Genomic DNA, 72,089 nt, shown 5'->3' on the forward strand with positions numbered 1-72,089 from the left:
AATTTAATTATTAAATTGATATCTTAGTATTAATGCATAATGAGGGCGCAGAATCTGATGATATTATGGCCTGAACACTGCACCCCTAAATTTCAAATTGAACCCCTAGGGATGCAATTTTGAACCCGCATGGTGCAAAAATGAACCCCAACCGCAGGATTCAATTTTTGAACCCCAAATCAGGGGTTCAATTTTTGAACCCATAGGGTGCTGATTTTGCATCAACCTTTCGGGGTTAAATTCTGAACCTTTTTTTCTTAGTGTGTGCAAGTAAACTTCAAAATTTCTGTAAATAATATCTATCAATATATCCATCAGTGTTGTAGTCAAGGCTGAAACCTCCAAGGCCAAGGCTTTAATACCCAAGACCAAGGCTTCAATCCCCAAGGCCAAGGCCAAGGCATGGAAACCCAAGGCCTAAAAACCTCAAGGCCAAGGCATTTCAAACTTTCAATATATGGGACAATGAGCCAACAACAAGGCGGCAATTCGAATATCAGTTTCGCGCATGTAGGTCGATCATCACTTTGCCCCCCCCCCCCCCCCCCCGTTCGAACATCGATTCGGCCCCCAGTTCGAACATCATTTTAGCATCCCTTCGAACTCGATTTGCCTTCCCTAGTTCGAATATCATTTCGCCCCCCTAGCTCGAGTATCAATTTTGCGCCCCCTAGTTTGAACATCAATTCGGGGCCCCCTAGTTTGAGTATCAATTTGGGGCCCCCTACCTCGAATATCGATTCGGCCCCCCTCCCTAGTTCGAGTATCAATTTGATGCCCCCACTTCGAACATCATTTCGGCGCCCTCCTAGTTCGAATATCAGTTCGGCGCCCCTACATGTAGGTCAATCATCAATTTGCCCCCCCCCCCCGATCGCACATCAATTCGGCCCCCAGTTCGAACATCATTTTGGCATACCTTCGAACTCAATTTGCCTTCCCTAGTTAGAATATCATTTCGCCCCCCTAGTTCGAGTATCAATTTTGCGCCCCTCCCCCTAGTTTGAACATCAATTCGGCGCCCCCTAGTTTGAGTATCAATTTGGCGCCCCCACCTCGAACCTCGATTCGGCCTCCCTCCCTAGTTCGTGTATCATTTCGGCGCCCTCCTAGTTCGAATATCAATTCGGCGCCCCTACATGTAGGTCGATCATCAATTCGCCCCCCCCCCCCGTTCGAACATGAATTCGGCCCCCAGTTGGAACATCATTTTGGCATCCCTTCGAACTCAATTTGCCTTCCCTATTTCGAATCGGCCCCCCCCCCCCCTAGCTCGAGTATCAATTTTGCGCCCCCCTAGTTCGAACATTAATTCGGCGCCCCCTAGTTTGAGTATCAATTGGCGCCCCCCCCCCCCAGCTCGAACATCGATTCGGCCCCCCTCCCCAGTTCGAGTATTAATTTGGCGCCCCCAGTTCGAACATCATTTTAACATCCCTTCGAACATCATTTCGGCGCCCTCCAAGTTCGAATATCAATTCGGCGCCCCTACATGTAGGTCCAACATCAATTTGGCGCCCCTAGTTCGAATATCAATTCGGCGCCCCTACATGTAGGTCCAACATCAATTTGGCGCCCCTACATGTAGGTCGATCATCAATTCGGCCCCCCCCCCCCCCCGTTCGAACATAAATTCGGCCCCCAGTTCGAACATCATTTTGGCATCCCTTCGAACTCAATTTGCCTTCCCTAGTTCGAATATAATTCCCCCCCTAGCTCGAGTATCAATTTTGCGCCCCCTAGTTTGAACATCGATTCGGCCCCCCCCCCAGAGCTCGAACATCGATTCGGCCCCCTCCCAGTTCGAACATCATTTCGGCGCCCTAGCTCGAGTATCAATTTGGCGCCCCTACATGTAGGTCCAACATCAATTTGGCGCCCCTAGTTCGAATACCATTTCGCCCCCCTCGCTCGAGTATCAATTTGGCGCCCCCTAGTTCCAACATCAATTCTGCCCCCAGTTTGAACAGCATTTTGACATTCCTTCGAACATCATTTCAGCGCCCTTTTGGTTCGAACATCATTTTCTTTTTCTCTTCTTTCTTCCATCTTCCTCTTTCTTATTTTTTCTCCTTTTCCCCCTCTTCCTCTCTTTTTTCTCCCCTCCCCTCCCTTTTCTTCTCTTCCTTCCCCCTCTTCCTCTTTCTTTCCCCTCTTCTTTCCCCCCTTATTTTTCTTTTCTTTCCCCTCTTCCTTTTCCCTTTCTTCCCCCTTCTCTCTCTTTTTTCCTCTTCTTTCTTCCCTCTTCCTCTCTTTCCTTTTTTCTCCTTTTCCTTTTCCCCTCTTCCTCTCTCTTTTCCCCTCTTCCTCTTTTTTCTTCTCCCTCCCCCTCCCTTTTTCTTCTCTTCCTTCCCCCTTTTCCTCTTTTTTCTCTTTCTTTCCCCTCTTTTCTCCTCTTCTTTTCTTTCCCCTCTCTTTTTCTTCTCTTCTTCCTCTCTCTCCCTCCCCTTTCTTTTCTTCTCTTCCTCCTTTCCCCTCTCTTTTCCTTCCCTTCCTTCCCCCTCTTCCCTTTTCTCCTTTTTTTCCCCCTTTTCTCTCCCTTTTTTTCCTCTTCTTCCTTCCCCCTCTTCTTTCCCTCCTCTCTCTCTTTTCCCTTTTTCTTTCCCCCCTTTTCCTCTCTTTTTTCTCCCCTTCTTCCTTCTTTTTTCTTTTCTTCCCCTCTTCCCCTCTTTTTCTCTTCTTTCCCTCTCTCTTTTTTTTTAGCCGAAGGGGGGGGGCCAAGGCCCCCTCGGCCCCCCCCCATGGATCCGCGCCTGTGTTGCACAATGTAATTGACAAACTGTGAAATACCAGTCGTTCGTGGAAGCATTGTTTTTTGTGGATGTAAATGAAAACGACAATTCAAAAGAATAAATGAATAATCAAGACATCAAAGTTGGTGCTTATCTCATTAGATTTTAAAGCATCATGTCATTTTAGTACAAATGACCTTCTTCTGATCATGCGTAAAATCTTTTGATCATGCGCAGAAAGGAACTACGAACTGGCTTATTGTCAATTTTAATAACTTACATGACATAGGGAAAATTAAAATATAGTTGCACGATTTTGGCTTGTTCATCTTGTTCAAATGAATCCTCCACCTCCTTTCTTTCACTATATATTTTTTCCCATTTATTTATTTTGCCATTAAAGGAAAACAAAATCGTATCTAGAGGGTTTTCAGTCTTGTAATTCATTCCCTCTGTTGCGCCACCATTGGCTTTAATTAGCCCCATTCTAGTGTAGTAATGAATGACAGTTCAGACATCCTAATTGCTCATTAGCATGTCACGTGACAACATACTAGACATTTCTTCTCATTCTGTATATGCTCTTTCCATTATACACACGGGGTGGACTATTTTGATAATTAAACCTAGGTTTAACTCCAGTCTAAAATAAAATTTCACTCCATACTTCTGCGGAAGGCAGGATTTTGTTATTTTCTCCATATTCGAGACAATCATTTTGATTCAATCAATCAATTAAGATTTATAATATTTTCTATTATTTCCTTTTTCACAATTCGAATGTAAACTACTTGAAAACTATATGAACACAGAATTTTCGATATGTCCTTGTGTAATCATGCCTGCTATACACTCGTAACATGGTATGACTTCAAATTACATCATACATATCAGCTAACCCAAACACTGCCAAATGCATACATTTTTTTCACAATGAAGGTAACAGCGCCTTCTATAATTTTATTTCATCACTTCCGCGTAAGTACTTTTTTAATCACTGAATGATTTATACGATTTAGTGTCTTTGTATATTTTCGGTGGTGATTACCTTGACTTTGTATTTTTTCCCCATATTGTTCATGAATTATTGCTATTTTTAATGTATTTTATATGCATGTAATACTTAGGAGAACCATGAATTGAATTGAAGTGAAGAGAAGTGAAGTAAATGATATAAAGACATATGATGCTGATCATGTTTTATCGTATATAAATTATTGGTTTTGACAACTTTACTGACAAAAGTATGATAATTAAAAATATTTCAATTGGTTAATATGTAGACAACTGGCACTCCAAAAAAGTGGGTCTAAGTTGTCCTAGGTTTAACCAAAGAATGACTTTTAGAACACCACCAAGTGAATTCAGAATGTTGCGAAGCATCGTAAGTTTTTTTTTTACTTTAAACATCCTGAACATTGTGCGAAAAAGAAGATGAGTGGCAATGAGATTAGAAGAACATCGAAGTCTTATGAAATGCTACCACTAATGATACAAACAATTAAAACTAAGTAATATGCAAAAGTCCACAAAAACTATGAATACAGCTATTATAACCTTCTTTCTTTCACAAATATGATGTGATGTGATTTACTAGAAACTAATAAGGTCCTCTGTATTATTTCGGCATAACTACTGTTTTTTTTTCTGGTGACATTATGTGTTCCAATGTCATCTAATGGAAAATTTGAATTAAAAGCAAATGAAAAAAAAACACGATTCTTTCTCTTTTATACCAAATGTTTTAGTAGTGACTATGTCGATATGTATACATTCGTGTGTGTATTGGCAACGGGGTTTCAATAATGTTACTATAATGTATTCGCTTTGTCTGCATGAACGGGCCGTTTAAGACTACTCGACCGCTTTGCTATATATTACGACTCTGATCTTAATAAAATAAACTTATGTTTGCGATTTGGGTGGAAGCACTTGGATATGAACGTGGTTGATGATCTGCATACACTTCACGAGGCAAAGCGATATCGTTTCTGGTATGTTTTTCTTTTCAAATATTTGCATTCTGGTAATCCGTCATATATTTTTTCTCTGTCAAATTGAATACTCGTATTAAATAGTTCGAAACCAGATCGCCAATTAAAGGCTGTGTAATAACATATCTTTCCAATTACGCTTTTCGAGAAGAGCTATATTATTTTTGTTAATTACGTAAGGCAGAGAAAAAATTGTAAATCTGTTACTACCAATCTTCACAATTAGGGATTTACTTACCATTTCACTGTATTTCAGGTTCATGTCTGTGCTCGGTAAGTATATTTTTTGCACGATTTCAAGTCGAGTATTACATTCCAAGATATACAGTGTATATCCACTGATCACCTCACCATGCTGACTGATGTAGCCTATGAAATTTTCACATATACTGTCACCGAAATAAATAGACATAGAGCCTACTGGCAGTTGAGGGTGCTTTTTCTTTTGTAATTTGCGTGATCATAAAAAATATCAAGCGCTTTGATAATTCAGATGGTCATTTTGTTTTTAAATCATATTAATGTAGTTTATTTCGTTTTTAAAAAAAAAATGTTTAAACAGATTTAGTTTCACAGAATTTCAGTTTGACTGTACAGGAACCAATCGGATTCTAGATTTAGTTTTAATCCGTAATTTATATTTAAATCTGGTGGGATTGAATTCAAATCTTTTAAGATGGAAAAAAATCGTTAGTATCAAAACTACATACATAATTCGATTGATCCCTGGCTTCGTCCACCTTGATTTATTTTAAATTCCTGCAATAAAGTGTGTGCTATTTTTATATAACATGTATACGGTGAACTTAATAAAAAAAAAGATTCAGAAGTATAAAGAAGATTGCTGAAATAAATATAAATTTATGAGGCATTAATGATTAGCCTGTTTAATCATTATGTGGGTGGCTCTTTCCATTCCTGTCATTAAAAATAATATATTTATTTCTTCACTTCTTTTTTTTTTTTACTTTTGTGAGATTGTTCCAACTTGTCCTAGAAATGTAAAAAAAAATCTAAAGAATCAAACCAATACTAAAACTTTTAAAGAACACATCCTACATGAACACGGTTTGTCAAACAACCATTGTTTTTTAACGGTGACCATATCAAAGAACATAGGTGTCTTGATGAATATGTAAATAAGGGGATATATATAAATTATATTTAACTTCATTAAACAGAGAGAAGCTGATTGGCATCTCACATTCCTGTAAGCAAACTCTAACGGTGCACTATATGTACGAGTAAGCTGAATGTTTCCTATGTCTGTATGTATAAGTGGTATATTTCCACTAAATCCTATTAAAATATCTGAAATGTTGCTAAATTGGCAAAGTTGCAAAATTGCTATTCTACTTAAGGCAACTTCTTTATTTATCGCAGTGTGAGGTTCGTGAATATAGCTCATTGAATATGGCACATCTCGTGTGGAGAAAGCATGCAGCCATCTTTGTCTTTGGAATCATTATCTTACATCGGTCATCTGGAGTCTATTCAGGTACCAGAATGAATGAATTACATTTTTATTATTATTTTGTTAATCTTAATAAGGTTTTGAAAAGGATAAAAAAGTTTGAATGGAAATGTTTAAAAATCATATTTATAATAACAAGAATGGTGGTGGTGATGATGGTGGTGGTACTGGTGATGATACTGTTCTGCTGCTGATGGTGATGATGATTGTGGTGGTTTTGTTGATGGTAAGTGCTATACAAATAATGACGACGGTATCAGAAGTAGTAATAGTTCTAGTAGTAGTAGTAGTAGTAGTAGTAGTAGTAGTAGTAGTAGTAGTAGTAGTAGTAGTAGTAGTAGTAGGTCCATGGTTACCGTAGTAGTATTAGTAGTAGTAGTATTAGTAGTAGTAGTAGTATTAGTAGTAGTAGTACAGTAGTAGTAGTAGTAGTAGTTGTTGTTGTTGTTGTTATTATAGTATGCAAATTGCACATTAAAAGCGTTATACTGAAAAATTCAATTATCAGAAGATTTCTATACACTCTTAAAACACGGCAAATCAGTCAGATTGACTAGACCAGTATAGTCAGCTGGGAGCAACTGATATGGCAATCACTGATATTCACATTTCTGACATATATTCTAGTCAGAAATAATTCTGTTCTAGTAAAATATGACTAGAAAATAGTCAAATATGACTAGAATAACAGTTGCACCCAGCTGACCCTATCAACTAGTCAGTTTTGAGTGATTATTTTTTTAGAGTGTAGTACCATAATTGAATAGCCCATTGGTAAAGTAAGCGTCTTCGCTGCTCTCCATAACATTTAAAATTAATGCATCTTTGAAATGCAAAACACATTTTATTGGTCCATGCCTATGAAAGCGCAAAACATGGTACAATATTGTTAACAATTTATTTTCCGACATTGAGACGGACCGCTATAGTCCAATTAACAAGGGCCATTATAAAAATCAGTATTTTATATTACATTGTCTTGTAGTGTGCCAGAAACCTCAAGAAGACCAGTATGCATCTACTATCTTTATTCCCGATTTTATCGAGTACGAAGAGTTCACAACTGTGGAAATGACGTGTGAACCCGGTACATCGGGAGCGGGTTCACCTACTAGTCTGTGTATGAAAGGGGTCTGGGAGCCTTCTCCACTCATCTGCTACAGTAAGTATATATGCAAATACATTGTAGTATGTCAAGACTGGATGAGCATTCGGGCAAGACAGCGAAATCCCCATGCTTCATTCGCAGTACGCACGTTTTCATTAATTACTGCATTTTTTCTCCTTGTTTATTACTTTCTTTTATTTGTATTTTGTTTTGTTTTTCTCAATCTTAAGGCATCTCTAATTTCCACTCTGCCATGCACAACCCTGTCTTGTTTGGTTTTCCATAATTTTTTAAAGACATAATTTGCCAGCATGAAACAAGAAAATGTGAGGATGAATTGAAACAAGGTCTCCACTCACCAATACTGATTTATTTGAGGTAATCTGCCCTTTCTTCCGATTCATCATTCTTGTTGTGAATTTCTATCATGAATAGGGAACATCCATTCCCAGTTGAATGTCAATCGTAAAATGTCTGCCTAATATTAGATTATATTTTTTTCTGGTTTTAACTCTTCTAATCGCGTCTCAACCTTCTCTCTTTCCGTCTTTCTTTCTCTCTCTCCCTCTCCCACTCCCTGACTCTCTCTACACCCCCCCCCCCCCTCACTTTCCCTGTCCATTTTCTTAAAGGTAACTGCGAGCGACCAGGAGTGTATCATGATGTCACATACGACCCAGATCAGGAAAGTTATGAACATGACTCCGTTGTGACGTATGAGTGTGTCGATGGAACGAATGACTTGCTTGGTCCAAATCAGGCATGTTGTGAAAATGGCGTCTGGAATCCACTACCAACCTCAGCTAACCCGTCTTGTTCTGGTAAGATACTTAACTTTATACACAAAGAGTATTATGGGATGACCATGTTAAATGAATTAATCTAAAAAATGTACTTGTCTGAGTCTGATTCAGAACAATTTTCACAAGAGTTTATCTATCTATACATCTCTCTCATTTATGTCTCTCTTTCAATCTCTCTTTTAAACTACCATGTAGGAATCCGGACGGTTCCACCAACGACCAGCCGACAGACAACAGATACAACTTCGCGATCAGCAACCAGTGGTCCTGTGTCAACTGTCGCAACATCCCAAGATGGCACCACTGATGTTACTACAACGGCTATTGAAGAAACGGAGCCAGTATCAGGAAGGCCAAGCTCTACCGAAAATCCATCAACAGCAGAACCTGTAACACCAACATATGTGGCCCCCATTTCGGATTCGTTAACATCCATGCTGTCATTAACAACCTATGTTAGTGAGTTTAAACCGTCAACTGAACCGATGACTACCATTTCCGTACAAACCACGGAAGATACCCCAGGCTCACCTACCTTGGAATTAACTGAAGGCAGCACGGTTCTTATACATGAGACTGACAGCATAACTGTTTCAGAATCTACATCGCTAATGACGCCGGTTAGTGCATTTTCTGCAACAACAGATCGTTCTGAACGCATTACTACAAATGATTTCCTCGATCGAACTGACAGCAGCAGTGTTGTCGGTGTGACAGCTAGTAGGGCAGTCACCGTTACAAATCCAATAGAAGGTACAACTGCTTTGGTGCTTACTGAACAAACCGGCATGAGTACTGTAAGTGATGCTCTAAATGAACCAACTAAGGATAACATTGTTTCATCAGCTACTTTCCAAACCGAAGGTATCACCATGATCACGTCTATTGGTACTGCTGATTTAAATACTGACATCACAAGTGAAGTGACAATTACGACTGAAGGCATCCAAACAACTGGATATACTTCAGGTACACAGACTGATGGTACTCACACACAAGGAACAGATCAACAAACTGGACAAACATTTGCATCCACCGTTAAAATCTTACCAACAGATTCTATTTCAACATCCGCCTCAGCATATCCTGATGAAACCCATATTCCAACCACAGGAACATTGGGATCCGAGCAGACAAAAACCGAACAACATATCACCATGTCGACAGGAACTCTTGTCACATCAAGCACAATTTCGGATTTAACTAGCCAGGCCACGAATACATACAAAATAACTTCTGAAGGTCATACAGATGTTTCCACAATACCTACAGAAGAACTATCAACTACAGATATTTCGAGTTCGGAGACTAGCGTGACAACAATGCAGGCAATGACTTCTAAATTAGGCACAGCAATATCATCGGATCCAGTGAGCACATCCTCATCTGAAGGAACATTCATAACAATGGTAACAGAGGATATCTTGACAACGAATCAACCGGAAGGTACAAAAACACCGATAGAAGACATGTCCACAGCAATGATAGGAACCGTGTCTACGGGTGTTTCTGATGAAGTCAGCCAGGAACCAAACGAGGGACCGACTACTTCAATAGACGTGACAGAGGATGCTACTACAGGAGACATCACAATCATTACAACCAATGCCGTAACGGAACCAAGCAAAACGTCCACAGGCCAAATGCCTACTGAGGCAAAAGTGACTACAATGAAAACTACTTCTCGTGAGTAATATTCTTACTTTGTACAAATAAAAACTTTAAAAGAACGTTGCATAATTATAAGTAGAGACAATCGTTTACAACGTTTAACCCAGAATTATCATTGAACTTACAAGTGTATCATAGTGCCATAGAGGTATCTATAAACAGTGTTATTTCTATTGTCATGATCAGCTTTTAGATAATCTCTCGTTTTTCTCAATATTTCCACCCTTAGCTGTGGAAGATCCTTGCAATGGTCAGTGTGACGTCGATAGAGAGATCTGTGTAGATACAACATGTATATGCCGAGAGGGTTCCCAAAGACCGTATGGGGAATCGACTTGTGAACGTGAGCATTTAATGTTTTCATTTGTCGGGTAAAAATGAGTTAATTGATAGAAATATAGATAAATAAATAAAGTAATAGTAAATAAGCGAATAACCCAATAAATAAAAATGATTAAAAATATTAAAGCTTTTTTAGCATGTTTAGCGTTTCTTTGAAAATGCTCATGTCATTTTAATAAAATTTATCATGTTATATTCTCCTTTTTATTTTTTTTTTGGAGGGGGCCTAAGAAAAAGTGTAGCCCTACAAAAATCATGTAAATAAATGTACATGTAAATGGCTACAGATGTCAAGTAGGTGTAGTCTGCTCCTCCCCCTCCCCCCGACAAAAAACGCAGTGTTTTTATTCAATTTTCACTTTTCTTTTTTTAAATAGTTTAAATAGTAAACCATTCCTTTTTGTCTCACCTGCATAGCAGAGTGAGACTATAGGCGCCGCTTTTCCGACGGCGGCGGCGGCGGCGTCAACATCAAATCTTAACCTGAGGTTAAGTTTTTGAAATGACATCATAACTTAGAAAGTATATGGACCTACATGTAGTTCATGAAACTTGGCCATAAGGTTAATCAAGTATTACTGAACATCCTATTAGAGTTTCATGTCACATGACCAAGGTCAAAGGTCATTTAGGGTCAATGAACTTAGACCATGTTGGAGGAATCAACATCAAAATCTTAACCTGAGGTTAAGTTTTTGAAATGACGTCATAACTTAGAAAGTTTATGGATCTGATTCATGAAACTTGGACATAATAGTAATCAAGCATCACTGAACATTTTGTGCAAGTTGCAGGTCTCATGATTAAGGTCAAAGGTCATTTAGGGTCAATGAACTTTGGCCGAATTGGGGGTATCTGTTGAATTACCATCATAACTTTGAAAGTTTATGGATCTGATTCATGAAACTTGGACATTAGAGTAATCAAGTATCACTGAACATCCTGTGCGCATTTCAGGTCACATGACCAAGGTCAAAGGTCAATGAACTTTGGCCGAATTGGATGTATCTGTTGAATTACCATCATAACTTTGAAAGTTTATGGATCTGATTCATGAAACTTGGACATAAGAGTAATCAAGTATCACTGAACATCCTGTGCGAGTTTCAGGTCACATGATCAAGGTCAAAGGTCAATGAACTTTGAGCCATGTTGGGTTTTTTTGTTAAATAACCATCATATCTCTGTAAGTTTATTGGTCTAGTTCATAAAAAGTGGACATAATAGTAACCATGTATCACTGAACATCTTGTGCGAGTTAGAGTAGTTTTCAAAGTCAGCACTGCTGCTATATTTAACTGCGTGATGCAGGTGAGACGGCCAGAGGCATTCCACTTGTTACTTGAGAAGGCCATAGTTTTTACAGGTCGCCCCAGTGTTTCTTAGTTAGTATTAAATGGAAATCTAAGTACAAACTTAGTTAACGCAGCAACTTAGGAAAATTATCAATTACAAACTTTACTCTGTTCTATGTAATTTTTGAAACTTGGGGGGACTTTGCCCTTGTTGGTAAAGCGCACGCCCTATGTTTCACAGATATTATTATAGTTGTTACATGTCACCCCAGTGTTTCTTAGCTAACTTAGATTTAAAATAAGTAAACACAGCAACTTATGGAAATTATCAATTACATTTTTTTCTGTTCTATGTAATTTTTAACAACTTTGGGGGACTTTGCTCTTGTTAGTAGAGCGCACACCCTCTGTTTCACAGCTATTATTTTTTCCTTGAATTACATATTGATACATTATTCCATGGTATTGAAGGAAGATAGACCGAGTAAATTGATAATAAATTGAATGGAATTCTCTTTCATCTGTAGATTATCTACGTTTTTCCATGGGAATACCAAGCATCCGCTTCGACTTTCCCCAGATCATTTAAATTTCTTTTTTTTTCTTAAAAAAAAGCTACAATATTTGTTTTGGGGGGTCTGAAATAGGTACAAAATATACTTTACAATTTCATGATAAAGGAATACTGAGAAATGAAATACTTTTGAGCGGCTTTGAAAAAATAATATCTCAACTCAATTGTGCAAAATGTAATTCAGCAACTTACCATGGGGAGGCAGAATTTGTGGAGTGCTGACGATTCCGCCCGTATATTATTAAAATTATAATATCATTCGTATACTTGGAATAGGCACTAGATGAGTTTCTGTAATGAACGCATTTACTGTCGGTAAATTTCAAAGTTGTAGAGACCGAATGTCACCATTTTTTCCGGGGAGGTGGGGGGGAGGGTCAAACAGTATTTCTATTAAACCGATATGTCACACCGCGTCCAGTTTACCTGTATATAAAATTTTTTCCAAGTTACGTTGATTATGATCACACAGTATAGCAATGGCAGTTTCTTATCTTAATATTTCGTTTTAATAATTCATGTTTCAGCTACAACATACTACACTATAAGTATGACCATACTAGAGATTGATGGTGCTGCTGCTATTTTTACAAGCGAACTTCAATCGACTGGGAGTGATGCTTTCAATACTTTGCAGTTGACTGTTTGCACGGCGGTAAGCTGAGAAAGGTTTCATTCGGTTTATTCAAATATTGAATTCCCGAGTACTTAATTGAAGTAGTAGTTGGAGAACAATTGTTTACCATTTAAAATTCCATCAGGTCGCATGATTTAAGTGCCCTTGCAGTCTCGGTCCAAAGCTCCTACACCCCTACGAAATTGAGTATCTATATGATTAAATTTATGTTATCATTTTCATAATTTCTGCTGTTCCAGCTCTCTGTTCTTCTCTGGTGTTTTTGGCTTTTCTCCTAGTCATCATCTGTAACACCATCTTCATTACCAGTACCACCAAGTAGCGTACCTACGGGGCAGTCTGCCCCCCCCCCCCCCGACGAGCCACAACCCATGCAAAGGACAAATCCCTGCCCCCCCCCCCCCACGAGCTTGAATACCTATTTTGTCCCTCCTGATGGGCTTGAAAACCTTTCTCTCTCTTTTTTTTTGCATGTAAAATTTTTCGGCGGATGGTTTTGCCCCCACCCCCTCCCCATTGGAAAATCCTAGGTACGCTACTGGTACCACCACAACCAGTAGCGGATCCTTAAGAGCAATATGCACAATAAATCAAATGTAAAAATATCTATAGTAGAAAATTTCGTACATACGCAAGTGAAAACCTTTCTTTTATCTTGTCAGAACTTTCGGACAAAAAATGCCCCCTGTTGGAAAATCATGATCATGTCATCAATAACAAGAACGAAAATCATGATCGTTTCCATCAGCATCCATCATCCTTCTAATCATCATCATCCTTCATATTCATCTTATCCTTCTGCTTCATCATCATCATCATCATCATCACCACCACCACAAGTATCGATCGGTGGCGTACAGTAATGGGTCTTTGGGCTCTTTCTCCACCCCACTCCATTTCTCGCTAGCGAGGGAAAAGGGGAAAGGGAGAAGGGTGGGATTTAATATAGTTTTATAAAAATTATATCAAAGTATATCGCAAAATTTGGTTTTTGTAATAAAAATGTTAAACCTTTTTGCTCGATCGGTTTGATTACTTGCAACTTGTATGAGTTTTTTTTTTCTGATGCGCCATATTTCGCCCTCTTTTGCGTTCATCTTCAGATTAACCCAGGCTTGGATTAATCATGTCATTTTCCTTTTATTCAATTCATTTATTTTTCAAAATACTCCTTTTCATTTTACTTTTCATTTTCTTTTCAGGTAACGGCATTACTGGATGGTATTGTTAGTGGGTTTAAATCCTGTTCGGCTATTAGTTTTAGTGTAGGGAGCATCATAGCTGAAATCAGACTTGGATTCACTAATACAACAGGAGTAGAGACGCAGAGTATACTCGATGCTGTAATGACGGCTAATCCCTTTCAAGTTACCAATTCTAATTTCACAATTAATCCAAACGAAACTTCAGTCACACGTAAGTTATATAGTAGATATATTTGTTATTTGCGTTCTCCTTCTTCCCTTTGCATTTTCCTTTCACTGACCATGAATCGGTATCGATATCGCACCCAGGGCCTGTATGTTTTTTCTGTCATGTTTTTATTTTGTTTAGATTAAAATGGTTTAACTTGCTTAAGATCCGTCTCCAACTCCGGATGCGTCGCTGACTCTCACTTAATTTTAAAATAGTATTCTAATACAGCTCAATGTGATATTGGTTTTGATTAAGGTTCCGAATCGGATTCGGATTATGAAGACAATCTTATATCATTCTTCTTCTAAATCAACAACTTTGATAAAGAAAACTGACTATGATCTCATCCTGATCATTATGTTGATTCTGATTCTGACTGTTGATGTACCGTATAATTCTATCACCCCTGGTCGTGCTTTGGACAGTGGCGTAACTACGGGGGGGGGGGCATGGGGGGCACGTGCCCCCCCCCCCCCCATCGGCTGGCCAAAAAAAAAAAACCGGGAAAAGGAGAAAAAAGAGGGAGAAAGGAAGAGAAACGTAGTGGGGAAAGAAAAAATTATTGTTCGTTATAATATGTTATATTACATTATGTTATGTTATATCACAAAAAAAAACATTTTTTCATCACTTTATGAAACATTATTTGCTCAGGGCCTATGTCTTCATTGTTCGTGGTGCTCGCATAGACTGTTTAACGAGATCTATAACCCTGTTGTACTAAAACCTCCCGTTTTCATATCAATATACTGTACGCGAGTACGCCAAATATATTTCCTCGCAATTCGAGTTATTGTTTTATGTAGTGACATTTGCTTCTTTTCATGACCACTTAATGTGATTGCCCTATTTTAAGGTCTTAATATAAAACATTTCCTGTCCGTGCTAACGTTCACAATAGTTGATTGGTGAGATGTCTGCTCTTCATAAATTCCTAAAATTAGTCCTTAAAATGTCAACTTTTCTGATCTCAATATTAAAAATTTTCAGCTCGCGCTTCGCGCTCGCATCATTTGAAGTGAAATACGTACGGTCTTAGTGAATCCCTGCAAACAAGCCTCTTCAGGTCTGAATTTCCTAAATTTTCAGCTCGCGCTTCGCGCTCGCAGTTTTTATTAGTGAGATGCGTATGACTATGACAACAAAATGTGCTTCATGTGTTTAGATGTAATTCTAACAAAATCAGCAAAGGACGGCATTATAGCACTAGATGACTATGATGGGATATGTATACTCTAAATGGATTCCTAAAATATAGTCTTTAAAATGTCCCTGTTTTTGGGTCAATATATAAAACAATTTCAGCTCGCGCTTCGCGCTCGCATTGTTTCTTTCTTTCTTTATTTATTTAAAAATCTTTATACAGGATAAGCATGTTCAGATAATATATACACTGTTTTTCAACATGGTCCTGTAGACATAGTAAATATCTAACAATGTACAGAAAAGGTGCATTAAACAATTCAAATTCAGGCAGAGTAAATTATAGTAAAACAAAATTGAGTAACATAGGTATTAACAAACATAGATATAAAAAAATAACAAAAGATATCATACATGTGCACTGGGTAATGAAAACCAAACTGAAAGTTGAAAACACAAACCAGCATAAAGAGAGCGGAGAGAGTGTTACGAGAAGTGTGTTTTCTTATATTTCCTTTTAAATGTATCAATTGAAGTTGCATTCTGGAGTTCCGAATCTAAACTATTCCATACATTTCCTCCTGCATATCTTAAGCTATTCTTAAAAAACTCAATGTTCGGTTTAGGTATAACTACGTTGAGCGAATTGGCAAATCTTGTATTCATTGGATGCATATCAAAAACCATATCAATAGAATTACATAAACGTATCGGAGCATGTCCATAGACACAGTTATACATAATACATGCAAGGAAATAATTTCGTCTTTTTTCTAAAACCTGCCATTTCAATCTCTTAATAATGTCAATACCATTATGAGTATAATCAAAATTCTTTTCAACTATTCTTGCTGCTCTTTTTTGTAATCTAAACAAAATTTTCCTATTACTGACAGAACAGTTCCCCCATACCGAACAAAAGTAATCCAGTATGGGTTGAATTGTACAATTATATTTGATTTAGAACATTCGTATTAGTGAAATTACTGACCTTTTTCAAAGAAAATAACTTAAAAGCTAAAGATTTACTTAGGTTCTTTACATGAAAATTCCACGAAACATTCTCATCAATTTCGATTCCTAGATACCTAATATGTTTTACTTGTTTCATAATGTTATTATCCAGATATATGTTTAATTCTTGAGAAGATTGTGTGTTTCGTTTTAATAACATAGTATACGTTTTGTCGACATTAACTTTTAGTTTATTTCTCTTATACCACCTACTTATGTTTTCAAGATCAGACTGTAATTTAGAAGTAATGACTTCGGTACTTTTATCAGAAATATAAATAACAACATCATCTGCATATATATTGCATGAGCATGATAATAAACATTCACTTACGCCATTAATAAAAACAAGAAAAAGTAGGGGACCCAGGGCACTACCCTGGGGAATTCCTACAGAAAGATTATTAAATTTAGACAATTTTCCATGACAATAAACAGTTTGTTTTCTACCTAATAAGTAATTAGTAAACCATATCAACTCATTATTTTTAACACCATATCTTTCAATTTTTTCCAGTAGGATATTATTATCAATACAGTCAAAACATTTAGATATGTCCAAAAAAACAAGTACCAACCATCTCACGTTCGTTGAAAGAATCATACCAATCGTCTAATATCTTATGTAAACATGTAGTTGTCGAATGATTAGGTAAAAATGCATATTGGTCAATGTTTATGAAATTGTGTTCTTTAAGATAGGAAAGAAACTGACTTTGTACCTCTTTTTCAAGTAATTTCGCCAAATGGCATACAACAGATATTGGCCTGTAGTTAGTCATATCATCCAAAACCCCTTTACCTTTATAAATTGGAGTGGTTCGAGCGATCTTCCAGTCATCTGGTATAGATCCGCTAGATAGGCTTTCATTAAAGATTACCCTCAATGATGCACTTATAAAAGGAGCCGCTATACGTAATAGTTTGGTATCTAAATTTAAAATGTCAAGATTAGAGTCACTCGGCAACTGTGAAAGGATCTTTGTTACCTTTTCACTAGTGACACACTGGAATGTAAAAGTATAAATGCTGTCAGGATGATTCCAAACAAAAGCATCGTTTTTAAAAGAGTCTGAAATTGTCTTGCCAACATTCATAAAAAAAATCGTTAAAATCATCCCCATTCAGGGAATTGGGTATATCATTATTTTTTTGTTTCTGTCCTGTAAATTTATTAATTTCTTTCCATAATTTCTTACTATTACCTTTATACATTACAGTTATATTATTAAAGTACTCTCGTTTTTTAGTTTTAATCAATTTTGTGATTTTAGTGAGAGGTACGTATCATGATTACAAACAAATTGCTTATAATGTCCCTTTTTAGGTCTGAATATCAACAATTTTCAGCTCGCGCTTGGCGCTCGCATTATTTAATCAGTAAGATACATATCCGTTTAATGGCACTGCATGTCCTTAAAATGTCTCTATTAGGTCAGAATACCTGGCAACTGAGCGCGCTTCGCGCGCTCCCTAAGTGACTCAAAAATTTTGCTGGTGCCCCCCCCCCAATGCCGTGACCCACGGTACGCCACTGGCTTTGGATATACTAAACCTTTTTTAATTTTTCAAATTGATTTGCAGCCACAGATGAATGTGAACTTGGCTTGGACGATTGCTCCCATCACGCTGATTGTAAAGATCTAGCCGAGAAATCATTTACGTGTCAATGTTGGGACGGTTACGCTGATAATTCACCTGAGGGTTATGACGGTAGAAACTGTGCAGCATGTAAGCTTTTTTTCACATTCTTGAAATGCTAAATCTGGTATTGTATGACTACATAATTATTCGATTAAACCGCAGGCATAACAGAGATACTAATCTCATTTAAAAGTGTGTGCATGATCAACCACATTTGAAATGCATATGACACTACATTTGCTTTTGGGACATTCGATCCGATCTGAATATCTCAGAGGGTGTATATAGGGTGAACGTTGGGATTGGTTTTATTTTTCATTTTTTCATTGTTTTGTTCAGAATAATGTAAAGATAAAGGTTTATTTAGTCTTGGACGTTAGATTACAGGTTTGGCTTAGCATGCATATTTCCCTTCGGAGAGATTGTCGCCGGAGCAAATGTCACAGAACCGAAATACAGTATGAAAATGTAATATAATATTCCCACCCCCTCTCCCCCCCCCCCCAATACGGAATTGTGCGTTTGGATTATCAATTCATCACTTGACATCGCCAGTGTAACGAGAGAAAGCATTTGTCCTAACATATGTGCTTGTTTAATATAGTTTGTTTTCCCTGGTACTTAAACAGACCCCTATATCGTCATACGCCCTGCAAACGCCAGTATATTGATAATTTTTTATTAATATTTTGGAACTATTCACAGGTATATAAATGTTGCTATTTTCCCATTATAAATTCCTCCTAGTCATAACACCTACTTATGTAATTGTTATTATTTGTGGAAAAGCTAATCTTTTTTTCTTTAATTCTTCTTCATTCTCCTGCCTTCTGAAGATAACTGGAAGTTGATAACCATTGTCGTTGGATCATGTACGGGGGCGTTACTCCTAGCAGCCTGCGTGATTCTGGTTTGTGGAAACAACATAGTCGATAGATGTAGTCGAAGGCCAACAAACGTAACTAGTGGAAGAAGAAGACCCGGTCCGAAGCAGGACGTAGGTGTTACAACTGACGAGGGAGTCGAGGGACAGGTGAATATTGATAAAAACCTACTAGCCTGACAGTTAACATTTGTGACGAGTCTTTTCGTTTTCAGAACGGCGTTGTGAAACTATTTTTTTTTCCACATGGTAGACTATCCATCAGCGTCCACAAAAAAGCGTCGAATGCGGAAGCTCCTTGGTTTCAGACAGCCAAGCTTTGACTTTTTTTACGGTTTGCTTAATTCCGCAGCAACTATTATAATGGTAGCCGTGTCTCATTCGTCACGCCATTTAGATGTGCAATCTAACTTTTCTTCATAATAATATTATCATTCAAAATCGATGGTTTTGGTGAGCAATGTAAAATGATTTGGTTGTGTAGTGCATCCTTTTGGTTTGTTTCTTTTAGATCGGACACTGATCGGTTGTGGTCAATTTTCACTGTATATACTCCGCAAGGATATCAACATCAAGGATTTCCAGTTCGCGCAACTAAACTTAGGTATCAGAAAGTGTAGATTTCTCTGTTGTACAATTTACGTCGGCATATATCACCATGAAAGATGCGTTTCTAATCGTGTTTGACACTAGTGGTTAGCAGGCCATGTTGAGAGATACCTTCATCACCCTCCACGCCTCCTTTCCCCAGATTTCTCTTTCTTAACCCGCCCCCTATCTTTCTCTCTGCCCCCACCCGTCTCATTTTATACAACTCCCAAGAATGTTCTGTAGTTTGATTGGTCCAAATCGGATCACGTGATATTCAGTGAATCGCACTATTGCATTCAAAACGCACTATCCTGCACTCTGACGTCATGCCAAAAGTACTATCCTGCAGGATAGTTCGATGTCTGGAATTATCTAGAATTATCTAGAATTTAGATAAAATATATAATCTGGGGCAACTCAGTAACAGGGGGTTGTATAAAACAAATAATGCACGCATTCTTGTGCATAGAGGACCTAAATAATGAACTCTGCTCGACTCACCAAATGGATATACCGCACTCGGTCCTGCGGACCTCGGTGCGGTATATCCATTGGCTCTTCTCGCACATCGTTCATTATTTGGCCCTGCATGCACGCGCTTACGTGCATATCCCGACTTTCACTACTATTTTGTTCTGGTTACTCAGGATATTATCCCTTGGCATCATCGTGAGAAAGACGAGGAAATCTTTTACGCTCATCCTGTGGTCGATGGTCAGGAGGCTCGACGGCTGAACAGTGCTCGTAATCTCAGAGGGAAGGAATCGTACATCAACGACATCGAGTCGTACGATCTCAATGACTACAGATCATCTACTTATGACCACGATGACAGATATGTTCCTTTAGCTATGTAACGTTATTAATAATAATAAGCTGACGATGTCCTTCAATATCAGACATCGCTGTATATCTCCTTTGAACTCAGAAGGCCCGCCTCTCGATAACAAGACGGGCTTTTTAGACCATGTAAACAGTTGTTTTTTGGTTTAAGCGGGTAAAAATCAATTAGATTGTCAATTCAGATTTGCTAACAATGACAATTTCATTTTTTTTAACCTGACAAAATATTAGATTTGAACCTAAGCTGGCGGTTCTAAAGGAAATTTAGAATCGTGTGTCGCACCTGCGAAAGGGTTGTCATGCCTTGCGTTTTAGGTCCTGCGTACCAACAGCATTAACAGGTTTTGGAAACAGCGCCCTCTTTTTAGTCCTGGAGCTGCATGATGGTTCGTTTTGACGATTAGGTTCCACGAGCCTATAATTACAACGGGAGGTCTTAAGAGTTTTGTTCGATCCAGCTCATTCGATTTCTTTTCAATTTGATATTGCTGATTGGCAAAAGTATATGAATATAATTTAAAATCTAACACTGATTCTAGAAATGGTATTTACTGAACTTCCTTTGCCCAAATTGGGAAGATATAGAATGACTTTAGAACTCATTTTATTGTTTCAGTTAATGAATTTGATCCCATCATAGTTATCTTCATAAATGGCGATTTTATTTTTAAAATGAGCTGGCTACAATTCCTTTCTCTGGTATTAGCTCCTTATGCGCCTTGAGCACTCTAGAGAGTGATTTGGCGGTTTACAAGTCTCTATTATTATTATTATTATTATTATTATTATCATTATTATTATTATTATTATGATTAGTATTATGGAATGTCAGATATCCTATCCACTGGTAGTAAGCATTCGAACCTCTAATTCCACGTTTATTTTTTATGAATTTTTCAAAAGTGCCATTTTAACACACAATATGCCATATGGAGGCGCGATAGCTCAGTTGGTAGAGCGGGGGATTCGTATTTCGGTGACCCGGGTTCGATTCCCACTAGGTGCGCTAGTGCCCTTTGGTAAGGCATTAATCCTCAGTACCAGGTCCTTCGGAGAGGACCTTAAGCCGTCGGTCCTCTGGTTGCTTGCTTACAAGCATTCATGCTTTCTTAGCAATCAGGTAAAAAATCACCACCAATCTCTCCAATCTCAAGACAGTCTATGGGGAATGTATACGCGCGTGACACCATTAATAACAGGATGGAACTAAAATTAGTCTACCACCCCATTTATGGCTCTGGGAAGCGGAGATGCTGGAGGTGTTGCGTGTATTATTTACCATCGGCAGAACCCTCTGGAAACATACACGTGTTAAATTGCAGAATATTCGAAACCAACTATACAGTGCGTCCCACAAAAAACGAAACCAAGATTTATAGATGATTTATCATAACTTAATCACAAATACAATAGAACTTTTTAGGCATGTGATTTTCTTTTTGAAATTCCGATACCCCCCCCCCGCCAAATGAGTTTTGGTATCCTTTATTCAAACTGTTTTTGCTCACTCATGCGTGAATGAGGAATAAAAATTTGAAGTAATACCAGATGAAAGATGAGATTCTAAGCTTTACATTGGTAGGTCATTTGTCTATTGTATTTGTGATTAAGTTATGATAAATCATCGCTTAATCTCGGTTTCGTTTTTTTTTTCGGGGACGCACATGTATACTATGATTATTCCAATTTTCAGTCAGTCAGCAGCACCTGTACATGTACTTTGTTATGCTCGTTGATTTTTTCTCTTTTATTAAAATCAATCTTTTGTTGGGGTGGACTTGTCCTTTAAGGGTCAAGCCCCCCCCCCCCCCCCCGAAAATTGTCGATTTGAATTGGTAGAGAAAAATCAAAATTCCATCAAAATCAGATGTGAAATAAGAAAGTTAAAACACTGTTTAATAAGTTTCGCTTATTTTGCACAAAACAGTTATATGCACAACTCAGTGATATGGAAATGAGTGGGTCGCGAATGTCTCTCACTATTTCTTTGTTGTGCTTTTGTTTGAATCATACAATATTTCAACTTTTACAGATTTGAAAATAAGAATCAACTTGACTTAACCATAAAATGTTGAAATAATGGCAATTCCACATGTTCAGGGAGGAATAACATTTTGTTTTACATGACAATGAGAAGTAAATAAAAAATGTTCATGTTTCATATAGTAAAATACAAAAGGAAAGGTGAGTGGGTGACGTCATCAGTCTGTTCCTTTGCATACCGACCAGGATGTGCATACAACTGTTTTGTGAAATTAAGCGAAACTTTAAGATGTCATAGCTTTCTTATTTTATATCCGACTTTGATGAAATTTTTAGTGTTATGCTTGTTGGATTTTTATGATTTTTCTCCTTTTATTCAACTCAACTTTTTATTGGGGTGGACTTGTCCTTTAAAAACATTTGTTTAAATAAACTTAAAGGTAGGTCAGTTTGGTAATTTTCCATTTATTATCGTTTTTTTCTTGTTCCTAGTATAGAAGTATGTAAAGCGCAAAGAGATTCTGTTGAATATTATGTGCCATATAATCATCTCTTATTTATTATCATTATTGTTATTATTATTATCATCATCATTATCGTTATTATCATTATTGCTGTTGTTATTATTATTATTATTAATCCACATGATTTAATTGTTGATGGAATATTTTTTTTCATATCTGAATTCAAAGATGGAATTTCTTATTTTAGGTTTGAGGGTCCGGTATGGTCGCTTTCTAAGTTCACTCTTGTGTGCCATACGAATGATACAATTTGCAAGATGCTAAGTTGTAATCATGTACGTGTGTCTCACCAATAAATGATTATGGTAACATATACTTTGTAATTATAGTATTTATTATTTTATTCATTCATTATCTTAGTATTTTTTACCCCAAAAAATGCATATTTAAAATATATGATTGCAATCTTATGCTATGCTGAGAAGTATTTTAATGTTGCTAAGCGAAGAGACTAGTGTGCCTATCAAATAAGATTTAGATGGGAACTTCACCCTGACAAAAAGTTGTTGAAAAGATGGCAAAAAGAATAAATAAAAAGAATATTGCCAAAGGTTTAAGAAAACTCCAAAGGATAAAAAGTTATTTCAATCATTTGATTTGTGACGTCATATGCCAGAAGCTTGAGATTTCATTGATTTTTTTTAAACATATTATGTTTAAAAAAAATCAATGAAATCTCATTTTCTCAGAAAATTGAAAAATGGTTTTTGCCGTACTTTCAGGATATCATTAGACATTTCAATTGTTTACGACCGTTTTATTTTGTTTCGTAAAAATGAAACAAAGTAGATTTTATTCAAAAAGTAAACAAACCATTTCACGATTCATTAAAAATATGAAATTTATGCATTTAATACTAAATAACATAATGTGGGGCAGCTTACTCATTTATGACGTCACAAATCCAAAAATTAAAATTCTATTAACATTCTTAATCTTTAATGGATTTTCCTCAAACCTTCACCTAAATTTGTTTTTAATCTTATTTTTGTTGTTGCTATTTTTACAAACTTTTCTTCATGGTAAAATTTCCCGTTCAAAAATAAGTTACTATACCGAGAGTGGTGCACCCTTTTGAATTTATAATATGCGTTTCTTTTGGATTATCATGACTTGGCAAGTACTGTCGTTGAAAAGACTTTGTTATTATTTCATTAATGAATATCCTTTAATTTTCATTAAGATTTTATTTTCCAAGTATTTCGTTGTACAGTGCGTATCAAATACAATAAAAAATACGGGATAGTTTTGAAAAGTCTATCAATATTTTTTGTAATTATGACGTATATATTTTGATGTTTTTCAAGGGTGCTTTCATGTCTTATCTTTCAAATGCAATTTAGAAAATTGGGTTTCGATCATGATTGAGCGAACGCGAAACGTTTTGGTCAAGGGTTAACAAAAGGCTTGCGCAAAATGGCAAAAACAACTGATCATCAGCCTTCTTGCTAATTGCTTGTTATTTATGTTCTGTTGGATATAAAATCTTAATCTAATCAGTAAACCTCTTTTTTATCGTTTCATTATCTCCGCCATAATTTTCTGATTCTAATCATTTATTTACATTGTTCTGTTGTTGTTTTTTATATGGTATCTTTCAGCAGTCTTTTCATAAGTAAAAGCTGAAAAAAAGACTCCAGTAAGGGGATTCGCATTATTAAGCATCTTGAACATAAACTTTTAAAAAAAATGGATAGGACCAAATATTATTAAACCTTTTGATCCCTAGTTGATCTTAGACCTCATCATCCCATAGACACATGTGATATTACACAAGGATCATATTTACTATACATGAACATAATTGATGGAGAAATTAAAAAAATGAGAGCAAGTTGAATAAAAACTAGCAAGAAGTCTGAGGATTAATATTGTCTAATTTTATGCCATATAGCATGTATTAATATCAAAATATAGACATCATAATTTGAAACAAAATTTTTAGAGACTTTTCAAAACTGTCCCGTTTTCCCGTATTCACTGTATATTACTTTGTATTCTGATTTTACGAAATCATTTGCAATCATCATTCTTCTTGCATGACCAGACGTACATGGAGATTTTTAGGATCAATGTTGGAGCCAGTAGGTAATTAAATGTATGTATTAATTCAAGAACTCTAATCAATGGTCTCTCTGTGATGTATTCCTTTCCCTTCTTTGCAACTCCTTTATTCCCGCTGTTTGTCTTTCTCTCTCTCTACATCTCTCTCTCTCTTCATTGTTGTAGATACTGCTGTTGTTGATTTTTTTTCTAATGACATTTGTTATTAATCGACAATCTGTGCCACTATACACTGATATATGCCCTGTGTTTATATAGGACAGTATTTTACTTTGAAATTCTTCCATTTTTTTTACTCTAGCGTTAAAACTTTGCAGCCTTACAACTCCATGTTTCGACCTTTTTTCTTCCGACATTCTGCTCCATTCCTCCCCTCCCCCCCCCCCCCTCCTAGTCTGCTGGTCAAACCCTTAACTCGAGTTAAGGGTCTGAATGTGCAGCCTACTCGTGCCTTGTGTACTGAAGGCTCTACAGCAAGTTTCTTTATGTGCTAGTCTTTGCGTGGAGGCACACTTGTTGATCAAAGTTCCAATGAGGGTCTGTGCCTGCAGACTACACTCCCTCTCCCCCTCCCCCTTTCTTTGTTTGCCTCTCTCTCCTCCTCCCAATCTTTCTTTCTTTTCTCGCATTTCTGTTCTATCTCTGCTCTCCTTTCCCCGTTCACTTCTGCTAAACCTTTGGCCACGATGTGTAGTTTTACTTGATAAATTTGACGCGTGTATTTTAGATAAATATTCTCATTCTATACATGTAAAAAGCCAACAGTCTATATTAATTTTGATAATACATGATAAAAGAATCCCGTATCCATCTATGTAGGCAAGTTTGTTATTGGAACTAGTATAATATGTTAATTCATCATAAGCATTGTGTCACTATGCAGTTGATTATTTCACGTCTATTTTTTTAAGATTCTGCAATTCAGCCTTTGGCCATATTGGCTGCGAATGAATTTTCATTAAACCCTTACTATAGCATCCACCGTTTACCATTTACCAAATAGTAATAAGAGAGACCAGTGAACGATCACATTAGTTAATATGACAGGAAACAAATCAAGCAGTTGGTCATCTACTATCATGTAATGCAATCTAATTTAGTATGAAATTGTTTATTAAAATGTAGCACTAAGTTGATTTCCAATGATTATTTAACAATTAGAGTGAATTATTCAGAAATATAAGACATAGTGAATTATATCACTGTGATTATTGTTATTATTGTGTCTTTTTGATAGTTTTATCACTCTAAACGCTTAAAAGGGAAAATTAAGTTCGGGTATTCAATTACGGTATTATTCACATCAAAATAAGAACATAACTCAGTTTATGCCAAAATGAATTACTCTTCATTATTAGGGAAGATCAATTCATTTTGGTATCAGTTATGTTATGGTTAGTGTGAATAATACACATGATCAGTTATAACAGCTTAAGTGTCCATAATATTGGAAAGGTGCATGTAGTACACATAATATGCATCAGCCACTGTCTCCGATGCTGATGGCTAGATATGGGCAGAATAATCTACTTAGTCTCGGAATCCTAAGCATATATAGGAAAATCAATTTGGGGGTGTTGCGTGTATTGTTCTCCATAGGCAGCACCCCCGTGGATTCCGGTTGGTGTTAAAAATGGAGAAATGTAAGCCAAATGAGCTATATTTGCGAGCGAATTCCCCTTTTATTCTTTTGCTTGTCAAATTTCCAGCGGCCGAAATAATTTTCAGTCTGAACTATTTTAATTTTTTACTTGTCAAATTTAAATCAGTACCCCAGTAAACAAAAAAAAATCGCTCCCAGGTGGTCCTGTGGTCTGAGCGATGTTCCTAATAAAACATTCATATCGCGTTATCTCAGGCCGTCAGTGGTCAATTTGGCTCCGGTAAACATCAATGTTTCAAAGTCCCATTATAATGTTGTATAGGCCTTCATTTGATAGGCCCAATCGGCATATCGAATGTTGGATGGAATCATGACTGAAAGTTTTTGGAATGGTAGACGGGGTGATGAGAGCAATGTTCAATGGAAAGTTAAGAAAGTAAGAGCATTGCACACCATGAAGGACCATGGGGAAGTCGAGCGAGTATATGATGAGTTTGCAGAATACTTTGATGAGGTATGTATCCAGTCGTGCCAATAGAGATCCTTTTGAGATTTTGAGATTTTAGTGGTTAAGTATTTTTTTCCTCTCTGATTAATATCCACCTGATACGAGAGTGAAGTGAGCGAGAGAAGAGTATTTTAATGACGATTAATTTTGACCATAAAAGTAATGTTTATGTAATGAACAATACCGAGCTAACTTTTGAATTACATTTGAGCAAGCAAAGAACGCAATCTACAGTATATTATGAATACTTTGATAACTGTGACAATTTATAGTCAGATTTTATATGCTATAATTTCATACTTGAGTGTATGATAATGTAATGCTTTATAAAATGTACAATTGTATCTTTTGTGAAATATATTTTCCCACTGGAATTGAATCCAATGCCCCGTTTCGCTACCCTATTAATTTTTATTTTTTTATTTTGGCATTTTGGCATTTTGGGAATTTTGGAATCTCCACAAAAGCGGAAGTGCATATCTGGTGGATTGCAGAACTCCCATAATGCAAGGCATAAACCTGAGTGATATATCGATTCAATTTTCAGTATTTTCATTTACACCTCAATTCTATTTTATTGTTTGGAGACTTGTGATCGCATATAATTGTCCCGTGTTTTAAACAGTTATTGCAGAAAGCCATACGAGTTGTCGATATACTGTGCTTTAATTGAAGCTTGAACTGTGTTATGTAATTCTTCATTATATACTGATATAAGCAGCCCAAACGGTTTGATTCCTGCTCCTTTATTTATTGTTCCCTTTATCTGTTTTATTGTATCCTTGTTGTTGTTTTTTATTGTGCATAACGTTTTTGTTTGATTAACCTTTAAGGCCTGGTCACACCGCCCGAGCGTTGTTGGGGCGGTCATGGAGCGGAGAGAAAAAAAATCATCATCACTCGCTACCGTTCACCATTTTAGATTTCGATTGTGTTTTTTTTTTTCGATTTTTGTTTTCGATCTTTTCCCCAATTTTGTGAGCGAAATTCGACCCCCTCTCCCTACCGCTCCACGACCGCTCCAACAACGATCGGGCGGTGTGACCAGGCCTTTACAAGGGCTGGAGATTTGCTTCCCTTTGGTATTGCTATTTCTTTGTGGGACATATAGATTATAATTACAATGCTCAAATTTTTGGAGAAAATGAAATCTATTAATCAATTACTACCAGTGAGATTTGTTACAATAATCATTGCATGCAGAGCCCACGGCTACATTATGTCAAGTTGAATTTTCGGTCTGCTGGCTGCTAAAAATACATTTAAAAATAATAGGATGCATATCATAATCATCTCACCTAATTTCAGATCTGATTGAAGCTCTGAAAGGCCCAAACATTTTTTTTTTCTAAACTTCCTATTCGCCGTTCGAAGTTTTCAAGTACTAGTATATAGTGAAAAAAATTAAGAAGAAAATGGAAGAAGGAAGAATAATATAAAACAAGGTGTGTTTTGCTGCGTCACTGTAAAGCTATAGCAGAAAAAAATTATAAAAAAAATATTGATGAAGGTTTTAAGAAAATCCATTAAAGATTATTATGATTTTAAGCTTTGGATTTGTGACGTCATAAACAAGCAGATGGTCCATATGCTATGTAATATAAAATGCAAGAATTTCATGTTTTTGATGGTTCCAGCATGACTTATTTTTGTTTCTCTTCTTGATTATCTATTGATATACAAAAGGTACAGTAAAACCATTTTTAATTTTCTGGGAAAATGACATTTCAATTATTCCCCCCCCCATTCTCTATATGTACAAATGCTGTTCGAATGTTACGTCACATTTCACATAATAAAAATTCTAATAACTTTTTAATCTTTTTTTCCTTTAAACTTTAGTAATATTTTCTGTGTTTTTCTTCAATCACTTTTTTTTTGGTCAGGGTGAACTTCCCCTTTCAATTTAGTGTTAACTAAGGGTTGAAGTTAGTGTGTGGTGTGGAATTCATACTAGAGCGGAACAATTGCCAAGCCGGAAATAATTATCATGTAACTCCGGCATCATGGCGTACAGGATTTTTTTAAAGGGGGGGGGGGAGGGGTCAAGCTTAAATGCTGAATGAAATAGGTCCTCACATATAGGTCGTTTCATACCCCTAAAAATTGTAACATGTGCAAATTAAACAAATTAAAGGTTTTCACCTCGTAATTTAGGTCGTCCCGTACGTACCTCAACAAAAATGAGAAGGAGTTCAACAAACTTTTAGAGGTGGGTTGAATTCTAAGGGGGAGTGTTTTAGGTTTACAATGACTGAAAAGGGGGTCGAACACCTGTAATCACCCCCCCCCCCCCCCTCTGCGTACGCCAGTGTCTGGCATTTGGCATATATTTGACCATAGCTGTGTTCGCAACACATTATGTGCTCACTGAACCCCCATAAAACATTCGTGACCTATATATTTAAAGCACACACAATTATATAATCTTATTTGGGTACGAATGCTTATTGTTGGGTTCAGCTAAAGTGAACTCATCATTTGCTTCCTATACAACCCGTTCCACCGCTGTACACACATCCATTGTCATTTGACAGAAGATAAAGAAAACACTGAAGTAAGTTCGATCGAAATAGCAGCCTGGCGTTAGACTTCAATCATTCAATGTGTATGAAAAAGATGTGTGACTTGACCCGACCGTGGTGATGTGATATGTGCAGATGGCAGGGGAACATGACGGTACATCACATACTAGTAGCTATGTAGATGAAGGAGATGTAGGCAAGAAGGTAGACAAAGTACGAGCATTACACACACTAAAAAATCATCGAGAAGTAGAAGATGTATATGACGAGTTTGCAGGATATTATGACGAGGTGAGTGTACAACCATATTGTTTATAATTCTCCTAAAATGGTAACAATATGCCAGTAGATACTACATGTACACGGTCAATGAACAGGATCAATTGGAACACCGACAATGGTATATATAGCTCAACTCACGGAGTATCTGAAAGAGCAGGGAAGTGATATAGGTAGAAATAAATGCGTGGAGGTCTTCTTCTCCATACTAGGAATTTCCCAAGCATTTCTTCATGGTGAAATTTGACTTTCGTACTGTAGGCCCGGACTGTAGGTGCAGTTAAGTCAACAGTGAAATAATTCACGAAAATATATTTGACCATACCATTTTCGGATCCCGGATATGATTTCGACAGATTCCACGCAGTAAGGGATACCCAATCACGTCTGGGCCCGTCCTACAAAGAGATACGATTGATCCAATCAATCTCAACTGTATGGAAATCCATCCATAACATAAGTTCTTTCTACAGGAAATGTGGAAAGATAATCACACTGAATCTTCAAGAGAACGATGAATATAATGCAAGTATCTAGAAAATATTTTGAACATATTTGCAATTTAGATGATGACGTTGTTGGCTGTCCATAGTTATGGTTGATTGAATCAATCGTAAATCCTCGTAAGACGGGGCCCTGGCCTATACCACCAGACCTTACCGAATGGTTTAAATACGGTAAATGTAAGGTTTACACCGTTGGAATATTCACTTTTATTGCCCAAATAAAATAATAATAATAAACTTCATATTTTTCGTGTTTACTTTCAAGTTCTTGTGTACCTTATGCAGACTATTCACATTCATACCAAATCATCGAATACTTCAAAACAAAAATACCGAGGCAAAGTGGAATTACGTTTCTTTTATCATACAAATGGTCTATAGATATAATCTAGCCATGCTTTGATTTAGTTACGTAAAGTCAAAGTGAAATGTTCGATGGCAACCGAGCGAGTCAATGGGAAGTCTTCGACTTTTAAATTCTAGTTCAGTGCCAGGATATTGCCATTTTTTCATGAAAACAAAACAAAAGAAAATGAAAAGAGGGGAGCAAAGGGGAAAAGGAGGTGAAGAAGAAAAAGAAGAAGAAAGAAGGAATGATTGCAGAAGGGGCGAAAGAAGTGAAAGAACGGGACATATCTTAAATAAGAAAAATGATGCTCATTGTATGCCCCCCCCCCCTCCGACTGTTCTACACTAATGAATAACTTGATAGAGAGTATGCGGGATTTTAAAGTCTGCTGACGCTCATGTAGTTTGCTAGGCAAATGGAATAGTCCCATTATTGTTATCAATGCTGCCCCCCTACATGATTTACATGGCAGGGTATAAATGGAAGACTTGCTGGATGCATCCCCTCTGCCAACGCTTGTAGAACTGTAGAAGTACATAGACCATGTAGACGGATGACGTCACATTTAGGTGAAACAGAGAGGTTTCGCCAAACCCCTGATGAAAAGTAGAAGTACTTAAGAATTATTTGTTCTAGAAAGGTGTTACCAGTCACTTTCTTATTGCTTACTTTGTCCCAGCCCCTTATATATCCCAGAATTTTCTGAGTGCATGATGTGGAAAGTGAATGCATAATTTTGAAAGTGTTGTGGAGGTTGTTTTTGTCGTTGAGGTATATATCAGGTAGGGACCCAGATTCGGACTAAACAGTGCGTATAAAAAAGAAGTAAAATTGTATATCAGTAATATCCTGAATGTTTTTCTGCATTTAACATCAGTAGCAAATGACGATATAACTTTGAAAAATCTTTCAGCTTGAGTGAGCACCACTTACTTTTGAAAAGTTTGTGAAAATGATTTGCGCAAAAAATAATAAAAGATGGGCGTAGAATATGAAGAAACATGGACTTTAGCTAGGACGATTGATTTAAATACTGCTTTACTTGTTTCCTCGCCCAACACACTTCATAGAGCGAAATTGCGCCCTTCCCCCCCCAAAAAAAAAAAAAAAAAAAACCCAGACCATCGTGATGATCTACTTAACACCGTGACGGATTCACGTGAAATGACTTGGGTTTGATTTACGTTGTCAAAATTGGGAAAAAGTGGGGAAAAATAGTAAATGAAATATGGAATATTGCCCCACTTTTAATTATAAAAACTTAGAGAAAGAATGCTGGAGATGTCTGAAATAAAGAAAAACATTACATCAAGGTATGGGGTTAAAATGTTAATTAAGGCAATGTTAGGGGCCAAAGTTGTGAGAAAACGTTTCAATGTATTGGTTTTATTTTAATTCGTTAAAACGAAAAAGAAATGTATGAGAAATGTACCGCACGGTCAGTTTGTATTCGCCTTTTTCCTTGACACAACTTGAAAATGAGCATTTCTGCGAACTATACAAAGATGGACAGTGCTCACTGAAGTGTAACATTCAGCCAAATGTCCACTGAAATTTGATAGATGAGACCTTAACCCAAGAATATATGTTAAAATATTATCCCCATGTCGTATATTTTTTTACTTCCCAGGACGTTTTACAAAGTGTAAACCTTATGCCGAATATACCTGGAAAGTGTGACAAGCAAAAATAAAGATAGAATACATTCCGCTTTTAACATGTTTAAAGGCTCGGTCCCACTTGTGCAGAGAGGATGTAAAAACGGAAAAGAATCTTGCCATCCGTTTGAAAACGTTATGTATCCGTTTTGTTCTCTTTGCATACGTATTCAACACGCTCTACAGTGCGTATCAAAAAAAAGTTTACACTTTGAAAAAGCCCTGGAAATTAAAAAATGTACAACATGTGGGTAATTTTTTCACATATAATCTTGGGTTTGGGTCTCATCTATCCAATGAAAGTAAAAGTTTTGACAGAATGTTACACTTGAGTAAGCACTGTCCATTTTTGTAAAGCTCGCAGAAATCTGTTTGCGCAGAAATGCTCCTTTTCACGCTGTGTGTCAAGGGGAAAGGGCGAAATCAAACTTACCGTGCGAAACATTTCTCATACATTTCCCTTGCACTTTTAGTCAAATGAAATAAAACGGATACATTCAAGCATTTTGTAACAATTTTGCCACCCAAATTGAAATTTCAACACTTAGTTAGCACAACCTTTACCCTCATTATGTGCCAGCTGGATCTGAGGACATAACTGAATCCGAGCAAAAATTCATATCAGACATCTCGGCATTTTTTCACGAAGTTTTATCATTTAAAGTTGGTTTACATTTCATTTTTCATTTAATACTTGTTTCTCGACACTTTTCCCAAGCTTGACAATGATTAACAAAATGGAAATCAAGCCTAAGCCATGCCATGTAAATCACAGCTCAGTGTAAAGCAAATATCGTCATGATGGCCTCGGTGTGTGGGGGGAGTGGGGTGGGGCGCAATGCACTCGTCAAAGTGTTTTGGGCAAGGAAACAAGTTAAAAATGGTAAAAGATATCTTCAAATCAATTTTACTAGCTAAATTCCATGCGTTCTTCATGATTGGATGTCTACTTTTATTCGCATAACTATTCCAAAGTTCTGCGCAAATCATTTTTCACTAGCTTTTCAAAAGTAAGTCGTGCTCACTCAAGCGGAAATATTTTTCGACAGTTATATCGTCATTTGATTAAATGGATCTGTACCAATGTTAAAATGTAGAAAAATCTTCAGGATATTACAAATGTATAATTTGGCAGGATATTTTCAAAGTGTAAACTTTTTTTGATACGCACTGTATATCAAATCGAGCATCCGTCCACTGTGATTTCATTGTTCGCCCATTTTGTCCATTGTCTGGAACTGATGAAAAACGGATGGAGCCACCCCGAAATTCTGCTTGTCCGTTGCTCCGTTATGAATATGTTTTGTGTCCGACAGCCAGTTGGACCAGGTACCCCCGGTCGTTGAAAATTTGGTAGTGCGACACCTCACAGGATACATGGGAAAACGTTATAGGCAGAGTTGCATGTTATTTTATTTAATTTTTTTTTAATTATCGCCACGCGATACGTAAAAGGGAAATGGCTGGCCAGGGATCCATGGGTCCTTGCTTCGGTTGCTTCCGGAACTGCTTGTTGCTGCCGGCGAAGAAACAAAATAATCTTGTCGATATACAGGAAGATGTACTTGGATCTAGTATTAGATTAAACAAAAAAAAACTTCAGGAATTATGTTTTGAGAGATTTCGTTTAACATTTCGGCTTCATAGAACTCAAAGTAAAGGAAATCGCTGCATTTAATTACGCATTTCTGATCATTCTCTTTCACCTTTCTCATCTGATACTGCAGCTTGTGTTATCTTTGGAATATTCCGGACCATACTTCACTTCAAGAACAGTCGCCAGGATAGAACCGAGGAAGGATGCAAAGATGCTGGATGTTGCGTGCGGGACAGGATTACTAGGTGATGAGGTAGGTAACGATTCCTTTCCTGATCCTTCGTGGTAAGGCAAAATGTACTGTCCACCAACTCCCTCCCTATTCTTGAAATATTCGGCGTTTGTCGTTCCATGCAACAAAGATATTGAATATAGAGTTAACCATCTAAGCTTATAGCAACATTTTCATGAGCTGAGCTTTCCATACCCCTACCGTAAGAAGAAAGGAAACATTTTGACAGTTTAATATTGCTTCCCACTTGATTGAATTGAATTAATTATAGAACGTCACTGGCAATTGCCAACATTTTGTTCTATACAAGAAGTACATAATGATAGCACTTGTTCTTTTATATTTATTATATGAAATTTGGTTGATTAAAAAAATTCTGCCAAGAACTAAAACAATTGGATTGACAACTGATTAACTGCATGAGTTATTTATTGCCGAAACTTATTTAATCATAATGGAGACACATCATTTACACATGTATGAACAAGTGAATCATTTATAATTTCATGTAATAATATAAATAGCAAAGTGGAGATATGACATTATCAGCCCACTTAATGAATATTCATGATGGTGTCCATATATTTTCACAAAACAAACGATGAACTTTAAATTTGAAAACGTCGTTATTTTTTGTCTGATTAAGATGAAATTTTCAGCACTTTGCTCTATTTATTTTAGATATGAATACTTTTAGCTTGGACCACCCCCTTTAACTCATTGTCAATATATTGTATTTTTAGTTACACAAACTGGGATACACAGAGATTGTTGGAGTAGACCTGTCAAAAACATCCCTTGATGTTCTGGCAAAGAAGGGATCATACAGATGTGCCTTTCATGCGAACTTTGGACCAAACACTCCTTTAGATTTTGACGATGGTAAGTCATATAATACATCAATTTATTACACTTCAGGCGAGAGTTTTATTAGTAATTTTCCAGATGTGATGGCTGTCATTGATTGTGATTAGCTGAGAGGTAAAGTTCCTATGGTAACTGCATGCTCCCCAGAACTTCAGAAATTGAACTGTTGTCTCATTATTAGTTTTCATTTACACTGAGTTCGAATGCCAAACAAAACACGGGAGTATATAGTTTTGAAAGACTTCCATTGGAAAATGAATAGCCATCTCACAGCAAATGACTTCTGGCGTTCAGACTGGTAGGCTGGGGCACCCTCCCCACAAATGATGAATACATAAATGAATAAAATAAATAAATAAATGCATAAATAAATAAATAGACAAATAAATATATAAATAAGTAAATGAATAAATAGCATGTGTACTAGTAATGCACTGTTTAACATCTTATATTGTTTATTACATCATAATTAGATTAGTTTTTTCAAACTACTCTTTCAGGTTATTTCGATGTCGCCATGAGCACTGGAAGCTTCCTCCCTATGCATCTGAATGAGAAATGTTTACCTGAGATGATACGTCTTGTACGAAAAGGTGAGTACATCTTCTTTGAATATAAGGTAGTTTCCTTTCCATTGCAATATCTACAATAAACAGCGCCCCCTTCCAATGTTGAGATGCCCACAGGGAGCGACTGAATGGATAATCATCGCTATGTTTGGTTCTCTGTAATATTTCACGGTTTTCTTAATACAATATTATTGTCGCGGTATGTAACTGATTTATTATCCGATATGGTCCACTGATAATCCCTTTGTAGTAATGAGATAGTCCAACATGGATTGAAAAGTCTTTACTTGAAAATCCACCAGGGATAATCGGCCCGCTGTACCCGCACTGTTGGATGTCAGTCTCAACATTATGATACGTGAATATCAAAGTCTTTTTGTGCCGTCGCCATCGTCCATGTATTTTCAGAGTGTATTCAAAAGAGCGCCCACTTTCGACAATCGTGGAAATAATATAAATCCTTTCTTTATCGGGTATTTCCATAGAGAGTTATCCCGGGTGGGCATGTCAAATATATTGCTGTACACACGCGTGACCAAGAAACTTACAAACACCCCCTAAACGAGTTATTCTCTGTGTGCAAAATTACCCCCTTAATAAGTTTTTCGTAGGCCTTATTTACACATTTTGGCCCCTAAAGATGTCGCCAAAATATGACCTCGGGGGAAAAGCTTGGGGAAAAACATACCCTAGTTACGTTTGACTAGTCTTTAAAAAAAAACTTGGGGGGAAAAAACATGTTTGACCCCGCGATTGACCATTGATCATTCAAAACCACCCCTTTTTTCTTGAAAATCGGTGTTTTTATACCCTTAACGAGTCCACGCGCCAACCGCGTCCAAAACTGAAAAACGCCCCTTTAAATGCGTTTTTTTTTTGGTCACGCGTGTTTACAGCAATATATTTGACTGCACCCCCGGGAGAGTTATTAATATATATCTATGGATATTTCAAAAAAAAAAATCTTCCAAAAAACAGAAGAGGGCTTCTACAATGAACAATCAGTTTTATTTTCTACATATATGTCTTCTACATGATGTAAAGGTCTATTCTAATTTGGTGAGTTCTTCCTATCATAAAAAGGGCCCATGCCATGTTCTAATCAGTACCCTCTTTTTCTCCTTAAAGTATAATAGTTTTCGTCGTTTACAAAATAACTTGTAGGCCAGCAACATTACAGAAAGAGTTGCATGTGATGACATTCCAAGGAAGTAAAGTGCAACTTCATTTCCTCCAGATCAGAATGGCTGCACATTGTTTGTGTCGTTAGTTGTTGTTGTTCTAGGTTTCTGACTAAGCATCACATATATGGTTTCATAAGATTGTTTAATATGTTAAAAAAAATACAATTTTCATCAGCTTTAAGAATATTTCGGATTTAATTCAATTGTAATATCTTTCCAATCCTTTCTCTCTCTCGTTTTTTTTTCATAATTTACTGCAGGAGGGTACATCATCATCACAACTCGGAAGTACATATTCGAAGGAGAAACGGGCGATATGAAACTCAGACCTGGTCTCATCCAATTAACAAAAGATGGCGCTCTCACCAAAATAGCTCATGAGGAAAATTTGTATGAGAAGGACGGAGATGATCACGTGATTGGAATAACATTGATATATCAAGTTATGTGATGTTCCAAAGAGTTTCGATGAAAGCATGAGAGTAGAATAACTTGAAGTATCCAACCTCGATGTTTTAAAGGAAAATTGAGTGCATATCTAAAGATATATAGATACAAATAATAACTGTGGATTGATATTATAATTATTACAAGAGAGAGATGTGGCAAGCAGTTTTACCCCCCCCCCCCCCTTCGTCCCAATAGGACTAAATAATTTGGCGGGTAAAGGAAATGTTGCCGGACCAAGAACTGACGTAAAACTTAACCTTAACCTCTCACCAGCGTCGTACCCAGGATTTTCCAAAAGGGGGGCAAATTTTTTGGAGGATATTTAGTTTCAAGTTCAAAAGAGGGGGCACACGTCTGATTTCATTGCATTGTAAAATTACAAATTATAAAAAGGGGGGCACGTCCCCTGGATCAGTTGTGATACTCTGAGGTACGCTAGTGCCTCTCACACACAGAATGTTATGCGGGACCTGCCAAAGGCTTTCCCATCTGAGTTTGGTTGTAGAGTGTTTCATGAAGAGTTATTTTAGTGATATGCACTGACAGGAGTCATTAGCTACTGCAAATCCGTATATCTGATTTGCTGAACGTAATTAAAAAAAATGACAACTCTTTAATTCTACTTCGGTTGTATACCTAAACAATCTCTTTGCCTGGTCCAAATATTTCCAGAGCAAAACACTCTGGCCGGTCAAAATTCTCTAGATAAGAAAGTGGTAAAAGATCCCCCGCAACGAGCATATGCCTTGCTCAAGTTCTCTACTTGAGTATTTTCCTGTAATACTGTGAAAACTAAACAAATCAATGAACTAAAATTAAATTAGTACATGGGACGGAAAATGAACATTAATGTTTTTGTATTTTTGCAATAAAGATTTGTTTAATATTCCATATCATGATCTATGTAGACTTATTCAGATAGAGTATTACAGAGCTTGAACCCCCTTGAACGTATTAATAAACAAGTTGCCATGCGCCGGACGCGCGTTCCCGCGCACCGGGGGATGTATAGACGGCCGGTCGTAAAGAGATAAGATTTCTCTCCCCATGGGTGACGGGGGACATTCTGAATGGCCTGTAAGACCCTCTTCACTCGTTTGCATGTCCCCCGTCCTTTGATAATAGTTTGCTGGTGCCTGGTGTTATGTTGACGGCTAAATCACAAAAAGAAGTCGAATTAGTCTGAACAACTTCGTTTTAGCGGAGTAGCACGACTGTTCGAGCGTGGCTTTAATGCTTGGTCCCCACTGCACTTATACCTTGGTCACATTTGCTCAACGGCGGCCATACGGCGAGTCGAAAATAGTCGTTTTATTAATTTTAATTCATGCCACCTGTAGTTGGTACATACAATGTTAAAACAACTGTTGTTGACTCGCCGTACGGCCGCTGTTGAGCAAATGTGACCAACGTATTACGGATGCAGAGAGGATGAAAAAAACAGAAAAGAATCTTGCCATGATCCGTTGGAAAACGTTATGTATTCCGCTGTGTAATCTTTGCATACGATCTTCAGTGGCTTACACAATATTTTTTAAGAAGGGGGGAGGGGGGGGGGGTGGTCAAGCTGAGACAAATGGTCTTCACCATAAATTTTAGGTCGTTTCGTACCCAAAACAAATTTGACAAGCAGAAAAAAGGATGAATTTTTAGGGAGGGGTTTTGGTATCAGCAAATTAAGTGGGGTTGAACGCCTGTATTTTTTATAAACGGCCCTTTGAGGGGCATGGTGAAATGCAATTGAGTAACAACAAGAAGAGGTTTTTTTAATGCTTGAAATACTATTAGAGGCTGTTTTTATACAACAAACATAACGACAAAAACCAATGAAAAAAAATATATGCAAGTAACTTGTCATTAAAAAAAATATGAACTATGTACACTATAATACCAATTTGAAAATTGGTGCATTAACAAAAGGAAGGATAATCAAATCCCTTGAATTTCAACAAGATGCTTTTACAAAATTTGGAAAGATTAGATTTAACATTGAATAGCTGATAACACTCATAATGACATTGATATTAATAATGATTCTTAATATTACTTCTTACGTGCTCATCATTGGAAAAGGGACCTACTAAAACCCCGCACTAAAACATAATGACATTAAGGTTACACAATAAATATATTTCAAGAGGTTGGGCAGATGAAGAACAGCATTTAGCGACTGACAGATTATGGTTACCACATCGAAGTCTACAGAGAGATGTTCTATCTCCTTATGAGATATTGAGTGGATTCATCTATAAAAGGTCAAGTCCACCCCAGAAAAAAGGGTTATTTGAATCAATAGAGAAACATCAAGCAAGCATAATGCTGAAAATTTCATCAAAATCGGATGTAAAATAAAAAAAAGTTATGGCATTTCAAAGTTTCGCTTATTTTTTACAACACAGTTATATGCACAATTCAGTGACATGTAAAATAACGAGAGAGTTGATGATGTTCCGTACTCACTCTTTTTTAATTATTTGAATTGAACGATATTTCAATTTTCACAAATTTGACAATAATTACCAACTAGACTGAAAGGGTTTAAACAATTGCAATTACACATAGTCAGGGAAGAACAAAACGTTTTTTTTTTCACAAGACAATGAGGGGAAAATGAGAAGTGTTCATATTTCAGATAATAAATTACAAAAGAAATAGTGAGTGGTTGATGCCATCAGTCTCATTTGCATACAGAACAGGATGTTCAGATAACTGTTTAGCGAAATTAAGAGAAACTTGAAAATGACATAACTTTCTTATTTTACATCAGATTCTAACGACATTTTTTTTTCATCGTTTTGATAGTTGTATTTTTCTCGTTTTATTCAAATCGACTCTCTGTTGGGATTGACTTGTTCTTAAAATGTCGATTGTAAAAACGCAACTTTTATACCGCGGTTGCTCATCACCCGGAGCTCAATAGCTTACAAGAACTTGGCCATGACAAAGCCTACGTTATAGTCCATGGTTATTACAAAGGTTATATCCGCTTGAACACCACGTGAGTATGATAACAATGAGTCGATTTATTAATTATATGATACCAATGCCTCTTTACTATGGTTATAAATTTCATTATAACGCAATCAAATTCCAAAGTTTCACTTTATTACATAGATTATATCCGCTTGAACATCACGAGAGTATGGCGATGAGTCTATTTGTGAATTATACAGTGCGTCCCAGAATAAACGAAACCGAGATTTAGCGATCATTTATCATAACTAAATCATAAATAGAATAGACAAATGACCTATCAACTTGAAGCTTAGAAACTCCTCTTTCATCTGATATTACTTAGATTATTTCTTATTCACGCATGAGTGAGCAAAAACAATTTGAAGAAAGGATACCAAAAACTCATTTGGCGGGGGGTATCTGGGTTTCAAAGGAAAACCATATTTCTGAAAAGTTCAATATCTGCTCTTTAATTTGGTACCAAAATTACAGAAAATGGTCAAGAAATAAAAAAGTTCTGGTCATTTGAAATAAGGCTGGTATTTCCATAATTTCATGAGATAAACGTGTTTTCACCAGTTTCCCACAGAAGCTTTCGCATGGTGAACAAAATATTTAATTCATGGCTGATCTTCAACAAAAGTGTTCAGTGAGTTTGAAAACCAGCCTGGAGAACCTCTTCATTTTATGAAATTATTGAAATTCAAGCCTTATTTCAAATGACCAGAACTTTGTTATATCGTGACCATTTTCTGTAATTTAGGTATCAAATTAAAGAGGAGATATTGAACTTTTCATAAATGTGGTTTTCTTTTTGAAACCCAGATACCCCCTGCGAAATTGCATTTGCTCACTCATGCGTGAATGAGAAATAATCTAAGTAATATCAGATGAAAGAGGAGATTCTAAGCTTTAAATTGGTAGGTCATTTGTCTATTTTATTTATGATTAAGTAATGATAAATGATCGCTAAATCTCAGTTTCGTTTTTTTCTGGGACGCACTGTATGATTCCAATGCCTTATGGTTAGGAATTTCACTATAAAGCAATCAAAAGGTCCTTTAATTACAGTGACGAGACGGGAATCATACTTGACATCTTTGGCAGCGGATTAAAATTAATTTGTTCAAATATATGTCGATCCAATCTTCAAATTCAGTGTATACTGATGGCATTGGTCGAATCAATGCCTTGATTTGAACAATTAGGATACAAATATTTCCCTTATGTTTGTAATTTCATGTATCATATACTTAAAATGTAATGAAAATTTAAATGTAAACGGTAAAGGAAGTTCGATGTTACAAAACCTCTGAATATGAAATCAAATATTATTCAATATATGTATGTAATATTTTCTTTTTCATTATTGTGCAATTTCCAGGTGAGTTTAACCATGGTGTTGTTTCTATGAGAATAAGACAAAGCGGAGACCCACCCCCCCCCCAACCCGGCCCTGCATAATCATGCAAGAGCGGAAAAAATAACCATAGAGCTGTACCGTAGCTCCATGGAATAATATCACGAGCGCCCGTGTGCTTCTGTTTCTCTTTCTCTTTATGGTAACTCACGTAGAACTCGGCAGGGCAGCTTTTGGTAGTAAACAAAAAAGTTGGTATATAACCAATTACCTAGGAAACATTTTACGTCAGGTTAATCAATAATAGTGGCTAAAGTTTATTAGACGACATACATGTTTATTACTCTCCGGTCTTTATTCGATTCAGTTCAATTCAGTATTTATTTTTAAAATTCATTAAAAAGAACAAAATGAGAACAAAATTCTATATGCACAAAGAAAATATAAATAACATAAAACAAAGCAAAACATATCAACAGAACATAACTGAAACAAATAGTGGTGATGATAAAATTGTGGTTGGCACATATTTATAAAAAACATAGATGAACAAAACAATGAATGGAAATTGGGCATACACAAAAAAGCCATTGTGATGTGTAGTTCTGAGAGAAAGCCGATCTCTACAGAAAATTTGAACAGCACCAGCTCGCTTTCCCGAATCCCTATACCAACATTCTGAACTATAGTCATGATAGTTATGTGGACTTGTGTTCGCAATTCAATAAAATTTCAAATTAAGAAAATCTCTTAAAAAATACATATTGATTTTACTATTTAGGTTGACATCAAAGGCTCAACATAGGAGTAGAATAAATATGCCTTCACATGATAGTCAATAAAAGACGAAATGTCTTATCTCCAATGGGGCGCTTAGCCTTTACTGCACATTGAAAAAAAATATATATAAAAGATTCAGAAAGGCTAATTGAGCGCAAGGAAAAATGTCCAGCAAAGCACTTATTATGTAATCCGCCACCCCAAACCAACAATACGTCGTCAAAATTGATTTTGGGATTTTAGTGGGCTTGGCAAAAAGCAGTCATATTAATCAAGCATTAAAATAATGACCCACACCAGTGCATGTCGAAGATAATCAGTGAGAGGTTCAAATAATAAGGATAAAAACAGATATTTGAAATTTAGGGTTTGGTGAAGCATGACATTTCATTAAGCAATCTCAGTAAAACGCACAAGTACATGTTGTCTGGAAGAAATGACAAAGGAATCTAGTATCTCGTCTATTGTTTAGATTTACAAATCTAATTTGGGCAGTATGAAAAGAGTTGCCCTTTAAACGAAATAATTTTCTCACGTTAATTTTAAACATATATGTTTTTGTATAAATTATTTTGGCTATTGACAGAAAGCCTGTTTAGCGACCTATTGTTGCTTTAACAGATGGTTAATATTGGAAGACTGCAGGTAGAGTGGTGATCAGAGCAGACGTAACTGAGATTTCTGCCATTATGGCGGTTTCAATCACAGTCTCCGCGTGCCCGATTAGCAATGTTTTTTTTTCGATTCAGGATAACAATTCTTCCTTTAAATTGTGAAACTTTTTTTCTGTCTGTTTTCGGTGAAAGGCTAGCTAACCCTAAGATATCACCGAAGAGTTACCATGACCATATCCTGCGCACCATTGTTACTTTTAGTTGTATATCGAGTTTGTTTGGTTGACCGGGGACGATATCCAGTTATTAACTTGTTGGATCTATAAATCTCTCTTTTCTGTGCATGCTCATTTGCTTTTCTGCCGCAGATTTATATGCTTAAAAAGATATTTTTCCAAATCGCCAGAGAATGTACATTTCAGTTTCAGATAAATGTGGTATAGCTATGCATTGATTAAACTTATCGACACCATTGCGTCCGGATTCGTTATAATTGATTTTCTTCGAGAAGGATCCATTATCAGGAGTCTGGATCAATGTGATGCCAAGTTTTTGAAGACATAATCCGATATAAACATTTGTATTCATAACAAATGGGATGCTAAAGGAAACTTGGTAAATAGCTTCCACAACGTCAAAGGACAGTATATACCCTGCGCCGTAGAAAAAGGGTGGTAAAGTTCCATTAGGATGTAGGATATCAGGGGGTATATTGAAACGCATATTGTCACGCAATGCTTGAACATCTGTTATTACATCCCCCAATAGGAAATGTTTCTGGTCATGATCCCCTCTGAGGCGTTTGAGAAGAGTCCTTTGGTTCACCATGCTCCGCTCTTCAATTTTCATGACGTAGAGGGCGTGACGGCAGTGGTCCTTCACCCATCGAAACCCCATGATAATTTTCCTTGTTTGATTTGAATTGGAATCTACGAACTCGGTCGACTGTACGATGTCACCATAGTAGTACATCTCACCGTTGATGGCATCTTGGGTTACGTAATCGTGTGCGTCGATGTCGCCGATGAGGAACACGGTCCTGACCGAGCCTTCTTTCAGGACTGGCCAGTTTGTATCGTTTGCGTATGAGTCTCGAATCGCTTCTCTCAAAGAAATCTCTCGTGGAGTTGACATTACCAGAAACAGGAGAAATATTGGTTCTTTTTTACCACCCTCACCCATACAGATGTTACGAGGATTGTGGATATAGCCATACTCTTCGCCAGGTATGCGTTCAAAGTAACGAATATTTACATCACCATTAATCTTTCTGCTTTGATGACGATGGGCAGGTTCAATTTCCGCTCCAACTGAAGTGATACACGCATCCATTATTATCAAGGATCGTAGTGACGTGATAACGATGATGACGAGGACAATCATGGCGATGATGCGCATACTGTACCGATGATACCTGCTCAAAAAATTCACTGATAGAGGAACCAACATATCGATGAATGCAAAATAGACCAAACTGGCATTTCCAATTTAAATTCAACAAACACACCGTAAGGTATGGAGTCTCGATTCTAAATGCAGTATATATATCCCGGTATTGATTTGATTTTTAGTTGCACGGACCAGCCGGTATACTACAGGCGTTCCGACAGTAGACTCATTAGGAATACACATTCTAATATCAACAGAAAGTGTGACACCTAATCAATCACTCAAACATACCGTGCAAACAGGATTTATATAAATAGCGTATAGTTATAGTAGGATAAGCCAGTTTACCACCCCCCCCCCCCCACCCAAAGAAAGATGTTCAACGACCTAGAAAAAAAATGATATTTTTTTTTAACGATAAAATATTCTGAATATTTTGTCAAAATCTCTCTCATTAGATTATAAGAACATTTTTTTTAATTGCTTGGTTGCGACTCTTTTAGAAATAGCTAATGTGCCTCACGCCATGTTGTGCTACCTCAATATTTCTAGATCAGTGAGCCCTCACTGAGGCTCACTGAAGCCCTTACTGAGGCTATAAATGGGCATATTATTGCTATCATTATCATCATGTACATATACACTCCTCCCTACACTACTCTCCCTTAATCATTATCAGGTATCGAAAGTAAAATCAACATGTATGCAGATGCCTTACTTTTTAAAGCCAGGTCAAGTTATGAACTAGAATCAAATAAAGGCGGATTAGAAGAAGTATATAATTGATTAATAACTCAAAAGTTAACACTAAATACTAGTAAAACAAAATACATGATAATTGGTTCTAAGCAGCGACTCCATATAATTTAAAAAAATGTTAAGATTTCTATTGGAAATGAGGAAATTGAGAGAGTATCCGTGTCATACTCGATGAAAATTTGTCATAGGAAAGGCACGAAGATCACATTGCTAACAACATTTCAAGAAAGCCTTATTTCCCGGATGACATTTTCAAACTACCCTTTAACAATAAGTGCTGTAAACCATGGGCTGTCATGTTTGTAAATACTACCTCCAAATTAAAAGAGATGAAAATATTATCCAGATTCAGATCACAATATCGAAAATTTTCTGCTCGCGCTTTGTGCTCGCATTATTAATGTAGGAAGATCCCGTATTACTCATTCTTTTCATGATTTACAAAACATGAATAGAGTGTGCCGTTTTTAGGTCTAAATCTCGATTTTTTCCGCTCGCATCAATTGTTTAGTTATATACCTATCTGTCTAATTACAAAACGTGCTTAGAATTTTCATTCCTTAGGTAAAAAATGTAAAAAGAAAAATCAGCTCGCGCTTCGCGCTCGCATTATTTGATTTTTAAAATATGTAACGTCTTCATGGCTAGCTGCAAGCAGTCTTTAACAGGTAACTTTTGCATTAGTTCATTTCTGCTCGTGCTTCACGTTCTTAGTAATTATTCATTTACATACACATCTTTTTCAGGATAGCAAACATTGCCCAGAATGTTCAAAATTTTAGGAAAAATACATAAGATTTCCCCCAAAAAAATTTGCTCGCGCTTCGCACTCGCATGATATAAATGAGGATTATGATATTATATATCTAAATTTATTCATAAAAATAAAGCTAAGAAGTGACTATTAGGACTACCCCTTTAAAGAATAAACCAAAAATCATCTTCGAGCGCCGATCGGGGAGAATATGGTTGAAAAAAATTCGCCCCCCCCCCTATTGGCGAAGGCTGGATCCGCCCCTGTAACAAGTACTTAACAAGTACATTTTCGATCAGTTCAAATTAGACGTATGTAAACATTTTTTGGCTGCACTCGCATTACTAATGTAAGGAAGACCCCCAATTACTCATCCTTTTCATGACAGAACATGAATAGAGTGTCTCGTTCTTTTATAGGTCTAAATCTAAAAATTTTCAGCTCGCGCTCCGCATCAATTATTGTTGAGATATATACCTATTTACACAAAGTACTTAGAATTTCCATTCTTTAGGTAAAATATTCAAAAAATGTCAGCTCGAGCTTCGCGCTCGCATTATTAATTTTTTGAAATATGTAACGTCTTCATGGCTAACTGCAAGCAGTCTTTAACAGGTACCTTTCTATTAGTTCATTTCTGTTCGCACTTCGCGTAGGTAGTAATTATATAGTTGCATACACTTTTTTTCAGGATAATAAACATTGCCCAAAATGTTCAAATTTTAGGAAAAAATACATAATATTTTCCCCACAGAAAAAAATTGCTCGAGCTTCGCGCTCGCATTATATAAATAAGGATTATGATATTATATATTTATGTTGGTTTATAAGAATAAAGCTAAGAAGTGACCATGAAGACTACCCCTTCAATGAAACAAACAAAAATCATGTTCGAGCGGCCGATCAGGAATTATCATGGCTGAACCCCCCCCCCCCCATTGGCGAAGGCTGGATCCGCCCCTTTGGTCCCCCTACCTTTCGGGACAGATTTCCGCCCATGTGTGTGAGAGAAGGAATGAATGGGAGTGGGAACCAAGGGGTGGAAGACAGGGAGTGATCATGTTGAATATATATTGAAGCAATGTATTCTCTCGTTGTAAGATTGTACCGCCATCTCGCGTCGAAAAAAACACCTCTGTAAGAGACCTGCGCTGCTGCCCAATTTTTACTTTGCCGAAACTTGATGAAGCAAAGCTGCTTTTGACAGAATATCGTCTTGTTGGCTCGGAGTATCCCCGATAATCTAACGAATCCGTGTAGTTTGACACTTTGAAACGGCACTTCATTAGAAGCAAATTGGGGGATTTTGTGGATTCTTTTAATTTCTTAATGAATATAAGGATCAACTTTGGCTGCCGATAAGGATGGATAAATTGGAGGGTAAGTTGATAGTTTGCGGATAATTTGTTTTCGTTTGAGAGCGGGTTTATACTTTGGGAGGGCGGGTCGGGTTTTGGCGGTGTACTGGTAGTGGTGGGATGGGGATCGTCTGGGCACGGGGTGCTCGATCGAGCGGTTCGGTCCCTTTTACTGACGGTCTTTTGTTTACTTTTATTGCATCGTACACAGGTTGCTGTTGTTTACCCACTGTAAATATCTATTGTAAGGAAGTGAAATAGGCCTACCATGGAAAATCCAAAGAAGAAATGAATGTGAACCGTGCCCCTAGTGAGTTTAACACAATTTGCTATCCCGTGTCCACCTGTTCTGTTAAACTAGTCTACAGACTGCAGACATGACAGAACAGGTGGATAGCCGATTTGTATCATGATGAAAGTAGAAACTTAAAGTGTGATGGAAAACAGAGAAATAGCTGACATCACTTTGGAGGATAGTATGGGTGGATAGTGGATACATACCTAAAAAGAAAGAAGAAAAGAAAAAGAACTTGGGGGGGGGGTCTATGAAGTAAGTTTTCATTGACAAGAGGTGTGGTGGGCATGGTGGGACTGGGAGTGGAATGGATGTATTCTTACTCGCATTAATTTTGGTTTTTGTAATTCAATTATCACTGCAGATGCAAGTAGCCAGTACTTAACTAATTCTTAAAGGGGAATCCTACCCAAATAAAAAAAATGTTTTTATAAGGAAAAGAAAAATCAGACAAGTTGATAGGTGAAAGTGTGAACAATATTGGACAAACAACAAGAAAGTTATGAGTTTTTAAAAGTTGTAAATATTGGTGATCACTTTACCCATGGAGACTTCAAATTGGCTGCATATGGGTCTGGGACAGGGTGACCAGACGTCCCGTATTTCCCGGGATTGTCCAGTATTTTGCTCCTGTGTCCCGGCGTCCCGACAAACCCTTCCCGGGACGCCTATTTGTCCCGTATTTCAGAATATTGAACAAAATGTAGTTAATACATTTAAAAGTGACGAACTTTCATTAATGCCATGGTCACATTTGTTCTACGGCGGCCGTACGGCGAGTCGAAAACAGCCGTTTTATCAATTTTGATAAACAGCTGACGAAGCAGTGACAACAATTAAATCGATATTTACTGTAAACTTTTGCAATTTCTGCGGTGATTTCTTGCTACCCCATGGCAGGCTGCGATAACTAGGCATGTGGGATCGAAGCAAATTCTCAATGGTGAAAACAATCTCACATGATAAACAGTTTTTCCACCAAAATAATCACAAAATCGGCGGGAAATTCTTATAATTATGCTATGGATTCTCAGATTAATGATTTGGAGATGTAATCGGAGGAACAAGTTATTGACTCGTATTGATCTAGCTGTTTCAGCTTTCGTTTTGAGAGTGGTGTGCACGATGCCGCGATGTAGTTTTAAGTTTAACAATATGTTTCACTTTGAAATTTTATTCATTTCTAAAACATTTTATTTTTTAAATTTTAAAAATACATTAAAAAAAACACCGAATTATGATTCTTATTAGATGATTGGATTTTTTGTTTACTTGAAGTTTGAACTTTTCCCCTTTTCTTTCTTTTATATATACCCGATCCTTTCTGCTTGCCCTTTTTTGTTCCATCTATCTTTATTTTCAATACCATACTTTATCTTGTAATTATCTGTGTTATTGTTTGAATATTTTTTGTGTCTTTATTAATTATGAATACATCGCACTTCGGCCTTAGCCGCGATGATGTCTTGATTTCTATTAATAAACCATTTATCTATCTATTTCCTATCTTTCTTTCCTAGAATTTTCTTTTCTCTCTCTGTTCATTTATCTCTCTTTCCTTCTTTCTCTTACTTTCCTTCTTTATCAAATATCCTTTTTTATTTCCTTCATTCTTTCTTTCCTTATAATTACCTTGGCTTCCTTCTCTCTTCGTCTCCTTTTCTTTTCGTTCTCTCTCTCCTTCCATTATTTTCTTTTTTTTTCGTTCTCTCCTCCCTTCATTCTTCCCTTCCACTCTTTCTTCCTTTCTTTTTCCCCCTTCTTATTCTTTTCTCTTATTCTTTCTTTTGTTTCTATCTTTCCCTTCCTTCCAGTTTTCTTTCTTTCAAAGAATGAAGGAAACATGTTTATTTCCTTCATTATTTCTTTCCTCCTTCTTTTTCTTACCATTTTCCCCCTTTAATTCTCTCCTTTATTTTGTCTTTCAGACATTTATTCATCTCCCCTTCCTTTCTTTTCTTTCTTTCTATATTCATTTCAAAGAATGACGGAAACCTTTTTTATCTCTTTTATTATTTCTTTCATCCTTCTTTTATTCTAACTTTCTGTTATTTTTCTGTTTTCCTTTATTTTCTTTCCTTCTCAATCATCTCTTTTCTTTCTCTCCTTCATTCTTTCATTCACCTTCCCTTCCAATTCTTTATATTTTATCACAAGTCTAACACTTTGTGTGGGCTTCTTTGTTGATCTTCGTTTGTCAACTGTCCCGTATTTCATTTTGTGAAATCTGGTCACCCTGGTCTGGGATGTCATAGTGATGTAAGGCAAGGACTATTCCTCCATGTACTCCAATACATTTTTTGGCTAAAATGTAATTTTTCCCAAAAGTTTTCTTTCAAATTATATTTTTCTTTCATGAGGACATAAAACAATATACTACCTTGGTTATATTTAGATTACTGCCCCAGGGGAATAGGTACTTTTTGGAGAAAACCACAAATCCCTGATAATAAAGTACATGGCCTATGGGAAAGTTGTCCTTGCCCCTTGTCATAATTTACTTACCCAGTTGCCAATTTGAAATCTACATAGTATTAGTGATCTCAATTTTAAAGAAGCTATAACTTTCTGATTGCCTGTCCGATTTCTTTCAGACTTTCACCATTCTGTTTAATTTATTTTTCTCCTTCCAAACACAACATTTTATGGCCAAGGCTGGATTCCCCTTTAACTAATTCTTAAGATTTTTTAAGTTGATTCAGCAGCATCTAGAGTATTTGGTTTATCCACTCCCTATCCCATCCTTTCTGCAAGAATCTAGATGAAGATTATGTGTTCAGGAAAGGGCATGGAATGGCATATACCAGGATCAACAATTGTTTAGGAGGGCTACATTTTTCTGACAAAAAAAAACCCAGGCCAAAGGTCACAATACGCAGCAATATCTTATAGCTCTTCCTTGTCACAAAAATATTCCAAGAACTAAAAGTAAACAACAAAAAGGCTGAAGGTTAACACTATTTCCAAAGCTGACCATATATAATATATTTTGTTTCATTTTTTTCATCAAAACTGCTGTAGGGGGTGGTGGTGGGGGATTACTCTTCCACCATAGCAAGATAGAGAGAGAGAGAGATGGGCAGAGTGTGTGTGTGTGTGTGAGAAGGATTGAATGAGAGTGGGAGTGAAAGGGAGTGGGAACCAAGGGATGGAAGAGGGAGTGATCAGGTGAAACCAGATGGAAGGAGAATAATGAGAATATGCATGCATATGTACAAGACAGAGAGAGAGAGAGATGGAGGAACTTGGAGAGAGAGGGAGAGAGATGCAGCGAGTTCAAAGTTGTCCAAAGTTGGAGTTCTACATCATTACCCCAGACTATTATCCCTGGGGACAGAATCCAGTGTGACCTCTATTTTGTCAAGTTCAATCTTCAACACTAAATCTCATTGTCATTGAAACCCAGCCAGATAGACTCATTTTAAAGGGAACATATCTGGTAATTGGTTTATATTTATGAACCTGATTTTATGGAATTGCAAGTGCTAAAACATTTTCTGTTTTGTCATATTGGTGCAGTTATCTAAACTACTATGAAGTTAAGTACCAGACAGAGTGCTATTTTGCAGCATTTGAGCTGCTCATATCATGGTTCCTAACATGCATGCTCTCCCAGTCCATCTGTACAGTTGGCTCAATTTTCAAGAAGATGGTGGTCACTTCTTCAAAGGGCAATCGGAAAATGTAAAAAAAAGAAGAAAAAAAAAGGCCATGATGTGTGATGCGCCTCAAACTGAAACCCAATATATGAATTATTATATTTCCATTGGGAATGTGATAAAAGGTGTCCCAATACTTTTTTTATCCCATAATTTTTTTTGAAGAATTGTTGTCTTGGAGGTGTTGTGAGAAAACGTCATATATTTTCTGTCTTCAATGCTAAAAACACCAGGTTGCATTTTCGCCAAGAAACCTGGCTCATCAGCTTGAAGATGGTTTTTGGGTAGCAGAAAATGGGGGAAAAGTAGTCTCCAATCAACTTTATATTCAGATTAATGATTATGGCTTTAAAACTGATAGGTTACTTTTGTCTTGAAAACATAACAAATAAACATGTAAGTGCCTCATAATAACTGATTACTTATATTTATGGTGCACTCTCACCTACCTAAGCTGCTGATTGAAATTTCTGATATTTCCTATCATTGTGTTAACATTACAATAATGTAAACCAACTTTAATAAAAAGTATGGATTTTATGTATGATTCTAGTTTATCTGGAAAATGGCATCCTCATGAGGAAATATTAAAATAGACATTCAAGCCTAGGTCTACCTGTGTGTACTTTTGAATAGTACACTACACTTACAAATTAGTAATGATACAGTCTGTTAAGCATTTTACTTCTCTATCCGTCATTGGTTTTGATTTTCTTTTTCAATTTCTCTTCATTTGGTGGATATTATTTATGTAATTTCCTTTTTTAACTAGTTTTTCTTTGGATTTAGAAATTCGAGGAACTAAGGAAGTGGCTTGTTTAATTGAAAAGACTGTAAATACAGTTGATAGTTCAAAATCAAGGATTAAAAAAAAAATGAGAATGAGGGATTTTGTTGTGGTATTTCCTGGAGGTTATCTTTGAATATGTCTAGCCAACTGCTCAAAATGCCTTTTCACAATCACTGAAAAGTATTTATGGTAGAATGGATGTCTTTTTTTTCAGGGTTATGACGTACATTACATTGTACATGTACAAGTACCATGAGAGCTCAGGGAAGTGGGAGACATGCAACTTATTTTTGGGGGGTATTGCATTAGTACACTAAAAGTTATTTTCCTGGTACCTATCATTATCTTTGTGTTGCAGCTAGAGGACTACAGAATATGAATGAGAGCTTTTCTCTTAATGGCAACAAATGCTTAAAAATCAAATTGGTTAGCCAAATTATTCCTTGACTATTTTTGTAATGAAAAGAGGAAAGCACAATAAACTGTCTGGAAAATGCATGTAAGAGATGGCTAATTTGATACTGGAATTCCTGTTACTTTTTTCCACTTTTATTCTGAAATGAATGTGTAATTGATCTAAAGCTGACATGCACTCGTACACATATGCACAAGCTATGATAGAGATACTCAGTCATTTATGAGATAATTGCTGGTACATTGATACTGTAGGAAAAAACACCATTCTCATTACAATTCTAAAACTGGTTTAGTGGAAACCGAAACCGGTTCAGGAAACCAATTGGAAGATCAATTTGCTAGCGTTCCCATCTGATCACCTGAAAGTGGTTTTCAAAACTTATTCTCGGAAAGCGGTCTTATTGCTATGGGAACACGCTCGGTGGGGCGACAATTAATAAAATTTTGTGCAAAATTTGAAACTACAGCGTAGACATTCTGTGTGGACTCTGGAGTAGCGAAGATTGCTTCCTGAAGAATGGTTGTGTTCTCACCTTCGCTTAAACTATGATTTAATGATGCAAATGACGCATTTTTGAAAACCGTGTACACCGTGATCGAGGTGATTAATTCCAAATTGATCGCTTTGGGTGTGCCCATACACTTTAAACTTGTTTCCAAATGGTTTCCACTTAACTACATACTAGTATAAGGACTGTAATGGAAACAGAGTCTAATTCATTCTGAAGTACGGAGGTCGATCACTTTGAATAAGAAGTGGATCCAGTATTCACTTTCCCTCTCCCAATAAAAAATCCTGACTTGTAGGTCAAAGCACAGTTTCTGCAGTTCAGGGTGATCACATTACTGAACAATGTAAGTTTCCAATAATACTTTTAGAAATGATTATTAGGCTTACAGTTATTTTGTTTGCTTGCTATAAAAATAAAGAACTATCAGTCCCCCCCCCCCGATTTTGATATGTATTGCATTTTCTGTGCCTCACATTAAAAGATAAAAAAGGGTGATAGACAATTCACCGTAAACTGATAGCCCCAGTAAAAATAAATTATCTAGCTTCAGTGGCATAATGAGCCCCCAATTTTTAGGAGGGTAGATATGGCATATTTCAGAAAATTGATAAAAAATTGCAAGCGAATGAGCACAAATTTTGACAGTTTTATTACAAAAATCAAATTTTAGAATAGATTTTAATATATTATTCTGAAAGTATCATATTTCACCCTTCTCTCTTCCCTTTTCAATTTTTTCCTTGTTTGTGAATTTTTTTTTTTTTTTGGGGGGGGGGTGGGGAATTTGTTATGTCAATGCTTTATTGTTTAAGACTATATCATATCAACTTGCCAAGCTGCAACGTGCTCAAAATTCTGCTGCTTAGGTCCTCAGTGGAACATCTTGTTTCACCCATTTCACTCCAATTCTTAAAAAAGTTTTCACTGGTTACTGGAAACTAAAAGAAAAGAATTCAAAATCTTACTCCACACATGGAAAGCATTGCATGGTCTATCCCCTAGATACCATCAGCTCATCTCAAAATACAGTACACTCCCGCAAGAAATCTCAGTTCCGTCACTTTTAACAAACATCTAAATTTAAGGCTAGGAGAAAAGGTTTTTGCCTTTTCAGCTTCATCTCTCTTGCAATGCTTTTCTACTGAGAATCCGAACAATTGAATCACTATTAAAAAATTATTAGAAAAAGTATTTAAAATCCTTTCTGTTTTCTTCTTACATTTGTTAATGTTAATTGTTGTTTTGATCTTTTTTTTCCCAGTAATCCCCCATCCCTCTATGCCTCGGAATAGTGTAGATAGATGGTGCATAACAAATGCTGCGTTTATTATTACTATTATGATATTCGTAAGTTACGAGAGACTTTAGACTGGTAAATTCCTTTCTTGTGGTAAATGGTATATGCATTAGTGACAGTTAAGCGCGTAAGCAAGGTTCACCAGTTGTTAAAATCGCTCATTACTTAATACGAATTGCGTTATTAAATGGCCCCAGCACAAAATAGGAAAAATAAACGTAACAGAATATGTTTACAAGTATGTCTAGGCCTAGATAGCCCCTATGCATATAAAGAAACCATTCAGTAAATCAAGCTACCATGTTAATCTTTTGAACTTTGCTACCCTTATACATAGACCCCTACACATGCTTAAGATTCAAAAACCTCATCGGAATAGTGAACTTTTTGCACGTTATTCTCAAAATCATCGTGAATATGTGAACAGTTTCGGATCAGCTGTGTAATGTGGACCCCCAGGAGTGAAATGTGAGTTTCTCGTATATAATTTTGCTGACTTTACTTATTGAAAAGCTGAACCAATCTGACACCAACAATCTGGAAACCAATACACGGTGATGTCCTTCACTCAAACCGGGCAGTAACGGGCTGAATATTGCTCTCAAACCGTTCATCGAAATCTTTAACCACTGTGCCTCCCAGCCCATGACGGATCAATCGATTGGTCAACTCTTCGTGTACTGGAACAAAAGCCCGTACCCCTGTCTATTGTTTGCTGCACCCCTCTGCCAAACTTTCTGAATGGAAGGGCAAGATCGAGGCACCTCTGAAAAGAAAGTGACGCGAAATGCTAGCACAAGACAAACGCGACAATCACAACCGGCAAGTGAAACACCTTGTCCATGTTTGAGTGTATGTGATCCTAATGACAACAAGGTGCTTTTGGAAACGATAAAGAAAGCAGTGAGAAAAGCAATCAGAGAAGAACTTCAAGAATTTAAGAAAGAACTTAACAGAGTGTCTACACTAGCGGAGGCAAACGAATCCAAAATCACTGCACTTGAGATCGAAAATGGAAACAAAGATACAAAAATTGCAAGCCTTGTGAAACGTCTTGAAAGTCAAGAGGAATCGATAACTCGACTGCAAAATAAAGCAAAGGATGCTGAACAATACTCGAGGAGAAATTGTGTAAGAGTATTTGGTATACCCGAAATCAAAGGTGAAAACACGGATGAGATCATTCTTCAAATTGCCAAAGAAAAGCTCAGCATTGACCTGCGCGTCGACGACATCGACCGTAGCCACCGCGTCGGACCGATCCAGAAGAGAGATCCAGCGATTGGAACGTCGCAGTCTACAGCAAATTCAACGCCGGATAGACAAAGACAAGCACCTTCACAGTCGACGTCAACACCGACATCATGGGCCACGATCGCGTCGGAAGCCAAACGGAAAAAAGCCCACCATCGCCCGATCATCGTGAAATTTGCGACGTACCGAGCGAGACAATCCATGATGGCAGTGAGGCGCCGACTGAAAAACTCCGGTATATCCATTGCGGAAGACTTAACTTCATCAAACTACGAGATACTGAAAGAAGCACGAATGTCGTCAAAGATATCTGCAGCGTGGTCGCAAGATGGACGTATCCTTGTAGCTCTACCAGCAACAAACGGAAAATCCATCAGAAAAGTTATCAGCACTGTTGAAGAAGCACGAAAACTGAAGTGAACGACATGTTACATGTTCCTAATATCTCCCCTGGGAGGTCTGCGATCAACCTCTCTTTTAATATTTCAAACTTGACTTTTCACATCTCATTTTAAAGACATATATTTTTTTTTTAGATATTATCTGTTGTTGTTGTTGTTTTTTTTTTTTCATGGGAAGGGATCATCTTTGTGGGTTATGTCAAAAATCCGTGAAAGTAAATCATAAAGGTCTGCTATGTACACAATGTTGTAAATGGATACATATTGTATGTGCCCATGTGTCTCAGAAATCATACAATGATCCATTTGAACACTTTATAGACTGGATCTGTCCACGTTGTGTATTTGAACATTTGCCTTTTCATCAGCTCGATAAGACTCATGTCAACCCAAATCATGAGCAAAAAAGTAAAGAACAAAGTATTAATATTTCTTGTGCTAATAAACATAGTGACTCTGGTAATACTTACAAGGAATTACATGGAAGGGGTTTGAAATTTGTCCAATTAAATGTGGTTAGTTTAGTAAAGAACTTCGATGAAATTGGTGATATATTATGTAGGAACGATATTGATATTCTGGCTCTAAATGAAACCAGGCTTGATGACTCGATTAGAGATAATGAAGTATACATACCGAATTACAATATTGTTAGGAAGGATAGAAACAGAAATGGAGGCGGGGTTTGCATTTATGTACATGAAAATATTATATTTGAAAAGCTAAGTATACCTAGTTCAGCTGAAAATTTAGAAATTATTTGTATTCTTATTCGCATCAAATGTTCCAAACCTGTTATCTTTATAAATTGGTATAGACCGCCAAATAAAACAAATGTACTTCTTTCCTACGAAGATTTATTGATCCATTTAGGGGGATTCAACGTTCCGATAATTTTAATGGGTGATGTAAATTATGATATCATGAAACATCAAACTAATGGAGATATTCGCAAATATTCTGATATTAATGATATATATGGAATGTGTCAAGTTAATAGAACGGAATATACTAGAGTCACCCATGAATGTTCTTCTTTGATCGATCATGTGTTGACAACTTGTCCAGAAAAGGTTAATTCATTCGGAGTCCTCCACAATGGACTGAGTGATCATTCAATGAGCTACTTAATTTGGAAAGCTCACACCAATAATGATCCATTCATTAACTACGTAACCTTTAGAAAGTCACATCAAGTAGATTTTGACAAAATGAGAGTCGAACTTCGAGAACAAGATTGGGCTGAAATCGAAGGAGTTAATGACCTTGACGAAGCCGTTGATAAATGGGAAAGGCTTTTTCTGGACATAGTTGATAAATACATGCCGACTAAAAAGAAACGAGTTCGCAAAAAGCACTCGCCTTGGTTGAATGAATCTATTTACAAGCTCATGAAGGAACGTAACAAAATGAAAATTAAAGCTAAAAAGGGACAAAGTGCTCTTTTTTGGGCACAGTATAGACAGTTAAGAAATAAAGTGACATTTGAAATAAGACGAGCAAAAAAGAAATATTATATTGATAAATTAAGTTCCTGCAAGGGCAGAACGAAATCTTGGAAAGTGCTGAAATCATTGCTACCTAATTCTAAATCTGTTACTAATTTTCCATTTTGTGAAGATAAATGCCATGAATTGGCTAATGAATTTAATGTACATTTTGTAAACATTGGTAATCAACTGAACAGTGATATTTCTGAAAATCATGAGTGTATGACTTATGAGGAATTGAATAGATTAGAATTGTATAATACAGCAAACAGTAGTTTTATTGTTCCCATTGTCACTGAATCAGAAGTTTTAAAGGAAATCAATCGTCTTAAGAACAAGAAATCAATTGGAGTAGACGGGATTGATTCTTTCCTATTAAAAACATTTGCACTAGAAATTGTTAAACCTATCACCTATTTAATTAACAAATCGATTAATGAAGGGATATTCCCATCCAGATGGAAGATTGCAAAGGTAATTCCCCTGCATAAGAAAGGAGATAAACTTGTGGCTAATAATTATAGACCCATTTCTTTACTGACCTGTATATCCAAAATTATTGAAAAAATTGTTCAAAAGAGTCTAATTCGATTTCTCCAGGAAAATAAAATTTTAACGGATTACCAGTCTGGCTTTCGTCCAATGCACTCCACATGTACAGCCCTTACCAAAGTAACAGATGAATGGCTCCATTCAACTGACAAGGGATTATATACAGGAGCTCTCTTTGTTGATCTCCGTAAGGCATTCGACTTAGTCGATCATCGGATACTATTAAAGAAATTGTCTTCTATAGGTGTTAATGGTCATATGCTCAAATGGTTTTACAATTATCTTCATAATCGAAAGATATTTACATCCATAAACAATTGTTATTCCGAAGAGTTAGTAATAACTCACGGCGTCCCACAAGGCTCAATTTTGGGCCCCATTTTGTTTCTAATCTACATAAACGATCTGTGCGATGTATTTCAATTCTGTCACCTGCATTTTTATGCTGATGATACAGTTATATATTATTCACATAGAAATCCTAGTACAGTTCAATCAGTAATTAATCAAGAATTATTTTTTCTTTCAGAATGGATGTCCGAAAACAAGCTATTTATTAATTATGACAAGACTGTATCTATGTTGATTGGAAATAAAACCATGCTTAATAAACAAGGTAACTTGAACTTGAAAATAGGTCATCATGTTATAAATCAGGTAAATCATACAAAGTATTTAGGAATGATCGTTGACTCCAAATTAAAATGGGACCTCCACCTAAACGAAACAATCAAGAAAATAGGGAAAATGGTTAGCTTTTTGGGCAGGTTAAGGCACTCACTAAACGAGTCCTATCTTAATATAATTTATCAATCCATAATTCTCCCTCATTTTGATTACGCTGATACCATATGGCAATCATGTCCAAACATCTTTCTGGACCAACTTCAAAAACTCCAAAATAGGGCTGGGCGCATAATTCTCGGAATAAGTCCTTACACTCACAAATCTACATTCCAAATTCACGAACTGTTAAATTGGGAAACCCTGAAAACTAGGCGTAAAAAACACATGTATATAATGTTGTATAAGATTTTTCGCAATTTAGCTCCGAAATATTTACAAAATAATCTCGTTCACAAAGAAAGTATTTACTCTCTAAGAAATGTTGGAAATCTTGTATTGCCAAAACCAAAGACTAATTATTGTAAGCGGACATTTTCTTATCGTGGATCGAAAATATATAATGAACTCCCACTTTATCTTCGCAGACCCGACACACTCACTTTATTTAAAACTGGCCTTGATAAATGGATAGAAACCTTTGATCTGTAAACGTTTGATTGACAGGGGGGGGGGAATTAAGGTTTAAAGTATCCTTAAGTACATGTTTAGGAATGGTTAGGATATATATATATTTTTGTTTTTTTTGTAATTGTGTCTAATAATTATTTTGTTTACCACTCGCTTTTTTGTATTTTTTGTTTTTAATTAATAATATTTTAAATACGTGTTATCATTAATCTATTATCTTTTTTCATGTTACCTTGACTGGACCTCTAGGAAGAACAGAGCCATTATATCAATGGCTCTGAATAGAGTGATCCATCCGTATATTTTTATGTGCATGTTTATATATTTATATTTAATATCATATCTTGTGCAATGTATTTTATTGTGATTTTTATACGGTAAATAAAACCAAACCAAACCAAACCAAACCATACATGTAGTTTAGGTTAATGTATTTGTCACCTCCAAAGTATTTTACATGTATATAAAAATGTTCATGGGAATCGCAATTTTATCAAAGCTTTGAAAGGTCCGCCAAAGTGACTAATTGTTCAGTTAGTTAGGTGCAAGACATTTGTCACTATTTGTTCATAAATGGCTGATAAAACAATGTCCAGCTGCTGGAATTTGATTCACACAGGATATTCTACATTTCACCTTCAGCATCCTCCCCAAGACATTGCCAATTTTGATGTCAAACAAAGTATGAATGATTCTCAAGATTTTATCGTACATGTATTGCATCATGCCAGAGACCATGGCAATTTACTTTTACATTTATACATTGGTCACATTTTCTCTACGGCGGCCGTACGGCAAGTCGAAAACAGCCGTTTTTTTCATTTTTTGTACCAACTACATGTAGGTGGTATTTGAATAAATGTTAATAAAACGGCTGTTTCCACAGAACTTGTTATCTGACAGATGTGGGGAAAGTTGTCTTTCACTGTAATCAAAGATGCTTTAATAGAGAAAGAGGGAGCAACTGGTCACAAATCTCAATTGATAGTGAACATTGATGGTGGAGAGAGAACATTCATAAGGATTGTAGTCCCAGAGCAAATTCTTACAGATTTCACAACTTCACAGATATTCACTGTTTATGAAAGGATATACGTACATGTATGGAAGACCCATGATCCCTCTTCACTCTTGTCCTTTAAGAAATTATACCTTTGATGATTTAGAGCTGATCATCTTTTTTATGTACACTCCCACACCTATTCATTGATGTATTCTATGAAGTTGAACATGGACCTTTTGCGGCACTAATTCACAAATGGAGTACAACCTTCAGCATCCACTGAACTGTCATTTTCGCTATCATTCTCATTTCCCAATCTCCTGAAACGGTTTCCAGAACCACTTTGCATTCAGTGGTCTTGTTGCTGTAGGAGCACTTTCAGTGGAGTGGCATGTTTCGTTCTGGTGTTACCACTGTCACACAGCACAGTCTCTCAATTGTCCGGTTGGAACACAACAAATCAGTTTTTTTAAACAGTTTCAAATAAAAAAGAAGTTTATTAAAGGCCCTTTTTGAAAAAAAAATGTAGATGACCATATCTGTCAACAGTAAACATGTAAATTTTTATTTTTTTTATAGTTGAAGATGTGGAAACACTTAGCATGGAAGATGAGATTAGATGGAGATGAGAAAACAAAGAGTAAAACTGTGGTGTCACAGTTTATTTTTAATTGAATCTGTTTAAAAGTCTGATTGATCATTAAGTTCTGCATAACATGCAGTCAGCACTGTTACTGGAAAAGCAATTGGGTCACTTTGTGTTCTGCTCCTCCCTTCTCAGAAGAGGAGTCATAAAGCCCCTCCCCTGCACCACACACATCCCTCATCCATGTCAACCACTGACTGATATTTTGTCACTCTTGCCTGCTACATGATGCAGATCAACAAATGTTCTGCAATGGTCTAGTCTCTAGATATCATTTCTCATCTCCATCTATTCTCATCTTCCATGCTCAGACCAAAGGACTACAATTGGGGAAGTTATAGAGGAAGGAAGTTGGTAATTCAACGAAGTGCTATCAATCAAGAACAGTTAGTGGCAGGACTGCCCTTGTATTAACAAGTCTATCACCATCCACTTCACTTAGATTTGATTGAAGAAAATGAAGATGACCACTGACCAGATCTGTCAACAGTAAACATGGAAAAAGCATTTATTTTTTAATAGTTTTAATAGTTTTTTTTTAATAAATGAAGCTGTGGAAACTCTACAGTTCTCAATCTCAGAAGATTTTGCATTTGACAAGTTGCGCAAATTGATGGTATACATACAGTTGTTATTTTCTATTATTATTATTATTATTTACTTAATTTTGTTTTTTTTGGGGGGGAATGGGGTGGGGGCTGCCCTTGATTTTTTTCTTTCCATCATGTTTCTTGAGTAAAACGATATTCAATTTTATTGCATTGCTAAAACATTTTGAAAATTCAGCTTATAAATACTCCTAACTAAACATCACCAATTCATTCTTAATAATACAAATTAGCCAAAGCTTTGAGAATCTATACCACTGATATATATTGGTTTGTTTGATATTAGTCCTCTTTAGGACTATTAACTCTCAAAGAAATGAACCTTGAAATTGCTTTCTAAAAATCATAATATAAAATTTAGCCATTCAATCAAATCCTCAAAATTTTAGATTATCTTATACCCATTTCAAGCTGTTCTTCATTTTTCCCCTGCAAATTTCTACGGCATGCATTCCTCACAACTCCGGCGAAGAAAAAAGTGTAGGGGAAGGCGGGGTAAGTTGTGACACTTTTTGCATTTTGCATGTTAGAATTGATATGACTAGTAATATTGTAGATATAAGTACCTTGCCTTTAAATTTGATTCTTGGGAAATATTTTTCACCTATATATAACTTTCTACCCCACACTGAAAATCGTGACCTTTGAAAAAACTGATGTCAAATGGCTCAACTTGCTTGCCCCATCTGTGGGGTAAGTTGTGCCACCGTCTGGGGTACATTTAAGTTCAGCGACAAAAACTATGTACAAAATGTATGCGGGAGAACCAGGATGTCAATTTGTCATTTAAAGTCTTTTTACTTGCTAATTCTCTATAAATACTAACATCTTCTAAAAGTAAAAGAGCCGTCATGTGAATTTGCTCCTTTCTGCCTGCATATCAATGGCTTTTTATGTTTATTAATTTTTTTTATTATATATTACCATAAGAGTTATCATGGCTCAACTTGCCCCATGTTGGTTGGCTTAGATTAGCCCTGTCCGAACTTTTTGCGATATTTTCACATCCACACATTTCTTATGCATCCATCATGTAAAAGACTGACAAGAGTGAGAATCCATACATGGACTAACAATATTGTTCTTATTTCTATAATATATTTAAAGACGTGTGTGGGTAAACAGCACTTATCTATTTCACACCCTTTTTTATTTTTTTGGCTGAAATTTGTATTTTTCCCTCTAAAAAAGTACATTTTGTTGTCAAAGTTGAAAACAGTGTGGTGGGGTTGAGTGTTATGCATTGGGTCATCAATAAATGACACCAGGTCATTTTCAAACAAAAGTGGACATGGGGGTGAAAATTAAAACTTGCTAGAAATCATTAGGCTTCAATGTTTTTTGAAACTAGACATCTTAAAGTATATTTTTCCATTTCATTTACATAAAATGAATATTAATTATGTCTTGAGATACAGTGAATTTTATGCAAGGGAAATTAAATGTTAAAAAATGTGATTTTTGCATTAAAATTCACATATTGCCTATCACAATATAAAATTTGTATTAGAAGCGCATTTGTTTGCGAGATACAAGCTGTGTATTGTATCTAACTCCTAAATAGCAAAAAAAAAATCTGTGCAGTGTTTTTCTCAAAAAAATTGGGTTTCGAAGTTTTCAAAACTGGTTGTCGTGTCACTCACGTTTTAAATGCAAAAAGTTTTCTAGAGCTGTGTATTCTGAAAATTAATTTATCCCAGTACTGGAGCAAATACAGTTTATCTGTACCTTATTGTATATAAAGTAACTTGGTCCAATGTGTTAAGGTAAAGCTAAAATTAACTGTTAAAGTTGTGTCGTGTCACTCACAATGTCGTGTCACTCACGAAATGTCGTGTCACTCACGGTATTATATTGTGTGTAAAAAAGGACATCCAGTAATTTTTGAAGCGTTTTACCAGGGATACAGTCAAAATGTTGTTCCTGACCTCATTTAGGCCTATTTTAGGCTAATAATATCCTCCATCTTCCTAATTTTACTCCTTTTTATGGAAATATTGAATTTGACATTGAGTTCATCTATTTTCTCTCCTCTCCGTGGTTGCCTTGGTTTAAAAAATCCTGACAATTTTCCATTGGTGTAAAGACTCTGATCCTAATTCATATTTTGGTGAATGTACTGTGATTAAGAATATAACAACATAATCAACACAAAATTATGAATGTATCAAGAGAAAAACCACTATACTTTATAGTGCTCAATGGACATATTTACAATGCATAAAGGGTTGGTGATTGTGATGGTTCAAGTCATACCTAGGTATTTAAATACTCGAACATTCTCTGTCTCCATTTACAGAAATGAGCAGAAAGTTCACCTTTCTTTTGAGCAATGTTATTTCTTTGTTATACTCATAGCTAGAAAAGTCAGGGATCCTTTTTTGAAATTTGCTGAAATTTTAGTGGTAAAGTAGTGTACATGAGATATAAGAGATCACCATGAACACAAAATATTTTTTCACATTCGGAAAAGAAAATGTTTTTCTTTTCCTTCTGATTGAATAAATCAACCTTTTCATTTGCCATAAAGCTTGTATTCCAGGACATGAAATAAACAAATTTGCAAGAAAACATGAACATTTCAGGTGAGAATGTACTGAGATTTGACATTTTGGATATTGCTTGAAGCAGTTACATGCCAAGTTCAAAATCATTATTTGTCCGGCCACCATTCATACCGCTAGTGATTATTACATGTAGGGTCTGAATGGCAAACTACCGTAAGCGGGCCGATGTGTTTTCAGAGCAGATTTGCATTTACACATATTCATTACAACAAAATGATGCATGTTCATGTAGGTCCCAACAAGTCCCAACCGAGACCGCATTTGATTTGAGCAACTTTGGATGGGTTGCCATGTACCAGTAGATCAATTTTTTTTTTTTGGGGGGGTACCCTGATAAGAACAGAGCTGGACCTCGAGGGGAAAAAGCTATTGAGGCATAAAGGGAGCCTGGTTGGGATGCTGAAATGGATTTTAGTGTGACATCCAAGGGCTTAGAAAAGGAAAGGCTAATGACTTATAGTTGTTATGTAATAGTAGCAGACTGCAAGAATCAGGTACTGACTGCGTCTTTCACCTTGTGGCTTTCCCTGGATTCCCGTGGTATGGTATATGATCAAATAATTAGCAATGAAAAGGCGCTTACAAGATTCCAGCTAAAAGCATAGCTCTGAATTTTGGTACAGTGCCTACATGTACTGCCTTGGGAGGGTCCACATACAAGCAGTGTTCAGGAGAAAACCTATGCTTGTTGAGTTGAATTCCCAAGTTTCTCAAGGATTTGCTGATAGTCCATCTGAAGTGTGCAGCAACGTGATTGTGGTTTGGTACCCAAAAAAATATTGAAACTGTCATGTCCTATTTGGACAATGCCTAAAATATTAGAGGATAATATTGTAAACCAATATTTCAAGAAAAAGGAGTCATACATGACATCATTGGCTACCAGACCATGCCAGATGATGTGAGTGACTATTGAGAATAACTTTTTTCAACTGAGGAAAAATTATTCCATCCGTTGTGGATGCTGAATTGTATAAACCTGTTAACTTTCATATACAGATAGGGAGAAAGAGTTAAAGTTTTGAATGATATCAGGCCACAAAAGGAATGTTTGAGTTGATGTCAATGCCAAGACCTCATAACACCTCCTTCAAGTGCCCCCTCCTAGCCCTAGTGTGACAATGTGGTATGGTATAGGGAATGTGAGTTGATGGGCAAATATGACCATAAACCAAGAATAAAACATCAGGATGACATATTATGAACTTTAAAGAAAGCAGTTATTATGTAATTAAGCTTGTTTTTTGGTTAATGGTATTTTACTCTTCTACATCATGCAAAAAATACTTTCAATGTTGAGATAAATGTTGTATTTTTGCACTTGTCGTGTCACTCACGTTTTGGATGTCGTGTCACTCACGGTATATAGGAGGGTACCATTTTCCATAGAGGTTTGATTGATTTTGACTATATGTGTTAGATAGGTACACTATTTATGTCCATTTACTGGTACTCACAGTACTCCATGACAACTACTTGGGCACGAAACCAACCATATGTGTTAGTGGTCAGAAACCCATGTCCAAAATTTGTCGTGTCACTCACGCACCGTTTTTTAATCATATCTACTAAACGAATTGTTGAATTCAAATCAAACTCGTAGTGGCCCATGCCAGTCCTACATTGTATATGATATAGTAGTCATGATTGATTCATAACCTATAAGTTTGAAGATATGAGCCCTCAAACCTCTCCGATTGTCGTGTCACTCACGTATCAAAATGACACCACCACAATGTCTGACTCATTCATTATTAGCCTGGGGGTGGTGGCTCAACTTGCCCCTATGCTCAACTTACCCTGCCTTCCCCTACGGCCTACCCTTTCGCAATGACATCTCTTCCCCAGCCAAAGTCGACAGGCGATTTGCTCATAAGGAAGTTAGTGCAGACCTGATGTCAATGAAGGCACACGCTTTTTAAATGTTCTGATATCGTGCGCAATCATAACCTTTTCTTTAATTGATTTCAGTTACCTAATTTATTACATCAGTGAAGTTATTGAGATAACGGCAAACTTTGCAGGGGGAACTGTTTGCTGGGGAAGTTCCCACCTCTCGATGTCGAGAAGATCCCTGGGGAAGTTCTCCTTTTTACCTTTTGATACCGGACACTTTCCTCTCTGCTGGCGAACTTCGTGGGTGAAGTTCCCAGGGAAAAGTGCTGTATGAAAGGGGTATAGTTCAATGTAATTAGGTAGTGTACAGTGCCATAACATGCTTTTGCAGGACAGAATATCATCTTCACTTCCTGTAAGCAGTCTTTATTCGGTTATTAATAAGATAGTTATGCAATTGGGACAGCATTGTTCTATATACAGCTGTTAGGACCTCAATTCAGAAATTGCTTACCCTATCCACTCCCACGATAAAATACTTGTGAATTATGAGAACTTGTTTAGCCTCATATACCACATTATTATTTTCAGCACTGACAGTTGGGAGAATGAAATATCGCTACGAATTTTGAGAAACTTCTGCAGAACTTGATGTAAATTGGAACTGTAATATTGGCAAGTATATAGGGGAAGGTGGGGCATGTAATTATAGGAATAAGTACCTTGCCTTAAAATTTAATTCTTAGGTAACATTTTGTTCTATATATTCTACCCCCAAACTGAAAGTCACTGTCTTCTTTGAATAAAAAAGTCAAATGGCTTAACTTGTCCTACCCATGGGGAAAGTTGACCCACCTGAGGTATATAGTTGAGTCACATAAAAAAATGTGTACAAAGGTATTAACCAGCATGACAATTTTATATTTGAAGTCTTTTCACTTTCTAATTCTCGATAAATACAAACATTCTCTAAAAGTAACACAACTGAATTCGGTCTCTTCTACCTGCATATCAATGGCTTCTTTAGATTTTTTGTGTACATACATTATATGAATTACCATGGCTCAACTTGCCCCATGTTGGCTGGCTCAACATATCCCAGTCCGATCGGGTCTTAATGTGAACCAGTTTGTGCTTGGTTTAGAAATGAACATGATCCTATTTTGGATTACACATCTCAGCATGATGGATTGATTCCTATTCTTGCATACCACGCCTGTATAGAACACTTGAAGCTGAAACATTCTTGAGAATTGAATTTCAAACTTTATATTTCGGTCTTTGTTCAGTTTCTCCATAAATACATGTATTGTTCTAGACAGAAATAAGTGTTTTTCCTGGAGAATTATTCATCAACATTTGCTGACATCATTTTGGTTAACATTCCCAACAAAGGTGGTAGTCCTACATGTACGTTTGTAAACAAAAGCTAGCTTCCAGGTGTGACTGTTTCATAGAAATTCTTGGCAATATAGTTTTTTTGTTCACATCCTATGCTTTCATGCCTTGTATTGCTTGTGCTATCATACACATTCAAATGAAATTTGAAGGAAAATCTGAATTACTGACATAATGGAAGCAGATATAATCTTTTGTCTCCTTTCTTCCTTTAACTTCTTGTCAGACTTTCATGCCTGATTCCTCCTTCATTAATGTATCTGTCCTCCGCATGGTCGGTTGCATCTGGTCTGCTTCGTTAAACTTTAGAAAAATGTCATTTCCATTTTTGGGTTTCGGAAAGACAAGATGATTAATCGCGTCTTTCAACTGATTTCCAAAGGAACCATTATAAGAAAGTGGTGTTTATAAGGCTTTGCTGCTTGCTAAATTAGCTAAAAGTAGTGTAGTAACAAAAAATATATTAATTTCACAACACCTTCCATACATGTGTATATACTGTACACATGTAAATTGTGTATCATGCACAGTATACATGCAGAACTCTCTGTAATGCTAAGTTTTATTTACAGCTATCTCTGAACAGTGTGTAAGTACTACCTCTATGCAGTATTAGAATCAATGTTCTTTGAATGCCCTTTATATTCAATTGATATTCAATTTTTATGCAAAAGGCAGATCGCATTCGTAAAACTCAATCACCTGTCTCAATTCAATGTCCTCTGTTCACCTCTTCCATACAGGTCTCTCCATTGCCAATTAGAGTGTGCTAAATATGTAAAGTGCACACTGAGAAAAAGAGCAGGGAACGAATCATATTAAATACTAATTATATGGATGGATGATGTAATTAATCACCCCCCATAATAGAGAGGACATTTAATATGAATATAAGTGTAGATGAGCATCTTAATTTGATAAAGCCATTGACCCTCAATATCTGTCCCATTTACAGTGCATGGATTTACTATGTAACCAAAGGTAGCTGACGAGGGGTTATCACCTATATTCTGTATGTAGTAATGAACAAAATGATTAATAAATGAATAAATAAATAAAAAACAAACAAACAAATAAATAAATCGATCGATCGATCAATCAATCAATCAATCAAGAAAAAAAGGGGATTCACAAGTTGATTTTCACAGTCAAGAGAATAGTTTCACTGATGTGAAAATTAATTTTCCCCAATTCATGTTTACCCATTAGCATAGAGTAATCTGAAACCTATAGAATTCAGAGAAAATATCAAAACCAGAAATAGTAGTTTATTCTGAAAACAAAATAAAATAGCAAATTAAAGAAACCAGAAACAAGATGAAAATTGTTGGCAGAAACAGGGCAATTTATATAGAAGCAAATCACCCATGTACTTATTATGTAATGTAAATATTCAACATTGATGGAATAATCAAGAAAGGATATTTTTTATTCTTTTCCTGTTTTCTATTACAAAACGGTTTGAATATGACCCCAAACTGATCTTAAGGAAATGCATTGAATCTAAAGAATTAGCAAATTGTTGTTTACTTCAGGTATACATATATACAGTATTTTCTCTCATGCCTGCCTGTTAAATTTGGAAAATACAAACTGACTAAACTAATATTGTTCTTCGCACCTAAAAAGTCTTAAAACCCAATGTGAGTTGCTTGATTCCTGGAAAAGTGCATGCCACTATTTCCCTTCAGTATGATGAATAAGTATGCCTTAAAGTCAAAACAGTTATGGAATAAAAAAGAGGAATTTTTGTGGATAAATTGATTGCCGGTCAATATGCAGTCTTTTTAAAAAGAATTTGATACCACATCTGATGCATGAAATAGTCTTAATAATTCAGGATATAATCTTTCTGATATACAATAACTAGATGTTCAAGGCACCCTTTTGAAAAATGCAAACTTTAGCGAGACAGCTAGGGGACAAGATATCCAATAAACATTCATTATTTCTTACTATTCATTAAAAAAAAAAAGATTTGGTGGCCACACTTGCATAAGTCAAAAATGTTAGAAATGTTTGAAGTTAGTTTTTCCCATTATTGCATAAGAGGCGATTTTCTGTGGCAATCTTTTTTGGACCTGTTTTCAAAGACTTCAACAGTCTTTCAGTCTAGGACCCTCTATTACACGGTATTAGATTTTTAGGGGATTCATAATTTAATCACACATTCATATTTTATAGCATAAGCGAGCGTCGAGTGGGATACCCTTAATCGCCTCTGACCATGAAGAGGTATGATATCAATGCTCCTGGATAGATTTTCTCATTTAAGGTAGAAAGGTGAAACAAATATGAAGCCATTACCCCTGGGTCCCCAGTACCCAACTACCTACATTTTTTTTTCTTACTACCAGGGAGTACCAGATACATTTACCTCCACCTCGACAATGTCCCAAAATAATCCAAATTACACACTGTAGGCCTTAACAAGTTCTATGACACAATTGTTGAATTTTTTTCTGACAAATATAATGCTCTGAATATCAATCTATCTTTGTTGGTTTTTAAAAGAGTGCAAAAATGGCTGCCAAATCGATCATGCATAAAACATTTTCATAAAAGGTGAAAAGAATGAGGAATTTGATAAAGAATAAAGTTCATTTTTGCAGTTCTCACTCATACATGAACAAAAAAAGAATCAGTATGTTGTGTGTTCTATGATGAAGTAGATTCAACACAGTAAAATGAATTGTTGACAAAATATAAATCACAATTGCAAGCAACAGTGGAAATCATTATTGTGCTTCGTTCACCAATATAGGCAACATACAGGAGAAGGAAATGTTGATTTTTTTGGATGCTATTTGTGATAGGCAATTTTGCCGTGTCATCTTTTGAACCAAGCGTTAATTTGTATTACCCAAAAAAGATAAAATGAAAAATAGTAGTTAAATTATTCCCATCGGATTTGTCGTAGAACGAATTGGTCTTGATTACCAAATTTAAGAGTGCTTTGGCTTGTCCCAAGTTTGAAAGTGTATTGGTCTAGTTCATAAAACTTGGACATGAGAGTAATCAAGTATCACTGAACATCATGTGCGCATTTCAGGTCACATGATCAAGGTCAGATTTCATGTAAGGTCAGTGAACTTTGGCCACATTGGGGGTATTTGTTTAATTACCATCATATCTCTGTAAGTTTATTGGTCTAGTTCATAAAACGTGGAAATAAAAATAAACCAAGTATCATTGAACATCTTGTGCGAGTTATATTAGTTTTCAAAGTCAGCACTGCTGCTATATTGAATCGCGTGATGCAGGTGAGACCGCCAGAGGCATTCCACTTGTTAAAGAGTATGAAGCAAATCCTGATGCCTTTGCAAGCCTACATAGTTCACAGTGACTGAATTAAAACTAACAATGGTCTGCATTTCATGTGCTCCATCACATTGTGATGAAATATTTAGGGGGTAATATATTGATATTATTAAAGGAGTTACCATTGATTAAAAATAAATCAAGACCCATTGATAGGTTGATTATTGTAGGAGTGAATGAATATTTTGTATTTATGTACATCTACATTTTGGATGATTTATTTTGAAAATTGGAAATATTGATACTTGTCCTTTTTAATTCTAATATTCCAAGTACCAGGGCCCGCAGTTGCTAATTCATACTTTTAATATAATATGTAATATCTGAAAAGATGTAAAACAGAAAGGCCACATAATAAAAAAGTGGATATGAAGAGAAAGACAATTATATTATCAAATGTATCACTAAAAAAGAATAAAATTATATTTATTGTATGCACATAAAATGAGAGAGTTGATGAAATTTTCCAGTTAGTACTTCTTGTGTATTTCATCATGAAAAATATAGCAACTAAAGGTTGCAAGAATGGCAGTCTCACCTATTTAAGGAAGGATCAAACCTTGTTTTGAATTATGATGAAAGAATTTAGACAGTTTTTATTTCACTTGATAATGTTTCAAAAAAGAAACTTGGGTTCCTTCATTTCTATTGTCCATAGTTTAAAACTTCCCCTACAAGTATTTGGATGCCCCTTATTACACACAGAATGCAATATTCTTCTTTGTTGTATTTACATGTAGTAAAGACCACGGGCTGTGTCCAACAGGAAGATTTACTCTGAAGAGTGGGAACACAGATACTTATCCTTTTTCATTGTATGATCAATTATACCATTAATATCTTTTCAATTACCAGTAGTTGCTAATTGATAGAACAATTAATATGCTGAATGTGCACTCAGAGTGTATAACACGCTGATAAGAGAGATGTTTAAAAACAGCAAGGCCAGGGTTCATTTAAAAAACTGTGAATTTGAAGAAAAAGACAATTATAATGTCAAATGTATCACTTAAAAAAATACCAAAATTTGATAAAATTGGATACTGTATGCACATAAAAATGAGAGAGTTAATAGTATTTCTTTTGTATTTTATATTATGAAACAAAGAATATTCTTTTTATCTGGATTTGCTTTCTCTTCCTCATTGAGTGACTATTAAGGTTTTAACAATGGCAATCCAACTTATTCATGGAGGAGGGATCAGTCTTTGTTTCACATTATGATGAAATTTTTTTAAACATTTCTATTTCATTTGATATAAAAAAGAGACATACTGAGTTCCCTCATTTCTACTGTCCATGGTTTAAAACATCCTTCTATTTGGATACCCTTAAAACTCTAATTGCATGCATAATGCAAATTTAAAGTCCATTACAATAGCATAATGAAGCATTTTTTTTTTTGGGGGGGGGGAGGGGGGGGGGGGTCAATAAAGGCATATAGTATGGGGCAAAATTTAGATTGTTATGAGTAAGCAAAGAGATGGACTTTTTAATGAAGAAATTGAATTCCCTGATAGATTTTGATCATATCCAGAGAAGTATATTGTATCTCACCTTTTAGTTGGTCCTTTTTTTCTTGGTTGAGTATCATTTTCATTTCGGGTGGAGGGGGGGGGGGGGGTAAAGGCATTGCCCAAGCCCCCCCCCCCCCCCCCAGAACTGTGTTCTGTGGTCCATTGGTTTTAAATTGTTCTCAACTGTTAGGATATCATTAAATGGAACACTGGTATTAAAGTCAGCATTAGGAATTAATAG

The 72,089-nt window shown here is 36.3% G+C and overlaps 3 protein-coding genes across 4 annotated transcripts; 2 read left to right on the plus strand and 1 right to left on the minus strand.

Annotated features, from left to right (window-relative positions):
- The first annotated feature begins 6,139 nt into the window (after window positions 1–6,139).
- LOC121427875 (cell wall protein RBR3-like) lies at window positions 6,140–20,184 on the plus strand. Its single transcript, XM_041624448.1, has 10 exons — window positions 6,140–6,224; window positions 7,186–7,362; window positions 7,941–8,129; window positions 8,307–9,797; window positions 10,012–10,125; window positions 12,521–12,648; window positions 13,833–14,046; window positions 17,788–17,934; window positions 18,684–18,864; window positions 19,962–20,184. Exons 1-10 carry the CDS (start codon window positions 6,140–6,142, stop codon window positions 20,176–20,178), a joined length of 2,943 nt encoding a protein of 980 aa, XP_041480382.1. The 3' UTR covers window positions 20,179–20,184.
- A 6,503-nt stretch (window positions 20,185–26,687) lies between these two features.
- LOC121427791 lies at window positions 26,688–37,953 on the plus strand. Of its 2 annotated transcripts, none has more exons than XM_041624351.1 (5): window positions 26,688–26,852; window positions 33,891–34,013; window positions 34,736–34,874; window positions 35,360–35,452; window positions 36,873–37,953. In XM_041624351.1, the coding sequence occupies exons 1-5, from the start codon at window positions 26,694–26,696 to the stop codon at window positions 37,061–37,063; spliced, it is 705 nt and encodes a 234-aa protein (XP_041480285.1). In that variant the 5' UTR covers window positions 26,688–26,693; the 3' UTR covers window positions 37,064–37,953. The 2 variants fall into 2 exon arrangements, with proteins under 2 accessions (XP_041480285.1, XP_041480286.1); XM_041624352.1 differs by lacking the exon at window positions 26,688–26,852 and adding an exon at window positions 29,465–29,662.
- Window positions 37,954–42,640: 4,687 nt separating this feature from the next.
- On the minus strand, window positions 42,641–44,211 carry LOC121428126 (beta-1,3-galactosyltransferase 1-like). The gene has a single exon (XM_041624719.1). The coding sequence runs from the start codon at window positions 44,167–44,169 to the stop codon at window positions 43,150–43,152; it is 1,020 nt and encodes a 339-aa protein (XP_041480653.1). The 5' UTR covers window positions 44,170–44,211; the 3' UTR covers window positions 42,641–43,149.
- Between the last annotated feature and the right edge of the window lie 27,878 nt (window positions 44,212–72,089).

Source organism: Lytechinus variegatus, chromosome 14 (genome assembly GCF_018143015.1).
Source record: "Lytechinus variegatus isolate NC3 chromosome 14, Lvar_3.0, whole genome shotgun sequence".
Classification (NCBI taxonomy): Eukaryota; Metazoa; Echinodermata; class Echinoidea; order Temnopleuroida; family Toxopneustidae; genus Lytechinus; species Lytechinus variegatus.

Bases quoted from the DNA above. Each gene is read 5' to 3' on its own strand.
- LOC121427875 (XM_041624448.1), top strand. From the start codon at position 6,140: ATGGCACATCTCGTGTGGAGAAAGCATGCAGCCATCTTTGTCTTTGGA. The intron at 9,798-10,011 runs GTGAGTAATATT...TTCCACCCTTAG, and splicing joins TACAATGAAAACTACTTCTC to CTGTGGAAGATCCTTGCAAT. The intron at 10,126-12,520 runs GTGAGCATTTAA...TTCATGTTTCAG, and splicing joins TGGGGAATCGACTTGTGAAC to CTACAACATACTACACTATA.
- LOC121428126 (XM_041624719.1), bottom strand. From the start codon at position 44,169: ATGCGCATCATCGCCATGATTGTCCTCGTCATCATCGTTATCACGTCA.
- LOC121427791 (XM_041624351.1), top strand. From the start codon at position 26,694: ATGTTGGATGGAATCATGACTGAAAGTTTTTGGAATGGTAGACGGGGT. The intron at 26,853-33,890 runs GTATGTATCCAG...CTGATACTGCAG, and splicing joins TTGCAGAATACTTTGATGAG to CTTGTGTTATCTTTGGAATA. The intron at 34,875-35,359 runs GTAAGTCATATA...CTACTCTTTCAG, and splicing joins TCCTTTAGATTTTGACGATG to GTTATTTCGATGTCGCCATG.